The 60,948-nt window shown below is 36.8% G+C and overlaps 2 protein-coding genes across 2 annotated transcripts; both read right to left on the minus strand.

Moving 5' to 3' along the window:
* Positions 1 to 51,057: 51,057 nt before the first annotated feature.
* LOC149199414 (uncharacterized) lies at positions 51,058 to 52,362 on the minus strand. Its single transcript, XM_089400569.1, has 2 exons — positions 51,899 to 52,362; positions 51,058 to 51,754 (listed from the first exon to the last, which is right to left on the minus strand). Exons 1-2 carry the CDS (start codon positions 52,360 to 52,362, stop codon positions 51,058 to 51,060), a joined length of 1,161 nt encoding a protein of 386 aa, XP_089256695.1.
* A 7,130-nt stretch (positions 52,363 to 59,492) lies between these two features.
* Positions 59,493 to 60,269, minus strand: LOC149199415 (toll/interleukin-1 receptor-like protein). The gene is made up of 2 exons (XM_089400570.1): positions 59,677 to 60,269; positions 59,493 to 59,559 (listed from the first exon to the last, which is right to left on the minus strand). Exons 1-2 carry the CDS (start codon positions 60,267 to 60,269, stop codon positions 59,493 to 59,495), a joined length of 660 nt encoding a protein of 219 aa, XP_089256696.1.
* Positions 60,270 to 60,948: the final 679 nt, after the last annotated feature.

A 60,948-nucleotide genomic window follows, 5' to 3' on the forward strand; every position in this document is an offset into this window, starting at 1 on the left:
CGATCTGCGATCTGCGATCTAAAAAGACTTATCACACGATAAACCCAGGATTAAGTGCGCGCCTTGAAGGAATTTAATGACCGCATGCTTGAGTATCTAGGAATGATTGCATTACATTTATCGAAGAGTCAAGTCATGATGAATGTCAGGGTTATGCATTTATTAGAGATTAATACTTTCACGTCAAGTCTTTTCATTTCCCTTCTTCTTTGCGTAGACTGCAAGACACGCAACTAATATAAGTTTATATGCAGGAAACATTTGAAGGAAAGAGGAAAGCGCCAATTAGATAGCAACGAGAGAATGCTGCCGCAAATGGATGCCGCATGCAGCAGAACCGCTGGTTCCAGACTATCAGCCAACCAGCACTGATGAAATCGAACTATCGAGGACTTAGAGTCAAAGGCGCACAAAAGCAGCATGTTCAGGAAATATCCTGAAGCTCAGACTTGGTAAAGCAAAGAAAGAAGCGCATGAGAAGGAAGATGCTTCAGGAAAACCTGGAACAAAGAACGGAAACAATTCCTAAAACAGGGAGATATCCATACAGCACGACGCCTAACCCGCTCAGTCATTCGCACGACCGAAAACCGAAAACAGCAACAGCAAAATCAGTTCGAGAAGAACCTGGGTTATGCTAAAAATACACGCGGCAAATACACCCAGCTAGAGAAAGGTTTTCGAAAATATCTTCTGGTCTGCCGGGAGGAAGTGCCAGCTCCTGTTATTTCCACTTTTATCTCCCAAGCGAAAGAAGAAAGCGGCCAGCCGACTCTTCCCAGGAAAACTTTGCACTGTTGACAGCACTAAAGAGAATACACAGAAACGGTCAGAAATTAGGTTTTAAGTTTAGAAATAAAGTTGCTTTTAGTAAAAGGGCGGTCATTTGAAGCCGATTCCCTAATTTCATGTAATTAAGATTGATTAGTTAGTAGTATTTAACCCTTCTCGTTGCATTGGAGAAGGGTCCGTAATTTTGTCAAAAAACTTGTCCTCAGAACATGCACTTCTGCACCCTCGGAGGGGGTTTTTGATGAATGGACGGATCGAGATTTATTTATGTTTGCATTTTAATACCTGCTACTGATGTTGCACTTCTGTACTCTTAGTAGGCATTAGAAGCAAGTAGAGATAGATCATTATTGCTTAGAGTCTGTAGGTTTAAATCAGTCATAAATGGTACTTTTATCTCTTGACTAGTTTTTACTTGCATCCTTTGAGTAATATACAGTTGATGTTATTTATATGTTAACGTATGAATGAGTGGACTACCATTTGGCACTTTTGTACGGTGGAGTCGTTGATTTATGCTTGATACATAAATAGTTGATTATGCAATATCCTGTTCACAATCGTCTTGCTTAACTTTTTATGCAAGAAGGTTCATCTTTATTGATTTATATTTTCATAATAGCTGAATAATCTTCATTACCAGTTATTCTGAGAAATCTTTCTAGATTGCATAATGGAAAAATTCTGCCCTGGGTTAGTGTAGATTAGAAGTATTGTCTTTATTAGATTAAAGTAATATAGAATCATTTCAGAATTCAGAACTAGATTAGTTAAAGAATAGTTAGAGATTTCCTATTTTCATTCCCCACACACATACATCATTATTTCTACACACACACCCCTTAGAACGGGAAGTTGGTCCCGTCATCCCCAGAGGACCCGCTATACCAAACGGATACGGAGCCGCCAACCAGGTTCCCGACCGGGTGGGTATCCCCCTTGTTGTCGACCCGATTTCGGGGCCCCCAACAACCCCCCACGGGCGATTTTTAATCAAAATTTTCCTTTAAAAATCAATTTTTAAAACCCTAAAACAAAATTTAAACGGTTGAAATGCAAGATTGGGATGATGTGGATTACCTAGAGCTCTCGGTTTTCGTTTCCAAGGGTCGGATTTTCTGCAATATTCATAGGAAGTTTCTTACCCAAAAGCTCTTTTTTCTTACTCTGAAGTCAAACAATAAAAATGAATTTACAAAAGCCCTTTTTATAAGCTTTTTTGAATAAATGAATTTTTAATTTGTTTATTTTCCACTTTAAAAAGGTAACTTTTTGATGCATTTTTATTTATTTTAAACAGGTATGAGTAATCTTTTGAGTTTTTGTGCAGAATACTAGATTTTCAGGGATAATTAATCATTTTCGACGAAAAACATTGGAGTCCTCTTTACGCTCTTTTATGACTCGTAAAATATGAAAAGATTGCTGAGTTTTTCTCTTTTTGAACTCGTTAAAACGGAATTAAAAAGACAGTCCACTTACAGCGCTTTTCTAACCGTATAAACATGAAAAGATTGCCAAACTTTTGTCATTTCAAGTTCGATATTGGTAATAAAATGACGTGTCTTTGATCGTTTTTTTACTTTTTCGAATCAAGGCCACTAATTATGAAAAGTACTCCTTGATCATAATGGTCAAGCGGTTCTCTCAAGTACTATTTTATACTTTTTCGGGCTTGGGAGACACAAATTTATGAAAAAGGACAACCATGGAGTTTCCTTAAGTTTTTCTTCTAACTCCCTAAAATTGAAAAACACCGAGTTTTTCCTATACTGGACTCGTTAAAATTTAACAGTAAAGGACCTGCTTAATTTAAATAGGAATGGACCACTCCTTCTTAGGGTTCGAATTTAAACTAAGTTGGACTCATCTGAAGGATGAGCTTATAACCAAGCAAATGTTATCCTCCTCAAGCTTGTCAAAAATAAAGAGGTACTTGCCAAAAATGGTGGGGGAAAAGAGAGAAAAATGAACCTGTTTGTTGTACTTTATGTTTTAGAAGAGCTTTCAATCACTCTTGAACACGACACTTTTTATTCACCTAGTTTGGGAAATCCTTTGCCTAATAGTTAATCAAACCTTATTGAAAGTCTTCAGCCGGTTTTTGGGTATTAGCTTTGGGTCAATTGTCACCAAACCATCTGCAGTGTCATTATGTGTTCAAGAGGTCAGTGCAAATAAACTATTCATCTGTAAAATATCTATCATCCATCTTTGACCATCCCTGAGTTAGTCCTTGCCAAATATATTTCTTCAAACTTGATCTATGATTTTGTGTCATGGGCTTGCCTATGACGGATCGCTTTCTATCGACTTCAGCTCATTATCTAGAAAGATGATCTAGAAATTGTCAGTACCCTGGAATCTGCATGCCTCAATGGCATGTTTCTCACCTTCGACTACAGGTTGCATCATTGACCTTCGATCAAAGGATTCTGTGACATGTTCGACATCAACTCATTCATTCACATTTCATGGATTGTACTGAGTAATTTGAGAGCCATTGACATTACTGGTGGTTTATCTCACACTTGTTAACAGTTTATATCACTGACTGGTAATCAAGTGGTTTCTACCATGTTCAACTTCGACACATTCATTCACATGGATAGAATCGTACTAGTTCGGGAAGCAGAAATCAAGACCCTGGATCTAGTTTCCACCATCCAGGCTGCGAGGAATTTTTTTATTCATTATACAGTGGACTATTCATAAACAGATGGTTGCGCCCATACTGTGTCTACATATGTCTATACTTGTGATGTATTACAAAATCATTCCTATATCAGAACAGTTTAGTTAGTTCTCTAGTCAGTTTTGATCTGAGTATGGGAATGCCTACCTCAGCGATGATATCTTCACATATATATATTTTGTATTGAATGTTTTTACAGGTTCCGACCGGGGTATCCACAGGAAGATCCTTGAAATGATAAAGTACTTCACTCTTCTTAGATGACAAATACTATCCTCATCTATTACAGACTTCGCACTTTAGGGGGCAATCTGTTGCACAAAAATTGTCACCATGACATTCTGCAGTCTGTGTGAGTCTATCACCACTCATACATACCTCCTTTGCAAGTCGTAAGCCTCAAATCTTCATGTAAAGCCTTCAAAATAAGAGAAATAACTTAAAAGTCTCTTAAACTCTGGTTCCGCACTTTCTCTTAGCATTACCTGCGGTCCCGCACCTAATGGTCATGTCCCCTGCGCACCTGACTACTCTGTCTTTGTGTAATGGGTGTGGACCCCTGTAAAAGTCAAAAAGGTGCAAGTACATTCTTAAAAACTCACTTTGAGTCATTTCTGGACGCTTCTAGAAGGAATCTTGAGGTGGCAAGTTCGCTCCTCCATGGTTCATGCATCCCATAACTAAAGGAGCTAACCCCTTGATGTGAGGTGCTTATCCCTTTGAAGGAGGACTTTATCCCTTCATAGGTGGACCTGCAACTTCCTTCCTTTGCACTATAAAATGAAGCATTGGGCTGGTTGTAGGGGAGGTTGAAAGCTGAATATTTTTTAGGGTAAATGTTGCTGGAACTTAGTCTTCCTTATTGAGCTTTTGCGAGGAGAGATCACATACCTTTTAATCCCATTTGGAAGAGAGCGAGACTTGTCAAAGTAGAGGAGATTCCTGTTTGGACCCTGGGAAGAGCTTTTACAACATCAAGGCACCAAGGCTGTAAAGTTCTTCTATTTTCAAAGTTAATACAATCAAGTTTATTTTTCTCAATAAGTTGTGTTTAATGGTTCATTTTATGAGCTCCTTGATCTTCATAATGAACATGATTTGGTATATCAGCTATGCAGGTGTTATTTGATGTGTGCTTGTTTGTGTTTGCAGATTCTCAAAAGGAAACTCTTTCAGAAGGTCGAAGCGTGGCTACCACAAACTAGCGTTGGACTTAAGGTAGGGTCTAAAACACCTCTTGGTTTTTGTTAATGAATCGCAATATGTTTAGAGAAAGGTAGATTTGCTTGTCCTGCTTGTTGCTAGATATCTATTGATACTAGGGAGATTGATCTTGTCCGCAAGAATGATTTATCTGAATAACACTAACATTACATGACTTGACCACAATAGTCCATACATGACTGAATTTCACAATTATTACATCATAAATCTTTACATGACCTTTACATAAAGAGACATATATGACATTTATAACCATGACCAAAGAGACCTCAAAGAGAACATGATAGTCATAAAGAACTATCATACACCATATAGGATCTACACCATAAGCATCTGTCAGCAACAACATGAACAACAACATGCACATTTTCATCTTCAATTTGCAAGATAAGACAATGTAGCTTTAATATCATCAACCTGTGACCAAGTATGTAGCATAATATTTTCCATAGGGATCTACTATAAACTCATACCCTTGACCTCATCAAGGCCAACTTGTTCTTTCCCTTAGTAGTAAAATACTCAATCCATTTTCATCAAAGAATAGCTTTTCATGCATCAGCCAAGAATATTCCATGTCTCCAAGTATCATTTAGCAGATGTCTTCATGAAACCTGTAGTAACATCATTCTCTTGGCCCATTTTCTTCATGCAAGAAAAACTATCCCACCAACATCACTTCATCAATATTCTACTTAAGTAATCATCCATAAGATCCTTATATCTAATTCACCCATCAATGATATCCCATGACATAGAGATAGTAGTATGTATATAGCTTCTCATCAATGAGAAAAGTCATCAATAACAAACCATGATTTCACCATCATTTATCAAATTTTGTTAGTAACCCATCTCCTTGACACCATTAAGAGCAACAATCCTCAAAAATTATACCTTATGCAGCATATGTGAGATCTAATCACTGTAGTAATCATCATCCATAACTGCACCATATGCAACTTATGTATCTTTGAAGGCATAATGACAACAACATAAAAGGAATGAGTGACACTTATCATAATAAAAAATGAGGTTGTATAATCAAGCTCTGTTTATCTCCTTGAACTTATGAAGATCAACATATAAGCAACATAACATATCTACCATATGCATCATCAAAATAATATTCTACCATCATCAAATAATGATAACAAGGTCAACATGTTCTTTCCACAACAATCCCCAACATATCATACATGTATTATCAGTAGAAAGTTATCTATCATCCTACATTTGATGAGCATCACCCATAACTAGCAACTCATGCATCATCATTCAAGAACTTCAGTGACATAAGCAACATCGCCATTGATAAGCATCATTATGTACCAAGGAGTTTTAAAGAAAACATAATTCCAACAATTCATTATTGGAAGCATAGCCAATGTTCCCCCTGAACTTGTGCCCACTGTTTACTTTCAGGTTTGATCACATCAAGTCATCCATCAGTTAGGTCATCAAAGAAACTTCATCAATCAATAAATCCATGTCATATTGCATCAACTAATAAACCATTATAATCCAATACCATTTCTAGGTAGCATGGACTGACTATAACCAATCAAAGTCAGAACGAGAAAGTCGATTAATAATTGTCTTAAGCATATTAGAGCCTTTTCCTTAGTTTGTCCCACTTTTCATCATAGCAAAACATACGCGATTGTTCAGATCAGAACCCATGCATATATGCAATTTTTCTTCAAAGGATCCGCCTACAGAAAGTAAAATGCTAAAACTTCACAACTTTGGCTCCCCCTAAGATTACACATCACTAATCCTAAGGCCCTGATAATCATATTCTGTTCTTATGAGATCATGTACCTCACATCGCTTCTGCAGTCACTGTGAGAAGTATTCGTTTAAGAATAATGGACTGCAATCCTCCTCATATCTATGATAATTTAGTTTTTCAACCACATATAGTTTTTTGGGTTTCTATATCCTCTTGCTATGACTTTTCAAGTTTCTTCATCCATAACCTCGCACTTGGTTGATGTAAACACAATTATATTTCCTTTATCTTCAATTTGACCTACACTTAGAATATTCTACTTTAGCCCTTAAACTAATAAAGTATCAGTTGCTCCTCTATGTTTATTAATTATAGCTCTACCTTTTCCCAAAAATTTTGTTGGAGCATTATTTCCCATAATAATATTACCATATTGGTTTTTCTTGAGAAACTCCATTTTACTCTTATCTCCAATCATGTGATGAGAGCATCCGTTGTCTATGTACCATTCATCTTCTTCTTCAAATGAGCAGAGAGGAAGACCACACATTATATGTTCTTCTTCTTTTGGCTTATTATGAAAAATTTTGGTTGATCTGTCTTTTTAAGGTCTTATGACATAAATATTCTTATCTGGTTTCTTGCCATGTTATCTGAGATGATCCATAGATTTGTTTCTGCATTCTCTTGATACATGCTCATAATTTTTACAAGAATAACATCTTATGTGAGCAAAGGAATCATAATATTTCTATTTCATATTCCTTCTATTGCAATGAATAGCTTTGTGACCATATATATTGCAGGAAAAACAATATCCTTTAAAGAAGCCTACGTACCTGGAAGATGATGATATTTCTGTGAAGCGGTTATTTGCTTGTGGTTGAAACAATCTACTTATGCAATTGCTGTGACATGTTCATAATTATGACATATAAAACATTCAGCATTATTGATCAGAGGAGAGAATCGAGTAACAATAGGATTAAATGATTTTCTTTGAAGATTCACTTTCCTTGTTTTTTATCAGGTTGACTTCTTATCTCTTTGTTGAGCATTTTAGGTTTTATATTGTTACCCTTTAAATTCCTTGCCTCAGCTTGTGAATGATATTCTCCTTCAACAGTTTCATGAAAACCAATGCCAAATTTGATAGAGGGAGACCTTTGACTACTAAGAATATTATCCAAAATCTTAGTACTATCTTGAAATCGCAAATGTTTATCATTTTCTTCTAATTTACCTTTTAGGACGTTTACCTCAACCTCCATTCTTTGATATTACTTTTCATTTTCTAGATACTGCTTCTTCATACCTTCTTCAACCCTTCTTCCTTCTTCCACTTGCCCATTTAATTTAAGAATTTCATCTTTCAACCCACTTTCTTTTTCTTCAAATGCTTGAAGTAGTTCTTCATTCCGCTTATCTGATTTTTCAATATTTTCTCTTAGAGAGATGATCTTAGCTTCAAGACCTTTATGATATTGTTTAGATACCATAACAGCATTGTTAGGTCCCTATACTACTAGTGTAGCCCCTTCTTGTTATTATTGCAACCCCCTTATTGTATTTTTGTGCCCATTTAGTCCCCATATTTTTATTTTTGTGCCCCTTAGAAGCCCACTATTTTTATTGTTGTGCCCTTAGAATATTATTGTTATGTCGGCTCTGATTATATTGTGACCCCTTAGAATCCTATATATAGAAAGGAGGTCTTGTCATTTGTATGATCCAATAATTATTCATTTGTGTAATGTAATGGAGGGTACCCCCTCAAAAGGCTTATTTTGAAGTCGTTGATCTATCATTTCTTCTATTTTTTGAGTTGGTTGCATAACATTTTGTATCAGAGCATTGTATTCTAGGGTTTCACTGCTCCAAATGGGTCATTGTGGAATGTTCGCTATAACGTTTTCTCTATGATGTTACAAAAGTTGAAATTAAAACCCATTTGAGACAAAATTTTAATTAACCTCACATCCAAATTTCAGATCTTTTCCCACTATATTTGAGGAGATATGAGCCAAGGAAGTTAGGGTTTTTGCAAGCTCCCAAATTACATCCCAAACAAGTGACCTTGGGAAAATTGTCATAACTTTCTCTCTGAGCATCAGATTGAAATTTAGGAAGAAGTTACAGAAATAGGACAAACCTTAGTTTTCTATGTATTTTTTTAGGTTCTGTTATCACTGACAAAATTTCAAAGAAAAAAGGTAAGGGAAGAGTTAATTGATCCTGGATATATTCATGCTGATCTTGGTCGTGTTCATGCAATAGACATTTGATACAATTCTTAGTTTGAGCAAACAAGCCCATGGTGAGCAGACATTAGAAGTCTTCATCAAATTCAAGCAAGGCAAGATACATCAGATGGATTAATAATAGGCTCAGACCCAACATCAGAATTATGAAGAGGCAAATTGAGGATTTGAAGATACAGCTAAGCCAGCGGGAAAGGTTTCCTTAACTAAGGAAAGTCACTTAGCAAGTAAGGTTAAGTCATCAAATTTTGATGATTTACCTTGTTGAATTTTCCCTTGAAGAATGATGCCTCTGCATTCAGTTTTGAAAAAATTTAGGACAGATGAAAGGGACATTCCAGGATAAAGAAACTCAAGACAGTCGAATTTTGGCATTAAGCTGTGTTTTCGTGATTGCACAGCAGTTTCGTAGCGCGCTACGAAACTGCTGTAGCTGCATATTTTGATATAGTTGACCAATTTTGAGGGACAAAAGGGAAACCTTTTTGAAAGAGAGTTTCTAAAGAAGGGTCATTTACACAATACAAATATCCAGCAAGGGAAAAACAGGCAAAGGAAAAGCATATATGAATCATAAACCATTTGTTATAAAAGTGATCACAGCTAGTATTGTTCATTATCCTTCAGGCAGCATTAAAGAGGTTTTATCTTCACACGGGTGCATGGACAAGGTCTACAGCACATGAAGAACATGGCACTTCAATACATTTTTGTGTAATCAAAGAAGATCCTTGTGGAGACCAAAATAAAAAAAGGAGGAGTTTTGTTTCCCTGTTTTTACTAGTCAACTTCTAGAAGCGTTTCTGAGCATTTAAAAACTCATATCTGAAAAGTGAAAGAGGTTTTCATTCCTAAGATTCTGAAGTACAAAAACCTCCTTCAGTTTCCTCAAATCCATTACGCTCTGAGAGAAAGTAATGACCAAAGTTGCACTATGAAACTGCTGTAGGTGCAGTTTTTCATCTCCTGTTTTACACCTGTTTTTCAAAGACACATTCTGGGCGGTAGGGAAGGTTTTTCAAACAACAAAGATAGGTTTTTGTTCAGCATGGATTGGTTCAAAAAAGCCTCCTTAAGTTTTTCGAAATACATTTTTAATGAGAAGTTATGAGCTCTGTCCCAAGACCTATTTTTCAGCCAGAACAGAGCAAGGGACAGTCTCCTAGTTTCTAGGAACAGCAAAAGGATGAGTCATCAAGGGCCAGCTGGAAGGTTATGAGCACCATAAAATTCGACTTCATGGAGTTATAGGTGTCAAAGAATGCTTTAAATGTTTATATAAGGCTTTTGTAATCATAATAAGGAGTTACACTCCTAGTTGTATTAGGTCTCTAGGACTCCTAGTTAGCTGTCTTTTGTATTAAATAGTTAGTTTTAAGTGTCAATAGGTGTCAAATTAGGAGGAATTCGAATTCCCCTCATGATAGAGGAAGGAATCTACTTGAACTCTATATATGGGAGAAGAACTAATGTATTAAGGGTTGGAAAATGTTAGAGAAAAAGACTACTTTTGTAAATGATATGCAGTGATTGGTATATACAGAAGCAGTTGGATTTTTCTGAAGCTGAGATTCTTAGTGTACTTCAGTGAGCTTCATCTTTTATCTTTGAAATGCTTTACTTCCATAGTCTTAATGCTTACTTCTCAGGATTCATGAAGGATTTTTTATGTTCAGAATATGTGATGTTGTCCTTTCCTTAATTCTTACAGTGGTATGGATGTATAATCACTCAGAATTCACTGAATGTGCTCTGACTTCCTGTATACATTTATAAACTGTGTGGTCCCATATGAGTTTATGTTCTGAATGTTTAAATGCTGAATGCCCTGACTTCCTTTAGGTATTAAACTAGGATCTATCACTTTAAATTCTTTCCTTTTGAATACCTTGATGTATCATTACTCAGAATTCATCGCCCACATGCTCTGACTCCTATGAACTTCAAGTTATTGAGGCTTTCTTGAATGTGTCACTCTTTCATTGAAGTATATACAAGCCTCAGTTTTATAAGAAGAGCTATTTGTTTTCCTTATCTCTGTCACTGACTCCATAGCCCAATGGTAGCAAGTCTCCATCTTCCAATCTACAAACATATAAAATCCAAACCATAGAGTTAGCCATCTATCCATATCTTTAATCAATATCATTAACCCTTTGAGAGAGCCCTCTCAGGCTAAGGAGGCTAAGCCTTAGCTAAAAGATTGGTTTGAAATAGTTACACTGAGATAGTCTGATCAGCAGCCTATCAGGGTCCTATTTTGGTGATAACAGGTTCGATGGTCAAAAGAGGGACACGTGGAAGATCATACAAGTTCGCTCTACTTAACTTGTCTATAATCAAGTCATCGTGGGAGATTTGGAAAAAATATTTCTTGAAGAATCCAATATTTATCAGACTGGTGGGGTTAGAAAGAGGACTCATAGGGATACTACAAGACAAAATTTCAATCCTTGGAAATCCGAAATTACATACATACATCAGATTTAATATCAAGCTCCTATAAAGATAAAAAATGTGTGTAGTTTTTTTTTTTTTTTTTTTTTTTTTTTAATTTTGCATAAGTTTGGTTTCAAAAATTAATTTGAAGTGATTCAGAGGGAACACTAAAGCATAATTATCATTAATGTATGGCCCGAAGAAAGAAAATGGAAACACCTAGTAAGCAACCTGAAATCTCTACCATGAATCGTGAGGAAAATGAAAAATACAACATGATATATCAAAATTACGAGACCAAGTGCAGCAAATTTCACTCTCACAAAAAGTAAGAGAAGCTAAGATAGATGGTTTAAATAAAGGAATGGAAGCTAATATGGATGGTTTAGAAGCAAAACTAAAAGAAAACATTGAATATTTGAAGAAAGACATGGAAGGTTTGAAAGGAGGTTTGGTAAAGTTGCTACACAAAATGCTTCCTAATGGTGAAAAGGTAGTAGAGGAAATTCATTATGAGAACAAAGGTAATGTTAATGATGATTTCATAGAATCTAACATTGGATTGAAGATTAACCATGTTCCAAATATCGATATGAGGAAGTTTGATGGCAAGGATCCTATAACATGGATACTACAGATGGAGCAATATTTCGATCTCCATAATGTGCAAAACACACAAAAGGTATGCATTGCAACTCTATATTTGGAACCCAATCAGTTTGTATGGTATCGATGTCTTTTCTCTCATAAACAAATTGTCACTTGGTCAAATTTTATGGAGGAAATGATAGCACATTATGAGAATACAATAAGAAACAACTTCTTTAGCAAATTGATAAATATCAAACAAAAGGGTTCAAGGGTGGAGCACATTGCGGAATTCCGAAAATTGAATATAAGGGTAAAAGATATTCCAGAGGAGCATAGGATTTATGTGTTCATAGGGACTTTAAAGGATAGCATCCAACATGAGGTTCACCTTTGGGAATCTGATTCATTGGAGAAGGCATGCAGGTTGGCAAGAAAAATTGAAAGAAAAGGTATGGCAACGAGGAAGCCTACCACTCACAACTATAAAGATGTAAGTGTTGTTGCCCCTAGCCTTCCACAATCTACAATGTTGACACCACAACAATTGGAAGAAAAAAGAGAAAAATGGCTTTGTTACATCTGTGATAGCAAATACACTAAAGGTCATAAGTGTGCTGAGAATAAATTACTTTACATAGATTGTGAAGAGGAGGAAGAAAAGGAACAAGAAACATCAAAAGAAGAGGATATACACCAGGAACCAAACCTAGAGAAAGAAGAAATGAATCCAACCATATCTTTTAATGAAATGGTAGGAATTAGCACTCCTCAAACCCTCAAGATAGAAGGACATATCAAGAAGAAAAAGGTAATAATGTTGATTGATCCGAGTAGTACCCATAATTTTATTCATTGTAAGATAGCCAAGGAATTGAATTTCTTCCTATATCTAGCACCAGAGTGTCAAGTGATGGTTGCAAATGGAGGAGCCATAAATTTCTCTGGAAAGAGCCATAATATAAAGCTATCCATGGGAGAATATGTATTGAATATTTCAATGCTTTCCTTTCCAATGGGTGGTGTTGATGTTGTACTAGGAGTCCAATGGCTACAATCTTTGGGTACGATTGTTAACGGGAAAAGCGTCTATTCAGAACGACCCTATCCCACTAAGGTGTGACAGTGACCTTAGAAACAAACAGAGAAAACTACCTATAAACAAAGAGAAATAGGATGAACCAACCTGTGTATTGTGCTAGTCCTTTGATCCAATCTCTCTCCTCTTTGACAGCTTCCAGCTACCTACTCCCTTACTTGCCTAGCTTCACCAAGTACCTGCAAGATCACAGAAGAAGGAAACTATACAAAGACATGGGTTCATACTCATAAAAAGCTTAGGATCAAATTTAAGCTAAACATACAAATGTAACAAACATCAATGATACACAAGCATGTAGGAGAAACTCAAATAGTTTTATTGATATAACAAGAAGATCCAGGAGGAGTTACAACCGATGATTCCTGATCCAGCATCAACCTCCCAGCAGAGAAGCCCCTCTTCACCTCCAACAAAGCATAAATCACCCAATACTCTGATATCTATCTCAAAACCAACAACAATTCTTTGCAATGTACAATATTCCAGCCTCTGGATCTCTTGGATGAGGGATCCATATATAGATGTATGCAAGGAGGATGAGTCAGCTTATGATTTGACTAGTGTCTTCTCTCTGTCAGTTCTTGCTTCCACTTGGAGATTGAGAGCCTCTTACTCATCCTTGGTCGAATTCAGTGAGGCAAGTGTCCTTGGAGAAGATTCTGGAAGCTTCCATTGTCTCTCCACCTCGTGGAATGATTCTGCCACTTGGCATTTCCCGCTCAACGCACCCTGGTAGTGCATTTAAGTGCGTTGCAACACACCTAGCTAGTGTATTTGGGTGCTTTGCAACGCAGCTAGCTAGTGGAGCAGCTGAAATGATCCTGATTTGACTGATTTTGAGCAGTTTCTGGTGGAGAACTTCTGGGAGAAGTTGTAATTTGTTGGCCTTGTTCCTTTAGGAGTTAGAACAACACTTTTAAGGACTTAGGAGCCCTTAGTTTATGGACATTTCATGCTTAGAGCTGTAAGGCACAAAAATGTCTATAACAACGATAGCTTTTAATTTTCAAGAAATTTTCTTGAATTTTTTTGAATTTTCTTGAAAAGCGGGGTGTAATTTCACTATTATGTTCACTAGAGGTTCCCACATCGAAATCATCTATTTCTCCATATCTCCAAAAAGTTTTGGACAATCATTCCAAGATATTTGACACTCCTAAAGTCATCCCACCTATTAGTGATCATGATCATGCTATTCATTTGATTCCAGGAAGTGTGCCTCCAAACATCAGACTTTACAGATATTCATATGCCCAAAAGAGTGAAATTGAACGCATGGTTGTAGAAATGCTACAGGCTAGTATAATTCAACCTAGTCAAAGTTCTTTCTCTGCTCCAGTAGTATTGGTGCATAAGAAGGATGGATCATGGTGCATGTGTTTGAATTATAGGGAGCTCAACAAGCTCACTATTAAAGATAAATTTCCTATTCCTGCCATTGATGAATTATTGGATGAATTACATGGAGAAATTTACTTCACCAACTTGGATCTTCGTTTAGGATATCATCAAATCAAAATGAAGACTGAAGACATTTTGAAAACAACATTTATAACTCATGAGGATCATTATGAATTTTTTATTGATTCCTTTTGGCCTTACCAATGCACCTTCCACATTTCAAGGTTTGACGAGTTCCATTTTCAAACCCTTCCTTAGAAAAATTGTGTTAGTAATTTTTGATGATATACTAATCTACAGTAAGTCTTGGAAGGATCATGTTCAACATATTGACAAGGTGCTCAAACTATTGGAGGAGAAACAATTATATGCAAAAGCCTCAGAAAGTTTCTTTGGAGTACAACAAGTGGAATAACTAGGTCATATTGTATCTCATGAAGGTGTTAAGGTAGAACCTAGCATAATTAAAGCCATTAAGGAATGAAAAATCCCCACATACATAAAGCATCTGCGAGGATTTCTCAGGTTGATGGAGTATTATTGCAATTTAGTTAAGAATTATGGGAGAATATCAGCGCCTCTAACAAAATTACTAAAGAAAGATGCATTTTCTTGGACTCCAAAAACAATGAAGGCCTTTGAACATCTTAAAGAGGTAATGTGCCAAGCACTGGTCTTAGCTATGCCAGATTTAGCAAAAACCTTTATTGTCGAATGTGATGCCACAGGAAATGGAATTGGTGTTTTTTAATGCAAGAAGGAAGACCCATTGCTTTCAAAAGTCATCTAATCAACGGAATGTATTTACGCAAAGCTATTTATGAGAAGGAAATGTTGGCAATACTAAATGCACTTAATAAATGGTAACCTTACCCAATGGGAAGACATTTCAAGGTGAAAATGGATCATGATAGTCTTAAATACTTTTTAGAACAAATATTATCTTCAGAAGAGCAGAAAAAATGGGTCACAAACATGTTAGGTTATGACTTTGAAATCATCTACAAAAAAGGGAAGCAAAATGTTGTTGCAGATGTAATCTCAAGAAATGATGAGGATGTGGAAGCATTGTTTTGTGACATTCCTATTATCCAACCAGATTGGATAAATGAAGCAAGGGATGAATGGAAGAATGACGAAGAAGTGTGGGAACACATTCAAAAGCTGCAACGAGATCCTAGTACATCTGGTACATTTAGTTGGAAAAATGATTCATTATGGTTTAAAGATCACTTATACCTCTGTAAGAATTCCCAACTCAAACAAAAGATTCTTTTGGAATTGCACACCTCTCCCTTAGGAGGGCACTCAAGATTTTTAAAAACTTACCACAGGGTTAAGGAATTTTTTTTGGATGGCCTTAAATCTGATATTCAAAATTTTGTGGCGGAATGTTTGGTTTGCCAACAAAATAAAGTTGAGACAATTAAGACCTCGGGTCTGTTACAACCTTTATCCATTCCAAGTCAACGTCGGAAGTAGGTTTCAATGTATTTTATCACAAGTTTACCCAAGTCTGAGGGAAAGAGTGTCATCATGGTGGTAGTTGATATACTTACCAGGTATGAACACTTTTTTGCATTATCTCATCCATTTAAAGCCAATACATTTGCTACTACATTTATGGAAACAATTCAAAAACTACATGGAAATCGAAAGGTTATTATAAGCGACAGAGATCCCATTTTCATTGGAAATTTTTAGACATAAATATTTTCTTGTTTGGATACTCATTTAGCTCATAGCTCATCCTATCATCCCCAATCTAATGGGAAAAATGAGATAGTGAACAAATTTTTGGAATGATATCTTCATTTCTTTGTATCTGATAAACAGAAATAATGATTCAAGTGGTTGCCCCTAGCAGAATGGTGGTATAACACTTCCTTCCATACTGCAGCAAAAATGACCCCATTTATGGCACTTTATGGATATCATCCACCATCAATCACATCATACTTAAGAGAAAATTATAGGTTCAAGCAGTGGAAGATCACATCGAGCATCAACAACATGTTCTCCAACTCTTAAAGATTAACCTCACTTTGGTACAGAATAGAATGAAACAACATGCATATCAACATCACAACGAATGAAGTCTTGATGTAGGTGACTGGGAATTTCTACGACTACAACCATACAAAAAAATGTCCCTCAAGCAAGCTATGAAGGATAATAAATTATCACCAAAGAATTATGGTTTGTACAAGGTGTTACAAAAGATTGGTACTATGGCATACAAATTGGAGCTTCCTATATCTTCATGAGTGTACCCAGTTTTCCATGTGTCATGCTTAAAGAGGATTATAGGTGATAAGCTTCCAGTCCAAACAATATTACCATAACTGAAGAGGAAGAAAAAATCATATTGGAACCTAAAGCAGTCACAGAAAAAAGAAATTGAAAACTACGAAATCAATCAATTTCAGAGTATCTCATCAAGTGGAAGAACTTACCCACTGACGATTCCACATGGGAGGATGAGAATTTTATACAGAAGCATCGAGAACTACTCAAGCATTGAGGACAACACTTTTTTGAAGGAGAGGGGCATTTTAGGTCACTATACTACTAGTGTAGCCCCTTATTGTTATTAGTGCAACCCCCTTATTGTATTGTTGTGCCCATGTAGTCCCCATATTTTTACTGTTTTGCCCCTTAGAAGCCCACTATTTTTATTGTTGTGCCCTTAGAATATTATTTTTATGTTGGCTCTGATTATATTGTGACCCTTTAGACTCCTATATATAGAAAGGAGGTCTTGTCATTTGTATCATCCAAGAATGAATCATTTTTGTAATGTAAAGGAGGGTGCCCCCTCAAAGAAGCTAATTTTGAAGTTGTTGATCTATCTTTTCTTCTATTTTGTGAGTTGGTTGCATAACAAGCATGATCCTTGTTTCCATATTCCTGCAACTTATCTTTAAGATCAAAAATATTTTTCAAAGAAAGATCAGGTTTTGTTTTCAGATCAATAATTTCTTCTAACCTAACTTCTTTTGAATCAAGAACTCCATTTGACATTTTGGACACATTTTTAGGGATAGGATTACCTGGTAGATCCCTTGATGAGGAATCTTCATTTGGGATTTCTTCATGAATTTGATATAGGTTATACCACACTTGCTTTGCAGTTGTATAATGCATAACCTTATTTAATGTTGAATCAGTTATGTTACAAAAGATGTCACTCAAAGCCTTACTATTCTTTCACACATCCTCATCTGATGGAGGAATTTGGTGTAGCCATTACATACTAGGTACAAAACCTCAAGACTCATTAGATTAGACTTCATATTTTCTTTCCATTATTGATAGTTACCTTTTCTCATCATATGCACATCTGCATTGTCCATTGCTTTTGACTTGCCTTGTTTTTCTACTTCTAAAGGCATCTTTTTTTAATCTGTTTTCTCTTTAGAGTGCTTACTTTCACTTTTACCCATAAGTGCAAGTTTGGTTGTTTTATTGTCATCATCCCTATCATTATTGCATAGAAAAGGAAATAGATCATATCTAGAACAAAAGCCCATACTTGATAATTCTTTGTTACCATATTATTCATTCTTGATCAATAGAAAGCAGGGTGCTCCCAAACTTGAGTATTTTCTGACATCTATAATTGTCACTGCATCTGATATATCATTTTCAAAGTTCCCAATAAAAATATTCTTTTCTTCTAGGGCATCAGACTTATTACTGCTTCTATCTTCAAATGCCATAAGTAAATGAAATTCTTGATCAGACTCACCTTCTTCACCATTTTAAAGACCATAACTATCTTCATGTGTATAAAAACTTCTCTTGTTTTCATACATTCTCCTATTTATTTTTGCAATTTCTTTCCCTTTCTCACGATTTTTTGTATAGAGACACTTAGGATCATAATGAGCAATAGAACTACAAGCAAAAATTTTGAAGGGGAGCTTACCTTTGAATCTTCTAGTGCCCATTTGGAGTTTCTTTACGAATTTTGCCTCTTCTTCTTGTACATAACCCAATTCTTCCTTTTCTTTTCCTTGTGCAGTAGCTTTGAATGCAACTTCTCTGATATATGAGGAACCCATTTTTCTCATTTCATAGGCTGTTAGAATCCCATGAAGTTGTAAAGCAATAATATTCTTCAAGCACTGCATTTATTCTATGGTAGAAACTTTTGAATCAAATTTAGAAGTTAAACACCTTAATATTTTCTCAACCAGTGATGATTCTTTTATTGCTTCACCAAGATTTCTCAAAAAATTCATGATCTCATCTACCTTAAGAAAGAAACTTGTGATAATTTCATCATTTTGTATTCTGAGGGTTTCATATTGAATTCTAATAATTTGAATTTTGTCATTTTTTACCTTGGTGTCACCTTCATAACTTTGGATAATCTTGTCCCATATAGCCTTTGTCGTATTCAACTACATGACTTTCAAAAATTCTGATTTTATCAAGTTTCCTAACAAAGAATTGACAACGTTTACATTGATCTCATATTTCTTCTTTTCCTCTTCATCTGTGGGAATGGAGGATGGATGTTGATAGCCTCCTTCAACGATTTCCCATACATCTACTCCAAGTGACTGTAAGTAATCTCTTGTTCTTACCTTCCAGAAAACAAGATTGGTTTCGTTGAACAATGGCGGCCTAATAGATGTTGTCCCCTCTTCATTTTTCAGCTTGATGAATCTTGCTTCAAACCATCAACCTTCTTCCAAAGGACCGGCTTTGATACCAATTGTTGGGAATAAGACTCAAAGGATGGGTGAATCAGTATTTAAAAAACTCACTAAAACTTTTTCCTTTCCTATACATATTTCTGTACAAGACTTTACTATAAGAAACCTGAGTATATATGCGACTGTTATGTAGACAACTAGCGTATATCTAGTAAACTACTTTGTAGTTAATTCATCATCTGTTTAACTTGAATCAATGTATCAACATAATTTAGCATTAATTAAATAATAACCATGTGTAGTAAGAAAAAAATAAACCATCACACATAAGAAACACAAATGAACACTAGGATTTTAGGTGGAAACCTAATGTGGGGAAAACCATTGATGTTGTCGTCTCAGTATTCTTTTTATTATAAAGAAAAACTTCTTACAATCTTGTACTAGCGCAGACTCATACCAGCATGCAAACACCCACCTGCAGAAGGCTACAAACTTCTCTCATTCTCTAGCACCCACTAGAAGGGAGCACCTACCCCCTGATATCGTTTACCAGCACCCACCAGAAGGGAGCTCCTTGCCCCTCATCTATTTTATTAGCTACCACTGGAATGAAGCTTCGACTCCCTCACTCAAGGCTCTAACCCTCAGCACCACCGTGGATCACATTTCATAAATTTTCACACTAGATCCACTTGATTCAAAACATCACAACTTGTAGGCCACGTTTCATCAAATTTTCAGATTGGGTCCACTACCATCATTTCAGCCCAATACCAAATATCAAAACTGAAACTAATCACTGCAACAAATCGCTCAATCAATGAACCAACCGAATCAACCAACCCAATCATTGAACTAACTTATTCTCAAACAACAAAACTAACTTATATCATTTTAAACTCATGCGTTAGAGTACCAGACCACATATTTCTTATCACTGAGACCAAATCCTGTCACTGCAAACACTGATCAATCATATGTCAAAATATATACACTATTGTTGTGAGCCATACCCGCATATGTACACACTTTCCATGAAGATTACCTGTGTACATATCTCAATAAACTAAAAATTGAATTTGCATCTTTGTACTACATAATCAATCACTCAATCACATTCTAAAATCATCACATATTATTGAGCCAAATACATAACTAGATGCTGAATTAATTCACTAAAACAATCACTGAATTTCAATCAACTAATGCAACTAGATCAAACTAAACCACAACATATCAAAAACTTCAATGCACAACCACTTATCAATATACCAAGCCATACTCCGTGTATACGTGACTTCCTTGAAGCATACCCATGTATAGATCTCGAAACATTTAACCCTGAAACTGTGTCACTACCATTCTGAAACAAACGTTGGGTCACACAAAGAACCATTGAATCATTATGAAATAATCACAGAACCATCACTGATCTTCAACAAGTTGTGTCATCACTCTTCAACATACCAATCCTCAATCAATTCATCTTCAGGCATCACTATTAAGCCCAGATCATCAAGTAAGACTTCATTGACAGACAACAGAAACACATCAAGACTGATTAGACTGATCAGACATCTTATTCAACAAAACCCTAGCTTATATACACACTTTCCACAAAACACTTGTGCATGTATACGCGCTCTTCAGGAATCAAACCTGCGTATAGATATGAATCGATGGGCGACTTACTAGTATTAAACCTGTGTATGTACGTACTTTTCAGGCTGTCAAAACTTCCTACAAATATGAAATTATTGACTTATAGCTTTGCTACACATTAGACCTTCAGAACAAAACCCATCTCTCAACATACATAATAAAACATCTGTAAGACATAAATGTTACAAATCAAATCAATTTAGTCATTTCAGATCTATTGGATCTGATCCATCATCAAATTTCCGGGTGTATACTTAGTTTGAGATAAAACAATACATTACTAGCCCAATACATGCACACTTGCTTCAGATCTAACTATTCATGAAGTGTTCATCACTTGCACACCGAAACACTTTGAGCTTCATCTCCTTATATAGCTTAGCCCTTATCCAATACCATGGGTTAAAATCACACTAATGTCGATGGTATTCTTTGAAGAGCTCAAATATTCCTTGTTGGGCTTAATACCATGGGTCAATACCATGGTAAAGACCCTTGGTATTTAGAATACCTTGCTTCAAAAACTGTACGTGCCTTTTGTTCTTCATACCTGCATGTGTAAGCGGCTTTGCTTCACAGAACCCGCATATACTTCTTCAAAGTTTATCTTTATCATTCCTTTGTCTCTGAATTGCTTGTTGGAAACACTGAGAGGGGGGGTGAATCAATATTTATTTTCAATTGTTATTTTTATGAGTTAGATCACTTATATTTAGAACACAAAATGAATAATAAGAATAAATTGTTTTATTAATATAATCTTTACAATGAATCAAGTACAATATATATAGGGCTTCAACCCTAGATGAAGACACCGATCTGAATCCAACCTATTTCCAAGCACCAACTTCGAATTTAGTGAGGCTTCAACCTCTAGGGATTTGACCCTATCTTATCCAAGGCACCAACCTTGAGTTTATGAGCACCAACTCGAAGGACACCAATATCATATTTGCCAAGCACCAACTTGGACTTTCCAAGGCACCAACCTTGTCAATTCTGAGGCACCAAGCCCAAGGGATCCAACCCTATAGCTTCACATTGTCAAGATATGTTTGGTTGTACTTCACGGATCCCAGTGTCTTGTTTACCGAGCCCTGTCAATCTTCAAATTCACTGTAGTCTTCACGCTACATCATCAATTACAACCTGGTAATATAGAAGGCGTCACCACTTCTCTTCATCATACCCAAGCAAATTCTCCAAGTCACCTCATGATGACATCAATGATGCATCATGGACTTCAATGTTATCTCCAAGATCTCTTAAGGCTTCTCAAAATATCTTCAATCTTCTTCAAGGTCATTGCATAAATACTTCAATCAAAGTCTCCAAAACCCTTCACTAGCTTTGATTAGTGATGCACTTACTTGTATGTCCTTGACCAAATTCTTCTTTGTTCTTTGTTCCAAGCTCTATTCACTGTCTAATGTTCAAAAGAGTTTCTTCAATATTGAACCTTTTAAATACCAATCTGAGATCTGCCCAAACCTTTAGCAAGTCTGACCCTCAGGATGACAGTATATCACTATACACCAAGAAAATCAGAGCTTGAAGCTATTATTTTTTCACTGTCCAAGGTCCAATCCTTCTTCAAACTATGAACTCAAACTTAATCCTTATTGTTGTAGCAGCCTATTAATATCAAACGAAATTTTGTTATGAGTGTCTTCCAAAAATCTGAGATAAAGAAATATTGACCGAGCTTCTTCCCAAGTAATTGTCTGAGGCCTTGAAAGGTATCCAAAGTCTGCTTTCTGAATTATGGCAAGACTATTTTCTGTCACAAAGTCTTCTTCCATTAAAAACCAAGGCACAAGACTCTGCAATCTATCCATAGGAGACTATTCTTGAGACTGTTCTTGAAAGAATGTCTATCTAAGCCACACAAGATTGTCAAACAGTGATATGTGCTTCTCCAAAAGGTGAAAGAGGTCCTAAGATAAAGATATATTTATTACAAATAATCCTCCGAAGGTGGTTGTCACAAGTTCTCTTCTTTTGTCCTTAAGTCTGAACTCTTTAAGAATATTTTGATCGCTGAAAATGCCCAAATTGTGATCTTAAAACATTGTCCTCGACCTCCTAGCTGTTTGGTCCTTTTTCTCTGCATTTTCACTGAAATTACTTGATAAAAATAGAGGTCCGAGCCTCTCTTTATATACCCTTCCGTCCTTGAAATGAACAATCACGTCCTCTATTTGGAGGCCGACTTGTGTAGGTTGCTCAGGTCAGCTCCATGTCTAGATTTAATAAAATAACTTTAAAAATTCATAACTTTCAAACCACTTGGAGTTTTGGGTTGTGTAATAGCTCATTGGAAAGACAAAATTATGCTTTAAAATATGGTGTAGGTCTCATAATGAAATTTTGCATCTAGGGAGGTGAAAAATAATTTTCAATGTGACTGGTCGTTTTTTAGTGCAAAAATGATTGGGACAGTACGAGCTTCTTCTTTGTCACCAAGTGTTTTTAAGTGAGGTCTCCACTTGTTATGTCTTTAATCATCATGCCATCAAGTGATCTACAACTCCTTCGATTTCCATGTCATCAAATATAATGTCACCATATATTTCATCATGATAGTGTAGTGATCCATTATGAACAATAGGCATCTAGGACGAAACTTCTTCTTAGTGGCTTTACATCTTCATTCATGATATCCTTGTCAAATAAGAGTTTTAACTATCATTAGCCATCTCAGTAATATTGAAATATTGGTCAATGCCATATTAACATCAATGACAACCTAGATTAATAATTCTATGCCTTTGACCAAACTCTTTATCACATGTAGACACATCCTGTTGACATGTTCATCAAGTAGGTTGTCATCAATGACAACGCATTAGTCATAATGCCAACAAACTCTTGTTGTTCCATCTCCTAGGGTTAGTGTTTTTATTGTTCAGTGTTTATCTTTGTTATTCAATAATAAAAAGACCCTTGAGCCTCATTGTAACATAGTTCATATGCATGTAGCCACTACATCTCATCTCAGAGATAAGCTACCATCGCCTGAGCTAGTTTATTTCCATTCTGTATGTAATCATCTTTTAGTTCTTTGATATTAATGAAATGAAGATTTATTTTTGTTGCATCTCCGTGTTTATGTTTATATTTGTATTTTGTTTCATTTATGCATAAGTTCGGATCAATGGGTGACATGTCTATATAGATAGATGGACCCTTATGGGAGGGGTGGGATAATGTGACTGATTCCACATGCTAACACTCCCGCTGTGACTTGGGCTAGAAGTATTGGGTTACCTTCGCCTTGAAGATTAGGATGTCGTGGGGGTAGGCGCCAGATTTGGTCGCTCATGGGGATTTTACAGGGGGTGCACATCGAAGCAAATTCTTCAATCCCCAACACCATTAGTCTCACTATAGATAGAGATATAGGAGAAGATAGAAGTCTATGTTGTCGCACCTAGTTCTTCCCCTTGTTGTCATTGGATGTTTGAAGGCCAAGTGACATGGAACCCTTGGAACTTCAAAGGGAAGTTCTTGAAGGGAAGGACCGACTTGGAACCCTTGGCATCAAGAAAGAACTGATGGGCGTGACACCCTTGGAACTTCAAAGGGAAGTTCTTAAAGGGCATGACTGAATTGGCACCCTTGGCATAAGAAAAATCATTGAGATGTAATTGAGATAAGGTGATCATACCAATTCACATAATGAAGTAAGTGTCATTTTAAAACCAAGTAAACTAAATCAAGAGTAAATTTTGGGGTAAAGGAGAATTAGAAAGAAATAAAAGATTGGATCAATCAAGTATCTTAAATTTAGGTGTTTTCAATATTGATGTACTTTTAATTAATATGCAACTTCATAAAGGATGTGGTTAACGATTGACGAGTATCAAATGGATTGTCTAATTGCTTATTTTTCAATGTCGTATCTTAAACTGTATCACTTCATATTTCGTTAAATATCAGATGGTTCCTATATCTAGAACTTATTGCCTTAAAAAAATGATGTCATAGGGAAGGTCCCTACATAAGTCAAATAGAAAGGGGATAACCTACTCCAGATTAGCCTTCCAAGTCCAATTCCTTTGACACCAATGTTTGCACAAAGACAATGAAAAAATCAAATGCACAAGCAAAGTAGGTAAGCAAGAGGCTCATGACCTCCCTAGAGAAGACTTATCCTAATGAGTTTGTCTTTCGGAATAATCACATCATTGAGATTTGGTCGACATTTCCAACCATGTGATCCTCATGACAAAGGATGAATTATGCTCGAGCACATTCAAATTATACAACCCAAATTGAAAGACAAGTCTTCTCTAGCATCTCTAATTTAGCCATGAATTTTCCTTCTTGTGTTAATATAGATGCTAATTTAACTATAAATTTTCTTTCTTATGTTAATATGGTTTTTAGTATGTTGACATTCAATATAATTATTATTAATACAATTCAAACCCATAATACATTTTTGTTACGAACTACAAACATTGTTACGAACAACAAACATGGTTATAAACCACAAACAGATATGTTTATATATATTTATGTCAATTAAACGATGAATTTTATTTACCACGGGTAAACTTTTTTCATGGATTTGTAAAAAAAAAGATTAAGATATAATAAAAATGAATTAAATATAACAAAAGCACAAAAAGTAATATTTATCAAAATTAAGTATTTGTTTATATAAATTTATAATTATTATAAAATAATTTAACTTTTATATTAATATTTGTAAAACAAAATTAAGAATATAATATAAAAATAAATAAATAAATAAAAATAAAATGATAATATTTGACAAAATTAAATATATATTGATAATTATTTATAATTAAAAATTATATATTATATATTATTTCTATTTCTATTTAATTTACATTAATTTTAGTAAATTTTGCAAATATTAAGAAACAAGTTTTTAAAAAACTAAACAAATCCATTCAACTTAAAAAAATACTATTTTAATTAATTTCAGTAAACGAATTACTTTAATAGGAAAAAATACTTATCTCATTTGCAATCTGTTGATGTCATAATCTTAATATTTAAAATAAAAAGATATATAACTAATTTTCATATTTAATGAAAATACAATCGTAAGTTGTTTTTATGAAAATATCTTTTAAATATAAATTTAAAAGATATATGAAAAGCATATTCACTATATAATATTTTACTCCATTTTACTTAAATTTCAAACTGAAATTTTTAATTTCTCTTAATAATAATAATAATAATAATATCCACTTTTAAGGTCACAGCCAAGCCAAACACCAAATTGGTGTATGAGACCTCCTTGTTTGTGGGACAAGGGACCCACCTCCGTGCAGTGATTTGACTACTAAGTCTACAAAGGCATACATACTCTAACCCCCTTTGGTTTTGAACCCGTGACCTCTTAGGAGGAAACACATGCTCTTAACCATTAGGCCCACTCAAGTTGTATATGCTCTTACTATCACACTGTTGGTGTCACACAGTTCTGCTTCAGCGTCTCTGTTACACTCGGCGGCACCTGAAGTTCGTAACTAGATTTTATGGATACCTCTCGAAGCCTTGGAAGACCACAAAGGCCTTCTATACTTGTCAAATTATCACACTTGAACAAGTACACCTCTGTGAGTGTCTTGGGTATTGTTCCAATCTCAACTAGATGAATACACTCCTCTAAGATTAATTTCTCAAGGTTGGGGTATAAAACGTTATCATAGAATAGCTCTAATGTGTGGATTATGAGGCAACCAATCACTTTCAACCAACTCAACTGACTCGGCATTTCAAGCGAAGCCGGAAAACACTTCAACTCCCTGTCATACTTGACACACAATTCCTTCAACTTCCTTAAGTTACCCGACGAAGGCATCACCGTGTCCAACAAAGGGTTTCCTATCCACAAAACTTCTAAATCACTGGGGAGTTCAATAACACTTGGCAATTCTTTCTTGAAATTTGTGCCCCTCAACCTCAGTACTTTTAGGGACCTTTGGTGCCCCAGTTGCGAGGACCATACTTCAACTATTTTACAGCCGGAAAGATCTATATGCTCGAGTGTTATTATATTTCCAAATGTTTTGCTTGAGATTCTTAAATTAGAAAAAGAGGAGGGATCAAAATATTTAAGGCTACTTAAACTCCCAAAAGAATCAAGTTCTGCGATATGGAATCTAAGCTCTGGAGAAATAGACGTCCCTATCAACCCATGTGCTTGATCTTGCATATTTTCCCATTTCGTTGGCTTATCTTCATCTTTTGGTTTGGTTTCTTGTCTTGAGGCTATTATGTAAAGACCTTTACTTCTAAGTAAATCCACAATGTAGGACCACCATTGGAAGTAGTTGGTGCTGTCAATAATAACTTGGCATGGAATTTCCATTTTAACAGAAAATGAAGCTATAGATGCTGAAACTAAGTGTTCCAATGGAAAGATCTCGAAAAATTAGGCTGATTGAAAAAAACGGCTCTGAAAAATGCTTTCGGATGAAGAAGTTATGGCTTTTTGAAGAAAAGTTGTTGAAGATGTCGACGAAGTGCGGGAATGTGCGAAAATGAATGATAATGTTATATTTAAAAAAATCTGCCCCCTTTCCAAACTTAATCTAATTAGCTCATTTAAAAAAAAAATTATATGACTCACTTTTATAAATAAGTGAAAGTCACTTTTACAATGGTACTTTATGAGCTACCCACTAAATTGTAACTTAAATAAAAGATAAAGAGACTTTAGAATTATAAGTGACTCACTTTTTATAATGGGTGAGAACACTTGTACATAAAGTAACTTTAAAACGTAAGTTACATGTGCTTTTTGAAAATGTAATTCAACAAAAAGAAAGACTTGAACTCAAAACCTCTATTCTCAAAAAGTAACTTTGGACCAAGTGAGCTAGTTTAAAAGGTTAGTAATTTTTGGAAAAGAGGAAGTGAGTTTATTTTTTTATTTTTATTTTTTTTAGTCACAGAAGCTTTGGGGTGTGTGCTTACTTGAGAAAGCTCTTTTTTTTCCTACAAAACAAAAACCACAAAACCCAAAACAGACACACACACAAAAAAAAAAAAAAATTATGGTTTGAAGTTGAGCTTTACCCAAAAACTAACAATTTTTCTCAATGTTTCTGATTTTTCGAAATCACACTAAGGTGTGGCGGAAACGAGCATACACATGAGAAAAAAAAAAAAAAAAAACCTTCCTTTTTGTTTCTGATTTTACCAGATCGCACAGAGTTACGGGGCAAAGAGCATACACAGAAATGAAAGGTGTAGATTTGGTAATAAAAAACAAAGAGATAAATAAACCAAAATAAACAGAGAGAAAATAACTAGAAACTGCAAATAAACATTGTATACCTCCAGATCTTAAAAATGACGTAGCTACAGCTACCAGAAACCTTTTCGCGTGAAACAAAAGGGGCTCCTCACTGGAACAGATGCTACTAACACAATAGAGTAGTCCTCTCAGCCCAAAAGCAGTAAAAAACAATAGATCTATGAAACGACAGTTGGATGCAGTTCTACCGGCTTAAGATTTGGATCACCAATGGATGTGGCCCTCAACTTGGGTCTAATACCATGTAGGAATTCATAGGGTAATTTCCTCAGATAGAACACCAAAGGACACCATTCAAAAACACATCATAGATCAATACACCAATATTGTTGACATGGTTAAAATCCTCAAAGAGGTAAACAATCCACGGCCTGAGCCAATGCAACCACTTCATGCAATTTATTAATAAAAGAATGAAAATTTACATAAGTTTCTCTCATGAATGGTTACACTACAAATGACCCTCCCTGCTTTTTAAATAGAGATCATTGACCAATCGAGTGTTAAGCCACGGATCAAGTGTCGGTAATACCGAGGAGAGAATGAACCGTTGGATCGCTACATATCATGGCCATCAGATTGTAAGTTATAAAAGTACATAGTAAAGAAACACTTTAGCTAACTCTACACTAGACCAAGTTATAATTAACTATTTCTTATGTATCGGAATATCCTAACATTACATGACTTGACCACAATAGTCCATACATGACTGAATGTCACAATGATTACATCATAAATATTTACATGACCTTTACATAAAGATATATATGTGACATTTATAACCGTGACCAAAGAGACCTTAAAGAGACCATGATAGTCATCAAAAACTATCATACACCATATAGAATCTACACCATAAGCATCTGTCAGCAACAACATGAACAACAACATGCACATTTTCATCTTCAATCTGCATGATAAGACAATGTAGCTTTAATATCACCAACCTCTGACCAAGTATGTAACATAATATTTTCCATAGAGATCTACTATAAACTCATCCCCTTGACCTCATCAGGGCCAACTTGTTCTTTCCCTTAGTAGGTAAATCCTCAATCCATTTTCATCAAAGAATAGCTTTTCATGCATCAACCAAGAATATTCCATGTCTCCAAGTATCATTTAGTAGACGTCTTCATGAAACCCGTAGTAACATCATTCTCTTGGCCTATTTTCTTCATGCAAGAAAAACTATCACACCAACACTACTTCACCAATATGCTACTTAAGTAATCATCCATAAGATTCTTATATGTAATTCACCCGTCAATGGTATCCCATGACATAGAGATAGTAGTATGTATATAGCTTCTCATCAATGAGAAAAGTCATCAATAAAAAACCATGAGTTCACCATCATTTATCAAACTTTGTTAGTAACCCATCTCCTTGATACCATTAAGAGCAACAATCCTCAAAAAATATACCTTACGCAGCATATGTGAGATCTAATCACTATAGGAATCATCATTCATAACTACACCATATGAAACTTAGGTATCTTTGAAGGCATAATGACAACAACATAAAAGTAATGAGTGACACTTATCATAATAAAAAATGAGGTTGTATAATCAAGCTCTGTTTATCTCCTTGAACTTATGAATATCAACATATAAGCAACATAACATATGTATCATATGCATCATCAAAATAATATTCTATCATCATCAAATAATCATAACAAGGTCTACATGTTCTTTCCACAACAATCCCTAACGTATCATACATGTATTGTCAGTAGACAATTATCTATCATCCTACATTTGATGAGCATCACCCATAATTAGCAATTCATGCATCATCATTCAAGAACTTCAGTAACATAAGCAACATCGCCATTGATAAGCATCATTATGTACCAAGGATTTTTAAGGAAAACACAAACAATTCATTATTAGAAGCATAGCCAATGCTCCCCCTGAACCTATGTCCATTGTTTACTTTCAGGTTTGATAACATCAAGTCATCCATCAGTAAGGTCATCAAAAAAACTTCATTAATCAATAAATCCATGTCATATTGCATCAACTAATAAACCATTATAATCCAATACCATTTCCAGGTAGCATCGACTGACTGTAACCAACCAAAGTTAGAACGAGAAGGTCGATTAATAACTGTCTTAAGCATATTAAAGCCTTTTCCTTAGTCTGTCCCACTTTTTCTTCATCATAGCAAAACATACGCGATTGTTCAGATCAGAACTCACGTATATATGCAAATTTTCTTCAAAGGATTCGCGTGTAGAAAGTAAAATACTGAAACTTCCCAACTTTGGCTCCCCCTGAGATTACACATCACTAATCCTGAGGCCCTAATAATCATATTCTATTCTTATGAGGTCATGTACCTCACATCACTTCTGCAGTCATTGTGAGAAGTATTCATTTAAGAATAATACACTGTAATGGGCAACGTCTTCTTTTACTTTGAGTCTGAATCCTCCTCATATCTATGATAATTTAGTTCTTCAAGCACATATAGTTTTTTGGGTTTCTATATCCTCTTGCTATGACTTTTCAAGTTTCTTCATCCATAACCTCGCACTTGGTTGATGTAAACACAATTATATTTCCTTTATCTTTCATTTGACCTACACTTAGAATATTCTTCTTTAGCCCTTGAACTAATAAAGTATCAGTTGCTCCTCTATGTTTATTAATTATGGCTCTACCTTTTCCCAAAACTTTTGTTGGAGCATTATTCAACTGAGATCGATGATTGTTATTTGTTTAAATGAGCTAGGTATTAGTGACGTGAGGCTTTGGAAGGGAAAGAGTTTGGGACCTAAAACCCGACTTTACGAACCAGAATAACATTAACATATTGGTTTTTCTTGAAAGACTCCATCTTACTCTTATCTCCAATCATGTGATGAGAGCATCCATTGTCTATCTACCATTCATCTTCTTCTTCAAATGAGCAGAGAGGAATACCACACCTTATATGTTCTTCTTATTTTGGCTTATTATGAAAAATGTTGGTTCATTCGTCTTTTTAAGGTCTTATGACATCAATATTCTTATCTGGTTTCTTGCCATGTTGTTTGAGATGATCCATAGATTTGTTCCTGCATTCTCTTGATACATTCTCATAACTTTTACAAGAATAACATCTTATGTGAGCAAAGGAATCATAATATTTCTATTTCATATTCCTTCTATTGCAATCAATAGCTTTGTGGCCATATATATTGCAGGAAAAACAATATCCTATAAAGAATCCTGTGTGCCTGGAAGTTGATGATCTTTCTGTGAAGCGGTTATTTGCTTGTGGTTGAAACAATCTACTTATGCAATTGCTGCAACATGTTCATAATTATGACATATAAAACATTCAACATTATTGATAAGAGGAGAGAATCGATTAACAATAGGATTAAATGATTTTCTTTGAAGATTCACTTTCCTTGTTTTTTATCAGGTTGACTTCTTATCTCTTTGTTGAGCATTTTAGGTTTTATATTGTTACCCTTTAAATTCCTTGCCTCAACTTGTGAACAATATTCTCCTTCAACTGTTTCATGAAAACCAATGCCAAATTTGATAGAGGGAGACCTTTGACTACTAAGAATATTATCCAAAATCTTAGTACTATATTGAAATCGCAAATGTTTATCTTTTTCTTCTAATTTACCTTTTAAGACATTTACCTCAACCTCCATTCTTTGATATTACTTTTCATTTTCTAGATACTGATTCTTCATACCTTCTTCCTTCTTCCACTTGCTCATTTAATTTAAGAATCTCATCTTTCAACCCACTTTCTTTTTCTTCAAAGCTTGAAGTAGTTCTTCATTCTGCCTATCTGATTTTTAAATATCTTCTCTTAGAGAGATGATCTTAGCTTCAAGACCTTCACGATATTGTTTAGATACCATAGTAGCATTGTTAGGTCCCTATACTACTAGTGTAGCCCCTTCTTGTTATTAGTGCAACCCCCTTATTGTATTTTTGTGCCCATTTAGTCCCCATATTGTTATTATTGCCCTTAGAAGCCCACTATTTTGATTGTTGTGCCCTTAGAATATTATTGTTATGTCCGCTCTAATTATATTGTGACCCCTTAGAATCCTATATATAGAAAGGAGGTCTTGTCATTTGTATGATCCAATAATTATTCATTTGTGTAATGTAATGCAGGGTACCCCCTCAAAAAGGCTGATTTTGAAGTCGTTGATCTATCTTTTCTTCTATTTTGTGAGTTGGTTGCATAACATTTCATATCAGAGCTTTGTATTCTAGGGTTTCGCTACTCCAAACAGGTCATCGTGGCATGTTCGCTATAACATTTTGTCTATGATGTTACAAAATCTGAAATTAAAACCCATTTGAGACAAAATTTTAATGAACCTCGCATTTGAATTTCTGATATTTTCCTACTATATTTTAGGAGATATGATCCAAGGAAGTTAGGGTTTTTGCAGGCTCCCGAATTACATCCCAAACAAGTGACCTTGGGAAAATTGTCATAACTTTCTCTTTGAGCATCGGATTGAAATTTAGTAAGAAGCTAAAAAAATAGGACATACCTTAGTTTTCTGTGTATTTTTTTCAGGTTCGATGGTCAAAAAAGGGACACGTGGAAGGTCATACAAGTTCGCTCCACTGAACTTGTCTATAATCAAGTCATCGTGGGAGATTTGGAAGAAATATTTCTTGAAGAATCCAATATTTATCAGACTAGTGGGCTTAGAAAGAGGACTCATAGGGATATTATAGGACAAAATTTCAAACCTTGGAAATCCGAAATTATAGACATACATCAGATTTAATATCGAGCTCCTACAAAGAAAAAAAAGGAGTGTGGTTTCAAAAATTAGTTTGAAGTGATTCAAAGGGAACACTGAAGCATAATTATCATTAATGGATGGCCCAAAGAAAGAAATAAAATTGAAACACCTAGTAAGCAACCTGAAATCTCTACCATGACTCGTGAAGAAGAGGAAGAAATGCAACATGATATATCAAAATTACGAGACCAAGTGCAGCAAATTTCACTCTCACAAAATGTAACAGAAACTAAGATAGATGGTTTAAAGAAAGGAATGGAAGCTCATATGGATGGTTTAGAAGCAAAACGAAAAGAAAACATTGAAGATTTGAAGAAAGACATGGAAGGTTTGAAAGGAGTTTTGGTAAAGTTGCTACACAAAATGCTTCCTAATGGTGAAAAGGTAGTAGAGGAAATTCATTATGAGAACAAGAGTAATGTTAATGATGATTCCATAGAATCTAACATTCGATTGAAGATTCACCATGTTCCAAATATCGATATGAGTAACTTTGATGGCAAGGATCCCGTAGCATGGATACTACAGATGGAGCAATATTTCGATCTCCATAATGTGAAAAACACACAAAAGGTATGCATTACAACTTTATATTTGGAACCCAATCAATTTGTATGGTATCGATCTCTTTTCTCTCATAAACAAATTGTCACTTGGTCAACATTTATGGAGGAAATGATAGCACATTATGAGAATACAAAAAGAAACATCTTCTTTAGCAAATTGATAAATATCAAACAAAAGGGTTCAAGGGTGGAGCACATTGCGGAATTCCAAAAATTGAATATAAGGGTAAAAGATATTCCAAAGTAGCATAGGATTTATGTGTTCATAGGGACTTTAAAGGATAACATCCAAGATGAGGTTCACCTTTGGGAATCTGATTCATTGGAGAAGGCATTCAAGTTGGCAAGAAAAATTGAAAGAAAAAGTATGGCAACAAGGAAGCCTACCACTCACAAATATAAAGATGTAAGTGTTGTTCCCCTAGCCTTCCACAATCTAAAAGGTTGACACCACAACAATTGGAAGGAAAAAGAGAAAAAGGGCTTTGTTACATCTGCGATAGCAAATACACTAAGGGTCATAAGTGTGATGAGAATAAATTACTTTACATAGATTGTGAAGAGGAGGAAGAAAAGGAACAACAAACGTCAAAAAAAGAGGATATACACCAAGAAACAAACCTAGAGAAAGAAGAAATGAATCCGACCATATCTTGTAATGCTATGGCAAGAATTAGCACTCCTCAAACCCTCGAGATAGAAGGACATATCAAGAAGAAAAAGATAATAATGTTGATTGATCTGGGTAGTACCCATAAATTTATTCATTGTAAGATAGCCAAGGAATTGAATTTCTTCCTATATCCAGCACTAGACTGTCAATTAATGGTTGCAAATGGAGGAACCATAAATTGCTCTGGAAAGTGCCATAATATAAAGCTATCCATGGGAGAATATGTATTGAATAATTCAATGCTTTCCATTCCAATGGGTGGTGTTGATGTTGTACTAGGAGTCCAACAGCTACAATATTTGGGTACGATAGCTTTTAATTTTCAACAAATTTTCCTGAATTTATTTTTGGGAAGGTAAGGAAGTTGAATTAAGGGGTATCACAGGGCAACCGGGAAAGATAATAAGCTCTAACATCAATACAAAACTTCTAAAGAAATAAAAACGGGGCATAATTGCACAATTATGTTCACTAGAGGTTCCCACATCGAAATCATCTATTTCTCCATATCTCCAAAAAGTTTTGGACAATCATTCCAAGATATTTGACACTCCCAAATTTATCCCACCTATTTGTGATCATGACCATGCTATTCATTTGATTCTAGGAAGTGTGCCTCCAAACATCAGACCTTACATATATTCATATGCCCAAAAGAGTGAAATTGAACACATGGTTGCAGAAATGCTAAAGGCTAGTATAATTCAACCTAGTCAAAGTTCTTTCTCTGCTCCAGTAGTATTGGTGCACAAGAAGGATGGATCATGGTGCATGTGTCTGAATTATAGGGAGCTCAACAAGCTCATTATTAAAGATAAATTTCCTATTCCTGCCATTGATGAATTATTGGATGAATTACATGGAGAAATTTACTTCACCAACTTGGGTCTTCGTTCAGGATATCATCAAATCAGAATGAAGACTGAAGACATTTCGAAAACAACATTTATAACTCATGAGGATCATTATGAATTTTTTATTGATGCCTTTTGGCCTTAACAACGCACCTTCTACATTTCAAGGTTTGACGAGTTCCATTTTCAAACCCTTCCTTAGAAAATTTGTGTTAGTATTTTTTGATGATATACTCATCTACAATAAGTCTTGGAAGAATCATGTTCATCATATTGACAAGGTGCTCAAACTATTGGAGAAAAAACAATTATATGCAAAACCCTCCAAAAGTTTCTTTGGAGTACAAAAGGTTGGAATATCTAGGTCATAGTGTATCTCATGAAGGTGTTAAGGTAGACCCTAGCAAAATTAAAGCCATTAAGGAATGGAAAATCCCCACATCCATAAAGCATCTACAAGGATTTCTCCGGTTGACGGGGTATTATAGCAATTTTGTTAAGAATTATGGGAGAATATCAGCGCCTCTAACAAAATTACTAAAGAAAGATACATTTTCATGGACTCTAGAAACAATGAAGGACTTTGAACCTCTTAAAGAGGCAATGTGCCAAGCACTGGTCTTAGCTATGCCAGATTTAACAAAAACCTTTATTGTTGAATGTGATCCCTCGAGAAAAGGAATTGGTGTTGTTTAATGCAAGAAGGAAGACCCATTACTTTCAAAAAGTCATCTAATCAAAGGAAAGTATTTACACAAAGCCATTTATGAGAAGGAAATGTTGGCAATATTAAATGCACTTAATAAATGGTAACCTTACCCAATGGGAAGACATTTCAAGGTGAAAACAGATCATGATAGTCTTAAACACAGTTTAGAACAAAGATTATCTTCAGAAGAGCAGCAACAATGGGTTACAAACATGTTAGGTTATGACTTTGAAATCATGTACAAAAAAGGGAAGCAAAATGTTGTTGTAGATGCACTCTCAAGAAATGATGAGGATGTGGAAGCATTGTTTTGTGACATTTCTATTATCCAACCAGATTGGATAAACGTAGCAAGGGATGAATGGAAGAATGACTAAGAAGTGTGGGAACACTTTCAAGAGTTGCAGCAAGATCCTAGTACATCTAATACATTCAGCTGGAAAAATGATTCGTTATGTATAAAGATCACTTATACCTCTGTAAGAATTCCCAACTCAAACAAAAGATTCTTTTGGAATTGCACACCTCTCCCTTAGGAGGGCACTCAGGATTTTTAAAAACTTACCACAGGGTTAAGAAGGAATTTTTTAGGGATGGCCTTAAATCTGATATTTAAAATTTTGTGGCAGAATGTTTGGTTTGCCAACAAAATAAAGTTGAGACAATTAATACCCCAGGTCTGTTACAACCTTTATCCATTCCAAGTCAACGTTGGGAGGAGGTTTCAATGTATTTTATCACAAGTTTACCCAAGTCCGAAGGAAAGAGTGTCATCATGGTTGTTAGAAAATTATATATTACGGAGCAATGGAACACATAAAATATTGCAGAAATATAAACACAGAAAACGCACAAAACAAGAGAGACACAGATATACGTGGTTCACCCAGTTTGGGCTACGTCCACCCCGAACAGCCAGTCCTTCCTTTCTATTATCCAACAAAATGAAGAGATACAACGTACAGCAAAACCACTGTAATATCCTCTGTTTTCTCTCACAGTCTCACCTCTATGTTTCTCGCTCACCAAATACACATCTATCTCGCAGCCTCAAATACAATGCCCTCATATAAAGAGAGGGGTTGCCTTCTAGGGCAAAAAACCCTAAACTAAACATAAGTTCTACCGTCAGATCATCTGCCTAATGAACGGCCCAGATTGACTAGAAATTACTATACTTTTACAAGGCAGCGATTATTTTACGGGCGGCGTTGCCGCCCCATTTTGAACTGGGGTCCAATATGCTGGTACTATAGAAGATAATCAGGCTCCACACCCAACAATCTCCCACTTGGAGACTGATTGTAGCAACTCCACTGCTGCTCCATTTGCTGGACAATGACTCCTCTTTGGACCTGGCTGTTTCTCATCTTCATCGTCATCCTTGAAGACCAACTGAAACTGAGCATATTCTCAGTTTCTCCCTGGTTACAACTTTTGTTAGCATATTTGCAGGGTTCTGGCTAGTGTGTATCTTTTCCAACTTCAACTCTCCATCTTCCAACACTGATCGTATGAAATGGTACTTGAGCTGTATGTGTTTTGTCCTGGAATGAAATGTTGAGTTCTTTGCAAGATGAATGGCACTTTGACTATCACTGTATAACGTGCCCATATCATGCTCCTTACCCAATTCACCCATAAACCTTTGTAACCAAATCATTTCTTTACTAGCCTCTGTAGCAGCAACATACTCTGCTTCTGTTGTTGAAAGTGCAACAACACTTTGGATTTTTGAAACCCAACTGACGGCTGTTCCTCCGACAGTAAATACATATCCTGTAGTGCTCCTCCTATTATCTCTGTCACCTGCCATATCTGCATCAACATATCCTTGTAGGGATATGTTTGAACCACCAAAGCATAATGCCTGATTTGTGGTACCTCTCAAATATCTGAGAATCCATTTCACTGCCATCCAATGTTCCTTTCCTGGATTGTTCATGTACCTGCTTACAACTCCCACTGCATGTGCAATATCAGGCCTTGTGCAGACCATTGCATACATTAAACTTCCAACTGCTGATGCATATGGAACTTTAGACATATAATCCATGTCTTCTTGGGTCTTTGGGCACATTTCTTTGCTAAGTTTGAAATGGCTAGCAAAAGGTGTACTAACTGGTTTTTCATTTTGCATGTTAAATCTTTTCAACACCTTTTGTATGTACTCATTCTGAGACAATGTTAATTTTCTATTTTTCCTGTCTCTAGTTATTCTCATACCAAGGATTTGTTTTGCAGCACCCAAATCCTTCATTGCAAATGAATTTGCCAATTTTCTTTTGAGCACATTTATTTCCTGCATGTTAGATCCTACAACAAGCATGTCATCTACATACAATAACAATGTAATATAGCTGCCATCATTTTGCTTTTTCAGATAAACACAATGATCAGAGTGACATCTAGTATAACCTTGTTCAGACATAAACTTGTCAAATTTTAGATACCACTGCCTTGGAGCCTGTTTTAAACCATACAAGCTCTTCTTCAACCTGCACACAAGTTTCTCCTTCCCTTTCACCTCATATCCTTGTGGCTGCTGCATATATATCTCTTCCTCCAAATCCCCATGGAGAAAGCCTGTATTTACATCTAACTGCTCAAGATGCAAATCTTCAGCTGCTACAAGACTTAAGATAGTTCTGATTGAAGTCATTTTAACTACAGGAGAAAATATTTCATCAAAATCAATACCTTTCTTCTGTGCAAACCCCTTCACCACAAGTCTAGCTTTGTACCTTTGCTTTCCTCCATCTTCTTCCTTCAGCCTGTAAACCCATTTATTCTTCATTGTAGTTTTTCCTGCAGGCAACCTGACTAAATCCCAAGTCTGGTTATGCATTAAGGAGTCCATCTCTTCTTCCATGGCTACCTCCCACTTCTTCTTGCTTTCAACCTGCATTGCTTCTTCATAACATTCAGGTTCACCGGAATCAGTCAACAATAAATAATATAATGAAGGAGAGTATCGTTCAGGAGGTCTACTTGTCCTGGTAGATCTTCTAACACCACTTTCAGGTGTTTGGGGTGCCTGTTGTTGTTGTGATGGTTGCTGTTGTTGTGGTTGTTGATTATTATTATTTTCAGGCACCTTTACTTTTTCAGTAATTTCATCAAGAACTGCGTATTCCTTGTTTTCTTTTTCTTGTTTCTTTTCCTGCAACTGATTCTTATACAAGACCTTTTCATTGAATATTACATCTCTGCTCCTAATTATTTTGTGATTTTCATAATCATATAAGCGATAACCAAAATCATTAACACCATATCCAATAAAGGTACATTTCTTTGACTTTGCCTCAAGCTTTGTTCTATTTTCTTTATCAATATGGACAAAGGCCTCACAACCAAAAGGTTTTAAAATAGAGTAGTTTACCTTTTTCCCTGTCCATGCTTCCTCTGGAACACCACCATCCAAGGAACTTGAAGGTCCTCTGTTTATTAAATAAACAGCAGTATCTACAGCATCTGCCCAAAACTGTAAAGGCAATCCTGCATGCAATCTCATGCACCTTGCACGCTCCATGATTGTTCTATTCATCCTTTCTGACACACCATTTTCTTGTGGTGTTCTTGGAACTGTCTTCTCTCTACGAATTCCATGCTCTGAACAGTACCTATCAAACTCTTTGCTACAATATTCACCTCCATTGTCTGATCTAAGACACTTCAATTTCTTTCTTGTCTCAATCTCAACCAAAGCTTTCCATTTCTTGAAAGTATCAAATACATCAGATTTATTCTTAATACAATAAATCCAAGTTTTTCTAGTTGCATCATCAATAAAGGTAACATAATAACGAGAGCCACCGAGAGATGATACCTGAGCAGGTCCCCATACGTCTGTATGCACAAGCTCTAATTTTTCGTTCTTCTTTTCTTTCCCAACTCTGAGAAATCTGACTCTCTTCTGTTTTCCATAAATGCAGTTCTCACAGAAATCCAAATCAACATTCTTCAAACCTGGCAACAAATTCCTTGAGTGAAGAATCTTCATCCCTTTTTCACTCATGTGTCCGAGCCTATGATGCCATAATGCTGCATCTGCTCCTTTGGAAGTCAAAGCATTAACAGAGTTAGAAATACCATTGCATAAATACAATGTACCAACCTTTTCGCCTTTTGCTATTACCAGGGCTCCTTTAGTGACCTTCCAAGCTTTATCTGTGAAAGTTGTCACACAACCTTCACCGCCTAACTGCCCTGTTGAAATCAGATTTTTCTTTAGATCTGGAACATGCCTTACCTCCTTTAATAGCCATTGGTTTCCATTCTACTGTTTTACAAGAACCTTACCCATTCCAACGATTTTACAGGGTTTATCATCACCTAGACGAACTTGTCCAAAATCTCCTTGAACATAGTCATAAAAGTATTTCTTTTCAGGTGTGGCATGGAATGAGGCCCCTGAATCTACCACCCAGGAATCAGTAATATTTTCGAAAGAAAGAATCAAAGCATCTTGTAACACCTCACCTGTCACATTTGCTTCATGATTGTTTTCTTGCTGTGCATCTCCTTCTTTTCCCTTCCGAGATCTACAGTCTTTCTTTAGGTGTCCTTTCTTTCCACATTTCCAGCACACTATCCCTGATCTGGACTTGGATCTGCCTTTCCTTGATTTACTGCGATATCCTGAGCTCTTTCCTCTTTCCATTTTTCTTCCTCTAGACTCTGCACTCAAAGCATTTCCCGATGTCTCACCGGAGCTTTTCCGTCGCATTTCCTCGCTAAGGATAGCACCGAGAACATCATCAAACTTTAAAGTACTAGATCCAGAAACGGAGTTACTAATGGCCATTACCAAACCATTCCAACTTTTTGGTAATGAGCACAAGAATAACAGAGCTCTAACTTCATCATCAAAGTTTACCCCTACATAACTTAACTGACTTGTAAATGTATTAAAATCATTTAAATGGTTTGCAACAGATCCACCTTCCGACATATTCATATTAAATAACCATTTCATAAGAAATACCTTGTTTGAGGCCGAGGGTTTTTCATATAGTTTCGACAACGTCTGCATCAAACCCTCTGTCGTGGTTTCCTTCGAAATGTTGAAGGCGACTGACGCAGCAAGGCACAACCGTATTGTTCCGAGTGCCTTTCTATCGAGAAGGTTCCATTCTTCGTCTTTCATACCCGTCGGCATCTTTGTGTTTTCCGCCCAATGGTAGGTATAGATCTTTCTAATACAGATAATCTTCCATCTGCATCTTCCACAGCAAGAAGTTTTGGCCGTTAAATTTCTCGACCCTAAACTTACCATCTTCCGCCATTGCTCCCACTCAAACCAGGAACCCTTCTTTCCTGCGAGTTTATCAGCCAAATAGACCTTCGGCTCTGATACCAGTTGTTAGAAAATTATATATTACGGAGCAATGGAACACATAAAATATTGCAGAAATATAAACACAGAAAACGCACAAAACAATAGAGACACAGATATACGTGGTTCACCCAGTTTGGGCTACGTCCACCCCGAACAGCCAGTCCTTCCTTTCTATTATCCAGCAAAATGAAGAGATACAACCTACAGCAAAACCGCTGTAATATCCTCTGTTTTCTCTCACAGTCTCACCTCTATGTTTCTCGCTCACCAAATACACATCTATCTCGCAGCCTCAAATACAATGCCCTCATATAAAGAGAGGGGTTGCCTTCTAGGGCAAAAAACCCTAAACTAAACATAAGTTCTACCGTCAGATCATCCGCCTAATGAACGGCCAGATTGACTAGAAATTACTATACTTTTACAAGGCAATTTTACAGTTGTTTTTAGCTTCGGGGGCGCTGCCCCCCCCCTGGACCCCCACGGGCGCCGTTGCTGCCCCATTTTGAACTGGGGTCCAATATGCCGGTACTATAGAAGATAATTAGGCTCCACACCCAACAATGGTGGTAGTTGATAGACTTACCAAGTATGCACACTTTTTTGCATTATTTCATCCTTTTAAAGCCAATACATTTGCCACTGCATTTATGGAAACAATTCAAAAGCTACATGGAAACCGAAAGGTTATTGTAAGCGACAGAGATCCCATTTTCATTGGAAATTTTTAGACATAAATATTTTCTTGTTTGGATGCTCATTTAGCTCATAGCTCATCTTATCATCCCCAATCTAATGGGAAAACTGAGATAGTGAACAAATTTTTGGAATGATATCTTCATTTCTTTGTATCTGATAAATAGACCTAATGAGTCAAGTGGTTGTCCCTAGCAGAATGGTGGTATAACACTTCCTTCCATACTGCAGCAAAAATGACCCCATTGATGGCACTTTATGGATATCATCCACCATCAATCACATCATATTTAAGAGAAAATTCTAAGGTTCAAGTAGTGGAAGATCACGTCGAGCATCAACAACACGTTCTCCAACTCTTAAAGAATAACCTCACTTCGATATAGAATAGAATGAAACAACAAGCATATCAGAATCCCAACAAAAGAATTTTTAATGTAGGTGATTGGGTATTTCTACGACTACAACCATACAAACAAATGTCCCTCAAGCAAGCTACGAAGGATAATAAATTATCACCAAATTATTATGGTTTGTACAAGGTGTTACAAAAGATTGGTACTATGGCATACAAATTGGAGCTTCTTGTATCTTCACGAGAGCACCCAATTTTCCATGTGTCATGCTTAAAGAGGATTATAGGTGATAAGATTCTAGTTCAAACAATATTATCATAACTTGAAGAGGAAGGAAAAATCATATTGGAACCTAAAGCAGTCACAAAAAAAAAGAAATCGACAACTACAAAATCAATCAATTTCAGAGTATCTCATCATGTGGAAGAACTTACCTGCTGAAGATTCCACATGGGAGGATGAGAATTTTATACAGAAGCATCCAAAACTACTCAAGCATTGAGGACAACACTTTTTTGAAGGAGAGGGGCATGTTAGGTCCCTATACTACTAGTGTAGCCCCTTATTGTTATTAGTGCAACCCCCTTATTGTATTGTTGTGCCCATGTAGTCCCCATATTTTTATTGTTGTGCCCCTTAGAGGCCCACTATTTTTATTGTTGTGCCCTTAGAATATTATTGTTATGCTGACTCTGATTATATTGTGACCTCTTAAACTCCTATATATAGAAAGGAGGTCTTGTCATTTGTATCATCCAAGAATTATTCATTTGTGTAATGTAAAGGAGGGTGCCCCCTCAAAGAAGGTGATTTTGGAGTCGTTGATCTATCTTTTCTTCTATTTTCTGAGGTGGTTGCATAACAAGCATGATCCCTGTTGTCATATTCCTGCAACTTATCTTTAAGATTTAAAATATTTTTCAAAGAAAGATCAAGTTTTGTTCTCAGATCAAAAATTTCTTCTAACCTGACTTCTTTTGATTGAAGAACTCCATCTGACATTTTGAACACATTTTTAGGGATAGGATTACCTGGTAGATCCCTTGATGAGGAATCTTCATTTGGGATTTCTTCATGAATTTCTTATAGGTTATCCCACACTTGCTTTGCAGTTGTATAATGCATAACCTTATTTAATGTTGAATCAGTTATGCTACAAAAGATGTCACTCAAAGCCTTACTGTTCATTCACTTCCTCATCTGATGGAGGAATTTGGTGTAGACATTACATACTAGGTACCAAACCTCAAGACTCATTAGATTAGACTTCATATTTTCTTTCCATTATTGATAGTTACATTTTTTCATCATATTCACATCTGCATTGTCCATTGTTTCTGACTTGCTTTGATTTTCTGCTTCTATAGGCACCATTTTTTAATATTTTTTCTCTTTAGAGTGCTTACTTCAATTTTACCCATAAGTGCAAGTTTGGTTGTTTTACTGTCATCATCCCTATCATTATTTCATAGAAAAGGAAATGGATCACAGCTAGAATAAAAGCTCGTACCTGATAATTATCTGTTACCATTTTATTCATTCTTGATCAATAGAAAGCAGGGTGCTCCCAATCTTGAGTATTTTCTGACATTTGTAAGTGTCACTGCATCTGATATATCATTTTCAAAGTTCTCAATAAAAATATCCTTTTCTTCTAGGGCATCAGACTCATTACTGCTTCTATCTTCAAATGCCATAAGTAAATGAAATTCTTGATCAGACTCACCTTCTTCACCATTTTAAAGACCATAACTATCTTCATGTGTATAAAAACTTCTCTTGTTTTCATATAATCTCCTATTTATTTTTGCAGTTTCTTTCCCTTTCTCATGATTTTTTGTATAGGGACACTTAGGAGCATAATGAACAACAGAACTACAAGCAAAAATTTTGAAGGGAAGCTTACCTCTGAATCTTCTAGTCTCCATTTGGAGTTTCTTTACAAATTTTGCCTCTTATTCTTATACATAACCCAATTCTTCCTTTTCTTTTCCTTTTGCAGTAGCTTTGAATGCAGCTTCTATGATATTCGAGGGACCCATTTTTCTCATTTCATAGGCTGTTAGAATCCCATGAAGTTTTACAACAATGAAGTTTTGAAGAAAATTTAGAAGTTAGAGACCTTAATATTATCTCAACCAGTGATGATTCTTTTATTGCTTCACCAAGATTTCTCAAAAAGTTCACGATCTCCTCTACCTTAAGAAAGAAACTTGTGATACTTTCATCATTGTGGATTGTGAGAGTTTCATATTGAATTCTAAGAGTTTGAATTTTGGCACTTTTTACCTTGGTGTCACCTTCATAACTTTGGATAATCTTGTCCCATATAGCCTTTGTCGTATTCAGCTACATGACTTTGAAAATTTTTGATTTTATCAAGTTTCCTAACAGAGAATTGACACCGTTTGCATTGATCTCATATTTCTTCTTTTCCCCTTCATCTATGGGAATGGAGGATGGATGTTGATAGCCTCCTTCAATGATTTCCCATACGTCTGCTCCAAGTGACTATAAGTAATCTCTTGTTCTTATCTTCCACAAAATAAGATTGGTTTCGTTGAACAATGGCGGCCTGATAGATGGTGTCCCCTCTTGATTTTTCATCTTGATGAATCTTGCTTCAAGCCTTCAACCTTCCTACAAAGGACTAGCTTCGATACCAATTGTTGGGAAAAATACTCAAAGGAGGGGTGAATCAGTATTTTAAAAACTCACTAAAACTTTTTCTTTTCTTACTCATATTTATGTACCAGATGTTACTATAAGAAAACTGACTATATATTCGACTGTTATGTAGATAACTAGCGTATATCCAGTAAACTACTTTGTAGTTAATTCATCATCTGTTTAACTTGAATCAATGTATCAGTACATTATTTAGCATCAATTAAACAATAACCATGTGTAGTATTAAAAAAATAAACCATCACACATAAGAAACACAAATGAACATTAGGATTTTAGGTGGAAACATAATGTGGGGAAAACCATTGATGTTGTCGTCTCAGTATTCTTTTTATTATAAAGAAAAACTTCTTACAATCTTGTACTGGCGCAGACTCATACCAGCATGCAAACACCCACTTCCAGAAGGCTACAACCTTCTCTCATTCTCTTGCACCCACTGAAAGGGAGCACCTACCCCCTGATATCGTTTACTAGCACCCACCGGAAGGGAGCTCCTAGCCCCTCATCTATTTTATTAGCTACCACTAGAATGAAGCTTCAACTCCCTCACTCATGGCTCTAATCCTTAGCACCACCGTGGATCACATTTCATAAATTTTCACACTGGATCCACCTGATTCAAAACATCACAACTTGTAGGCCGCGTTTCATCAAATTTTCAAACTGGACCCACTACCATCATTTAAGCCCAATACCAAATATCAAAACTGAAACTAATCACTGCAACAAATCACTCAACCAATGAACCAACTGAATCAACCAACCCAATCATTGAACTAACTTATTCTCAAAGAACCAAACTAACTTATATTATTGTAAACTCATTCATTAGAGTACCAAACCACATATTGTTCATCGCTGAGACCAAATCCTGTCACTGCACACACTGATCAATATATGTTAGAATATATACACTATTGTTGTTAGCCATACCCGCATATGTATGCACTTTCCATGAAGAGTACCTTGTACATATTATTGAGCCAAATACATAACCAGATGCTGAATTAATTCACTGAAAAAATCACTGAATTTCAATCAACTAATGCAACTAGATCAAACTAAACCACAATAGATCAAAAAATTCAATGCACAACCACTTATCAATATACCAAGCCATACAACATGTATACATGACTTCCTTGAAGCATACCCATGTATAGATCTTGAAACATTTAACCCTAAAACTGTGTCACTACCATTCTGAAACAAATGTTGAGTCACACAGAGAACCACTGAATCATTATGAAATAATCATAGAACCATCACTGATCTTCAACGAGTTGCGTCATCACTCTTCAACACACCAATCCTCAATGAATTCATCTTCAAACATCACTATTAAGCCCAAATCATCAAGTAAGACTTCATTGACAGACAACAGAAACACATCAAGAGAGATTACACTAATCAAACATCTTATTCAACAAAACCCTAGCTTATATAGACGCTTTCCACAAAACACTTTTGCATGTATACACGCTCTTCAGGAATCAACCCTGCATATAGATATGAATCGATGTGCGAATTACCAGTATTAAACCGTGTATGTACACACTTTTTAGGCTGTCAAAACTACGTGCAAATATGCAATTATTGACTTATAGCTTCACTGCACATTAGACCTTCAGAACAAAACCCATCTCTTGACATACATAATAAAACATGTGTGAGACATAAATGTTACAAATCAAATCAATTCATTATCAATGTAGTCATTTCAGATCTATTGGATCTGATTCATCATCAAATTCCCAGGGGCATACTTAGTTTGAGATAAAATAATACATTACTAGCCCATTACATGCACACTTGATTCAGATCTAATTATTCATGAAATATTCATCACTTGCACACCCAAACACTTTGAGATTCATCTCCTTATATAGCTCAGCCCTTATCCAATACCACAAGTCAAAACCACAGTAATGTCGATGGTATTATTTGACGAGCTCAAATATTCCTTGTTGGGCTTAATACCATGGGTCAATACCATGGTAAAGACCCTTGGTATTTAGAATACCTTGGTTCATAAACTGTATGTTCCTTATGTTCTTCATACCTGCATGTGTAAGAGGCTTTGCTTCACACAACCCGCATATACTTCTTCAAAGTTTATCTTTATCATTCCTTTGTCTCTGAATTGGTTGTTGGAAATACTGAGAGGGCGGGTGAATCAATATTTATTTTCAACTGTTACTTTTAGGATTTAGATCACTTATATTTAGAACACAAAATGAATAATAAGAATAAATTGTTTTATTAATATAATCTTTACAATGAATAAAGTACAATATATATAGGTCTCCAACCTTAGATGAAGACACCGATCTGAATCCAACCTATTTCCAAGCACCAAATTGGACTTTAGTGAGGCTCCAACCTCTAGGGCTTCAACCCTATCTTAACTAAGGCACCAACCTTGAGTTTATGAGCACCAACTCCAAGGACCAATATTATATTTGCCAAGCACCAACTTGGACTTTCCAAGGCACCAACCTTGTCAATTCTGAGGCACCAAGCCCAAGAGCTCCAACCCTATAGCTTCACTTTGTCAAGATATGTTTGGTTGTACTTCATGGATCCCAAGGTCTTATTTACCGAGCCCTGTCAATCTTCAGATTCATTGTAGTCTTCATGCTACATCATCAGTTACAGCCTGGTAATATAGAAGGTGTCACCACTTCTCTTCATCATACCCAAGAAAATTCTCCAAGTCACCTCATGATGACATCAATGATGCATCATGGTATTTAATGTTATCTCCAAGATCTCTTAAGGCTTCTCAAAATATCTTCAATCTTCTTCAAGGTCATTGCATAAATACTTCAATCAAAGTCTCCAAAACCCTTCACTAGCTTTGATTAGTGATGCACTTACTTGTATGTCCTTGACCAAATTCTTCTTTGTTCTTTGTTCCAAGCTCTATTCACTGTCCAATCTTCAAAAGAGTTTCTTCAATATTGAACCTTTTAAATGTCAATCTGAGATCTGCCCAAACCTTTAGCAAGTCTGCCCCTCAAGATCACAGTTTATCACTATACACCAAGAAACTCTGAGCTTGAAGCTATTATTTTTTCACTATCTAGGGTCCAATTCTACTTCAAACTATGAACTCAAACTTAATCCTTATTTTTGTAGTAGCCTATCAATATCCAACGAAATTCTATTATGAGTGTCTTCCACAAATCTGAGATAAAGACAGATTCACCGAGCTTCTTCCCAAGTAATTGTCCAAGGCCTTGAAAGGTATCCAAAGTCTGTTGTCTGAATTATGGCAAGACTATTTTCTATCCCAAAGTCTTCTTCCATAAAAAACCAAGGCACAAGACTCTGCAATCTATCCATAGGACACTGTTCTTGAAAGAATGTCTATCTGAGCCACACAAGATTGTCAAACAATGATCTGTGCTTCTCAAAAAGGTGAAAGAGGTCCTAAGATAAAGATATACTTATTACAAACAATCCTCCAAAGGTGGTTGTCACAAGTTCTATTCTTCTGTCCTTAAGTCTTAACTCTTTAAGAATATTTTAATCACTGAAAATGCCCAAATTGTGATCTTAGAACATCCTCCTCGACCTCCTAGCTATTTGGTCCTTTTTCTTTGTGTTTTCACTGAAATTACTTGAGAAAAACAGAGGTCCGAGCCTCTCTTTATATACCCTTTCCATCCTTGAAATGAATAGTCATATCCTCTATTTGGATCCCAACTTGTGTAGGTTGCTCAAGTCAGCTCCATGTCCAGATTTAATACGAGCTTCTTCTTTGTCACCAAGTGTTTTTAAGTGAGGTATCCACTTGTTATGTCTTTAATCGTCATGCCATCAAGTGATCTCCAATTCATTCATTTTCCATGTCATCAAATGTAATGTCACCATATATGTCATCATGATAGTGCAATGATCCATTATGAACAATAGGCATCTAAGACGAAACTTCTTCTTAGTGGCTCGACATCTTCATTCATGATATCCTTGTCAAATAAGATTTTTAACTATCATTAGCCATCTCAGTAATATTGACATATCGGTCAATACCATATTAACATCAATGATAACCTAGATTAATAATGCTATGCCTTTGACCAAACTCTTTGTCACATGTAGACACATCCTGTTGACATGTTCATCAAGTAGGTTGTCATCAATGACAACGCATTAGTCATAATTCCAACAAAATCTTGTTGTTCCATCTCCTAGGGTTAGGGTTTTCATTTTTCAGTGTTTATCTTTGTTATTCAATAATAAAAAGACCCTTGAGCATCATTGTAACATAGGTCATAGGCATGTAGCCACTACATCTCATCTTAGAGATAAGCTACCATCGCCTGAGCTAGTTTATTTCCATTCTATATGTAATCATCTTTTAGTTCTTCGATATTAATGAAATGAAGATCTATTTTTGTTGCATCTCCATGTTGATGTTTATATTTGTATTTTGTTTTGTTTATGCATAAGTTCGGATCAATGGGTGACATGTCTATATAGATAGATGGACCCTTACGGGAGGGGTGGCATAATGTGACTGATTCCACAAGCTAGCACTCTTGTTGTGACTTAGGCTAGAAGTATTGGGGTACCTTCGCCTTGAAGATTAGGATGTCGTGGGGGTAGGAGCCAGATTGGGTCGCTCATGGGGATTTTATACGGGGTGCACATCAAAGCGAATTCTTCAATCCCCAACACCATTAGTCTCACTATAGATAGAAATATAGGAGAAGATAGAAGTCTCTATCCTCGCACCTAGTTCTTCCCCTCGTTGTCATTGGATGTTTGAAGGCCAAGCGACATGGAACCCTTGGAACTTCAAAGGGAAGTTCTTGAAGGGAATGACCGACTTGGAATCCTTGGCATCAAGAAAGAACTGATTGGTGTGACACCCTTGGAACTTCAAAGGGAAGTTCTTGAAGGGCATGACTGAATTCACAGCCTTGGCATAAAAAAACAATCATTGAGATATAATTAAGATAAGGTAATCATACCAACTTGCATAATGAAGTAAGTGTCATTTTAAAACCAAGTAAACTAAATCAAGAGTAAATCTTGGGGTAAAGGGGGATTAGAAAGAAATAAAATATTGGACCAATCAAGTATCTCAAATTTAGGTGTTTTCAATATTGATGTACTTTTAATTAATATGCAACTTCATAAAGGATGTGGTTAACGATTGACTAGTATCAAATGGATTGTCTAATTGTTTATTTTTCAATGTCGTATCTTAAACTGTATCACTTCATATTTCGTTAAATATCATATGGTTCCTATATCTAGAACTTGTTGCCTTAAAAAAATGATGTCATAGGGAAGGTCCCTACATAAGTCAGATAGAAAGAGGATAACCTACTCTAGATTAGCCTTCCAAGTGCAATTCCTTTGACACCAATGTTTGCACAAAGACAATGAAAAAATGAAATACACAAGAAAAGTAGGTAAGCAAGAGGCTCATGACCTCCCCAAATAAGACTTATGCTAATGAGATTGTCTTTCGGAATAATCACATCATTGAGATTTGGTCGACGTTTCAAACCATGAGATCCTCAAGACAAAGGAAGAATTATGCTCGAGCACATTCAAATTATACAACCCAAATTGAAAGACAAGTCTTCTCTAGCATCTCTAATTTAGCCATGAATTTTCCTTCTGGTGTTAATATAGATGCTAATTTAACTCTAAATTTTCTTTCTTATGTTAATATGGTTTTTAGTATGTTAACATTCAATATAATTATTATTAATACAATTCAAACCCATAATACATTTATGTTACGAACCACAAACATTGTTATGAACAACAAACATGGTTACAAACCACAAACATATATGTTTATATATATTTATGTCATTTAAATGATGAATTTTATTTTTGGGTAAACATTTTTCATAGATTTGGAAAAAAAGATTAAGATATAATAAAAATGAATTAAATATAAAAAAAACACAAAAATAATATTTATCAAAATTAAGTATATGTTTATATAAATTTATAATTATTACAAAATATTTTAACTTTTATATTAATATTTGTAATTTCTTTTAAGAATATAATATAAAAATAAATAAATAAATAAAAATAAAATATAATATTTGACAAAATTAAATATATATTTATAATTATTTATAATTAAAAATTATATATTATATATTATTTCTATTTCTATTTAATTTACATTAATTTCAGTAAATTTTACAAATATTAAAAAACTAAACACATCCATTCAACTTTAAAAAATACTATTTCAATTAATTTCAGTAAACAAATTACTTTAATGGGAAAAAATACTTATCTCATTTGAAATCTGTTGATGTTATAATCTTAATATTTAAAATAAAAGGATATATAACTAATTTTCATATTTAATGAAAATACAATCGTAAGTTTTTTTTATGAAAATATATTTTAAATATAAATTTAAAAAATATAGGAAAAGCATATTCACTCTATAATATTTTACTCTATTTTACTTAAATTGCAAATTGAAAAATTTAATTTCTCTTACTACCACACCGTTAGTGTCACACGGTTCTGCTTCAGCGTCTCTACTACACTCGGCAACACCTGAAGTTCGTAACTAGATTTTATGGATACCTCTTGAAGCCTTGGAAGACCACAAAGGCCTTCTATACTTCTCAAATTATCACACTTGAACAAGTACACCTCTATGAGTGTCTTGGGTAATGTTCCAATCTCCACCAGATGAATACACTCCTCTAGGATTAATTTCTCAAGGTTGGGGTCTAAAACATTATCATGGAATAGCTCTGATGTGTGGATTATGGGGCAACCAACCACTTTCAACCAACTCAAGTGACTCAACAGTTCAAGCGAAGCCGGCAAACACTTCAACTCCCTGCCATACTCGACACGCAATTCCTTCAACTTTCTTAAGTCACTCAGCGAAGGCATCGCTGTGTCCAGCAAAGGGTTTCCTATCCACAAAACTTCTAAATCACTGGGGAGTTCAATCACACTTGGCAATTCTTTCTTCAAATTTGTGCCCCTCAACTTCAATACTTTTAGGGACCTTTGGTGCCCCAATTGCGAGGGCCATATTTCAACTGTTTTACAGCTGGAAAGATCTGTATGCTCGAGTGTTATTATATTTCCAAATGTTTTGCTTGAGATTCTTAAATTAGAACAAGAGGAAGCATCAAAATATTTAAGGCTACTTAAACTCCCAAAAGAATTTGGCAGCTTCTTGAATTTCTCGTAGTCACACATATTGATGTGGTGGAGGTTCGTGAAGCTGCCTAAGGAATCTTGCAGCATCTCCAATTCCTTACAGCCAAGTAGGTTCAAGACATGGAGGTTCCTCAAGCTATCGAATTAATCTAGCAGCCTCTCCAATTTCTCGCACGAGTTCAAGTCCAAGCTGTGGAGGTTTGTCAAGCTGCCGAAGGAATCTGGTAGCCTCTCCAATTTCTCACACCACCTCAGGTCCAACCTGTGGAGTTTCGTCAAGCTGCCGAAGGAATCTAGCAGCCTCTCCAATTTCTCACATACCAACAGGTCCATGCTCTCGAGGTTTGTCAAACTGCCGAAGGAATCTAGAAGCCTCTCCAATTGATAGCATGCATGCAACTTTATGCTGTGGAGGTTCGTCAATCTGCCAAAGGAATGTGGCAGCCTCTCTAATTTCTTGCACCCATGCAGGTCCACTTGGTGGAGGTTCGAAAAATTTCCGAAGGAATCTGGTAGCCTCTCCAATTTGGTGCATCCAGATAGGTCCATACTGTGAAGGTTCGTCAAGCTACTGAAGGAATCTGGCAGTCTCTCCAATTTCATGCACACTGACAGCTTCATACTGGAGGTTCGTCAAGCTGTCGAAAGAATCTGGCAGCCTCTCCAATTGATAGCACCCACTCAGGTCCAAGCTGTGGAGGTTCGTCAAGCTACCAAAAGAATTTGGCAGCCTCTCCAATTTCTTGCACCAACCGAGGTCCAAGCTGTGGAGGTTCGACAAGCTATCGAAGGAATTTGGCAGCCTCTCCAATTGATAGCACTCATGTAGGTCTATGTGATAAAGGTTCCTCAATTTGCCGAAGGAATCTGGCAACCTCCTTAATTGCTCGCACCCATGCAGGTCTATGTGGTAGAGGTTCCTTAAGTTGCCGAAGGAATCTGACAGCCTCTCCAATTTCTCACACCCATGTAGGTCCATGCAGGTCTATGTGGTAGAGGTTCCTCAACTGCCAAAGGAATCTGGCAGCGTCTCTAATTTTTTTCACCCACTCAGGTCCAAGCTGTGCAGGTTCGACAAGCTTTGGAAGGAATCTGGAAGCCTCTCCAATTTATGGCAATCTTGCAAGTCCAAGCTATGGAGGTTCGTCAAGCTGCCTAAGGAATCTAGCAGCCTCTCCAATTGAAAGAAAAAATACATGTGATGGAGGTTCCTCAATTTACCAAAGAGTTTGGTAATGGTTTCAATGAAGGCATGCGTAACACCAAGGCCCTCAAGGAGTTCAGATGACCGAATTCTTCTGAAAATTTAGCAAGGAAGAATGAATGATGATCCTTTCCAGGTGCTTCAGCTGCCCTATGGACTTTGGAATGCTTGAGAGGCAACTCGCATTTATAGCGAAGACGATCTAGACTGCATCTACAAGATAACCGCGCGGGAGAAAGATTGGGTAAATCCAACCGTGGATGGTCGAATATCATGGGAGCCTGAAAGCTCCTACACATCAGATTTTGACGAAGAGATTGAATGATGGAAGAACTAGTTACATGAGGTAACCACACTCAACTATTACATGATGAAAAGGTCACTGTGTTGCGTGGCAACAAAGGTAAGAGATCTGCCTATGTATGATAGGTTGAGCGAGGTGGATGATTTCCTGAACAAATTTGAAAGAGAAGTACTCGAACAATAGCGTTTCGACGCTCTAAAATGGGTACTGTGCACTATGCTCGCAAGATGGTGGTGTACGCACCAAAGAAGTTTTGATGAATGGTGTGAATGCAGAAGGATGATACGCATGCGGTTTGGGAAGCCTCAGATGTGGTTAGCAGACAAGTATGACGGATGGGATGATCCACATGCACACCTTGCAAAATGGACAAAGGTCTATAGGGAAGAGCCAGAACCTGAGTGGGTGCACCTATTCTATCATACCCTGGATATTATACCCATGAATTGGTATATAGAAACGGAGTTCTGCCATGGCACGAGCGAATGGAATATCCTGCGCGAAGGATTCCTGTTAACCTTCACGTTTGAGGATCGTTGGTGGGATTCTGTTGATGATGGGCTACAAGCAGTAAAATAAGCTATCTTCAAAATACCTCAAGAGCCAATGGAAGTGCTTCAGCTGGAATGGGCGACCTAGCTGAGCTATGCGCTGGAGTGTTACAACATAAACATCTAGGAAGACGATGAAGATCCACGAAAAGTTAACATTCCAAAAACTGAAGGCTATTGTGAGATTCAAGGACCATTGATTGAAGATCTTGACATCACATTGCCGGTAAAAAAGACACAGGTAAACATTGGGACAGAGGCCGAACCGAAGTATGCAACGCTCGACTACTATTGGGATGATGCCACGGTGGATAAGGTCGCTGAGTTACTCCGCGAGTACCAAGACTTATTCCTGACCAAGATTATGGACTTAAAGGGGATCGTTGGTGATTTAGGGATGATGAAGATCACCCTCAAACCCGACACGAAGTCGGTTAAGTAGAGGCCTTACTGCTTGAATCCGAAGTACAAGGTAAAGGTTCGCGTAGAACTAAACAAAATGCTCATTGCTGGAATTATTGAGCTAGTGGAAGAATCCGACTGGGCAAGCCCTATGGTAGTATAGGAGAAAAAGTAGAAGTGAGATAAGAATATGCGTGGACCTCAAGAAGTTGAATGACGCCTATGTACACGACCCATTCCCGGCCCCGTTTACAGACGAAGTATTGGAAAATTTTGATGGACAAGAAGCATATTCCTTCACCGATGGGTTCTCAGGGTACCACCAGATCAAATTTGCACCAGAAGACAGAAGCAAGACCACCTTCACGCTGGAGTGGGGCTGCTTTCAATACATTTCATGCCATTTGGGTCAAAGAACGCGCCAGCCATCTTTTCGCGCATAGTTGTAGCGGCCTTCAAAGAATATATCCACAAATTCCTGGAGGTCTATCTAGATGCTTGGATTGTATTTGGATTGGTTAAGCACCACGTAGTGAGCTTACTCTTGATGTTGGATACTTGCCAATGATACCAAATTGCATTGAACCTTAAGAAGTGTATGTTCCTCATTCCTTTGGGAACTTACTGGGACATGTGGTCTGCAAACAGGGACTAATGGTAGATCCCATGAATATTGCAGTAATTATGAATTTGGAAGCACCACGAAGTGTTAAACAATTTCGCGCTACCTTGGGACATACAGGGTACTACAGGAAGTTCATCAAAAGATATGCCCAGATCACTGCACAAATGGATAAACTATTGAACAAAGATGTCACGTTCTGCTGGAATGATGATTGCATGAAGAGCCTGGATGTCCTAAAAGAGAAATTGGCCTCTGCTCCAATCCTGGTCTTCCCAAAATGGGATGTGGAATTTCATGTCCATGTTGATGCGTCATGTATAGCGCTGGGAGTGGTGCTCACACAAGAGGGCGGAGAGGGCTTGGATCACCCTATCGCATTTGCAAGTCGCAAGTTGTCCAAAGTGGAAAAGAACTATTCCACAACTGAGCGCGAGGGATTGGCTATGGTGTACGCGCTCCAAACATACTGGCACTATTTCCTAGGAGAACATTTCAAGATGTATACAGACCATTCCGCGCTAAAATACTTGGTTAATAAGGCTGTGTTGGGGGGTCGCATATGTAGGTGGCTCTTATTGTTCCAAGAATATGACTTTGAGGTCATGGTAAAACCTGGATGCCTGAACATAGGACCGGATCACTTGTCACGTATTGAGATGGGCGAGGAACCTACTAGTTTAGAGGAAGGATTACCTGACACACAACTCTTTGTTGTGTGCATCGCGAATGGACACTTTGAAGACATAATCCACTTTCTGACGATAGGGACTGTGTCGAAGGAATACTCCATCCAAAAGAAGAAGGAATTGGTGGTGCGCACGGTGCATTTTGCTGTCATCGCGGGTCACCTATACAAAATGGGAAATGATGAGATACTGCGAAGGTACGTACCTAAATTTGAACGAAGTCAGATCCTCACATAAGCACATGGGGGCACTGTAGGAGGACACTATGCAGGACGAGCAACCGCCCAAAAGATTCTCTGCGTAGGGGTGTGGTGGCCAACCCTTCATCAAGATTCAAAATCACACTGTAGAGCTTGCGACATATGTCAAAGTATCGGTAGACCATCGCAGAGGGACGAGATGCCTTTGAATCAACAAATGACGCTGCAGCCCTTCGAAAAGTGGGCAATCAACTTTGTAGGACCTATCAAACCTTAGGGAAAAACAGGCATGTGATACATCATCACCGCAACGGAATACCTGAATTGTTGGGCGGAAGCACAACCGCTACACCTGCAAAGTTTTTGTTTGAACATGTGTTGACTCGATTTGGCTGTTCAAAAATCTTATTGAGTGATCACGGTACACATTTCCTGAATGAAACCATCAGCGCGCTCACAAAAGAGTTCCAGGTGTATCATTAGAAAAGCACACTGTATCACCCACAAGACAATGGGACAGTAGAAGCATTCAACAAAATATTGGAGATTTCACTAACCAAATTTTGCAACGTGCAGTGAAGCGATTGGGACTTGTGCGTACCTATAGTACTCTGGGCTTATAGGACAACGTGCAAGAAACTGTCGAGACAAACACCTTTCCGGTTAGTTTATGGTGTGGAAGTTGTCATGCTAATGGAGTATATTGTACCTAGTCTACGCATAGCAGCGCTCACAGGTATGATGGACCGCAAAGCTCTGGAAGAAAGGCTCGCACAGTTGGAAGAACTTGAGGAGGAACGGTTCCTCACTGGCTTTCATCAACAGGTGCAAAATCAATGTGAGAAGGCCTAACACAATAGCCATATTAAATTGCACACCTTCAAGGTAAATGATTTCGTACTGTTGTATGATAGTAAGTTTGATAAATTCCTGGGAAAGTTCAGAATGCATTGGCTGGGACCATACTTTGTTAAGGAGGTCACAGATGGAGGCGCGATCTAACTAGTCAAAATAAATAGAGAGCATTTCCCAGGCAAAGTGAATGGCAGTGGCTTGAAGCCCTACACGGGTGGTCCGACTATCTGACTAACCTGTAGGCACACAGTCTTCGCGCTCCAAGGATCCGGACAAAGGTGCGGGACTATAAACAAATGCAGGGGATACTGGCACAAAAGCAGAGAAACACTCCTGATACAAAGGTCTCAGAACAGCGTATGTTGTAGATCCAGCAAACAACAACTCAGTGCACCGCTGACCTCTGCGCAGTTCGAGAACAGTTGGAGGGACTCTGCACAAAGATCGTCGTGTCAATAGAGTGACTCAAGGGCAAGTCACCATGTTTGTGTTGAGGGCCTGTTGGGCATGGAATCCCCCCAAGGCATGTTTTGGGGCTTAAAGCCCAAGTTTTGACCGAATCTTGTTGTAAAGCTCTGCGAATTGTGGGCGTGGGGCCTGAAAGTATGATAGAGTCACAGGGTTGTCCACCCTAGTTTTGTAATTTAATGTCGACTGGATAGACCTACCCATGGTACGCGCACCATGGGATTGTATAAATAGGGCGAGGCTCTAAGTGTAGGAAGGAAAAAAATAGAGAATAGGGAATAGAAGAGAAGCATGAGAAAGTCTAAGTGATTGGGTCGCAGGTTGAAGTGTGTCTTTGGGTTGTAGAGTAGGAGAATGCTCTGCAGTTGAGTGTGCAGAGACCTAGTAGTTCGCAGCTTAGTATGCGGACCCGTGCAGCTGAGTGCGTAGGGCGAGTCGAGTCTGTAACTGTGGAAGGAATCAATAAAGAGAAGTTTTATTATAATTATGTGTATTTGTTCTTGGGTTAATGCATGATTGATATAATTTGAAAATATATTGTTTATTTACTACGCGCACTTGTATGAATGGTTTATGTTGTTAAGTATAACTTAAAGCCCTCAAGTAGGCAAAGATAATTAATTAACGTTGGAATACAAGTAAGGTCTTGGGTAATAAGTCAGAACGCGATGCTCAACCCCTGAGTAGGGTTGCGCGAAGGCAGGATATCAGGTTGCGAAGAACAGGAAAGCGCAAAGCAACCTGTGCACAGGGTCAAACCGCGGACCATTCGAACTCATCAAACATCTCTAGGGTGCGGAAACCTGGTTCTAGCACCCTCCCATACTACTTTGGGTGAGACCTCAGTTCACGCTCAGCGGACTATTGCCGAAAGGGCCAGTAGTAACGGGATTTGTTTGGCTAAATTAACTCTGAACCTGGGGGAGGCCCCAACAAGCCAACAACCATTAATAGAGGTAGTGCTACAAATTGGGAGCAAAAGGACCCATAATTGTGTTCAAGATAAGACAAGAGGAGCTAGGATTGTGCATTACATCATCTAGACCATTAATGTATCTTGTTCCTGTATTCTTGTACTAGTGCATGTATGAGGGTCATTATCCCTAGTATGGGGGCCCTAGATAGTTATATTACAGTTTGTTAATATAACAAAGTAGGGTTGTTGAAAATTGTAAAAAGGTTGTTTATATTTGTGCACGTGTTGATTTACTCTTGTTTATATTCGGTTGTGAAAAGTAGTTTGTTGTTGTATTTGGATTGGTAGTGTTGGTGATTCTAAGACCCTAACCTAGGTTCCAGTAATGGCGAAAAACAACAAAGGTGGTGGTATAGAGAGGTACCAAGAGAATTAATCATTTCCTATGAATGATATTCAATAAAGGTTCCAGGGTACAAAACTAATATTGACCATTTGATATTCTTTAAGCATACTTTGAATCATGGTAAATTTCTCAACCTAATCTAGGTTCTCTAGGTGTTTGGTGTTCTCAAGCCACTAAACATGAGAGGTGTGATTCATAGCCAACCAAATCGAGCACCAAATGGTTCTTGGTTGGGGAGCTTGGGTAAGGATTTGGATTTGAGGCTCTTATGGAGAGGTGATAGCGACCATTTTTCTACTTTGGATAATAGAAGGGATATACTACTCCAACTTAGTCTTCTAAGTCAAATTATAGAGGGGATAACCTACTCCATCTTGGTCTTTCGAGTCAAATTCCTTTGACACTAATGTCTACATGAAGGCATAATGACAAAGTGGAATTACATAGGCAAAGCAGGCCAAAACAAAAGGCTCATGATCTCCCTTGAGAAGAATTATGCTTAGTGGCATTCAAATTATACATCGTAAGTTGAAGGGAAATCTTAGCAACAAAAGAGTTATTCTATTCCAAGGTCCTCGAGTTTACAAAAGCTCCATCGGTATAATTGGATCAAAGAGTTGAGGAAAAACATTAGATGATTGGAAAATATATTTAAAAGGAAATAGAAGTGTGGTTTCAAGGCCCATCCTTTTTGAAGAGTTTGGAAACACAACTATACCAGACTACTTATGTTTACTAGATGGTAAAAGAAATGCTAACTAACGCAATATTCTACAACAAGACATCATACACAAAATTGTTTATGATATCTCAATGCTAAATAAAAAACATATAGTAACCAATCAAGAGACCAACCCCTAGAAGATACCTTTCCACTTCTCTTTCAAGCAGGCCCTGAGTCAGGCCCCTCAGAAGCTCCCTTTGCACCGAATGTAGTGAGCTTTTATTAGCCTTTTCTTTGACATCGGATAAATAAGTCCAAGGACTTATTGTACTTCGAACTCATTCTATTGAAGAGTTCTAAAGCCAACGTTGTCTTCCCCATCCCACCAAGGCCGACTATGCCCGCAGCCTGGATTTTTCCAGCCTGCGGTTGCTTCAAAACTGTAGCTTCAAAATCTATGACTTTGTCATTTAAACCAGTTTTCTAATCATTTTATCCACACGTTCAACGCGCTCATCTATCATGTGCACCTCGTCACTAGATATTCACCCACAAAAACACCAACATAAAATAAATAAATGAATGAAAGCAAAGGACAAAGTATCATATATAGTGTATACATAGAGAGGGGTTTGGAGGTCTTGCCCGTCATACTTGTCGTCCAGATCAAACCCACTTATGTTTGCAGCAAAGGAAAGAGCATCTCTCCGCTTCTGAATAGTGGCGGGATCATATCGTAGCTTCTCTTCTCGTGTTTGAGGGTCCAACGTTGTCTTCAATTCAAGCTCGTGCAAGCTGGTAGCATAAACTCCATTATTGTTCTGATCTGTCGACCTCAGATCAGCCGGGTTGACATGGTAAAAAACAGGGATAATTGGAGCCCCAGACTGTCGCATGAGGAGTTCATGTAAACAACAACGGGATTCTGCATATTTTAGTGAAAAGACGGCAACGTGGACGGAGGCGTTTCTAATATAAGCTTCTAATTGAGAAGGAAAAGGTAGTCCTTCCTGCAAATCCTGTCGATCTAAAAAGGGTCTCAATCCACGTAAATGAAGAGCATGGTAGAGATGGCCGGCAAAGCTCTTCTTCACTTCCCCACGATGGTTGATAAACACATCGTATTTATCAACAGCAGCGGTGGAAGAGGATGAAGCACCATCCGAAGATCTCTGATTTTCCATTTCAATTTCTTCGATTTCACAGGGGGTTTGGGTGATCGAGGATGCAGGCGTTAGGTATGCCATTGCCGATTGTTCGACGATTATACGAACTGAAAAGCTCTGGATGGTCAATGCAGAGGGAGATGAGGACTTTAGGAGGTGCAGATGTGGGGATAAATTGCAACGGCAAGAAAGTGGAGAGTGCAGAGCTTACATAAAGTCTCCTTGTAGAGGCAGAGGGTAATAGAATAAGGAAAATATTTTATTTGCGAAGGCCATGAGAACCGTGTCAATGTTATCTGCTTTGCGTGTGGGGTCCACATTGCTAATCATAGACAGGCTGGAGTCCTTGTGCGTTTGAGTGTTGGACCCATAATGCTCTGCGCTCTTTCATTTTACTTTTCTGTGGTTACAGTGCAACTTGAGCTGCATCCATATACCGAGACGTGTGCATCATCCCAGAAAGCCCAACACGCGTAAAAAGCAGAACCCGACAAAATGGTGAACTCGAAAGCATGTTCTCTCCACTTGCTATTCAAATCGATGAATAGATATAAAGATGTTTTCTCGTTTACGTGGGGGGTCCACATTGTTAATGGTCTACAGGATGGAATCTTGATCTCATTGCGTGTGGGATCCGCAATGCTTAATTTTCCATCTTCCAAAATGGATGCAAAATGGTGAACTCGAAAGCATGTTCTTCACTATGAATCTTATGGAATACAGCTTGAAATGCATCCATTCAAATAAACAACCACTACCA

The sequence above is a fragment of the Pinus tabuliformis genome, chromosome 2_1 (assembly GCF_031772625.1).
Source record: "Pinus tabuliformis cultivar Carrire ecotype Pingquan chromosome 2_1, CPIR1, whole genome shotgun sequence".
Classification (NCBI taxonomy): domain Eukaryota; kingdom Viridiplantae; phylum Streptophyta; class Pinopsida; order Pinales; family Pinaceae; genus Pinus; species Pinus tabuliformis.

Bases quoted from the DNA above. Each gene is read 5' to 3' on its own strand.
- LOC149199414 (XM_089400569.1), bottom strand. From the start codon at position 52,362: ATGAAGCTGTCAGTGTGCATGAAATTGGAGAGACTGCCAGATTCCTTC. The intron at 51,755-51,898 runs GCTGCTAGATTA...GAAATTCAAGAA, and splicing joins TCGTGCGAGAAATTGGAGAG to GCTGCCAAATTCTTTTGGGA.
- LOC149199415 (XM_089400570.1), bottom strand. From the start codon at position 60,269: ATGGCATACCTAACGCCTGCATCCTCGATCACCCAAACCCCCTGTGAA. The intron at 59,560-59,676 runs GTATGACGGGCA...GTGAATATCTAG, and splicing joins GGGTTTGATCTGGACGACAA to TGACGAGGTGCACATGATAG.